Source organism: Solea senegalensis, linkage group LG12, assembly GCF_019176455.1.
Source record: "Solea senegalensis isolate Sse05_10M linkage group LG12, IFAPA_SoseM_1, whole genome shotgun sequence".
NCBI classification, from domain to species: Eukaryota; Metazoa; Chordata; class Actinopteri; order Pleuronectiformes; family Soleidae; genus Solea; species Solea senegalensis.
The window spans coordinates 1,671,705-1,741,057 of NC_058032.1; the positions used below are offsets into that span (position 1 = coordinate 1,671,705).

General features: G+C 41.6%; 7 protein-coding genes and 1 long non-coding RNA gene across 9 annotated transcripts; 6 read left to right on the forward strand and 2 right to left on the reverse strand.

The window, feature by feature from the left end:
- Positions 1-3,899: 3,899 nt before the first annotated feature.
- On the forward strand, positions 3,900-10,105 carry tmem33 (transmembrane protein 33). The gene is made up of 8 exons (XM_044040712.1): positions 3,900-3,990; positions 5,050-5,117; positions 6,095-6,189; positions 6,290-6,477; positions 7,271-7,338; positions 7,635-7,768; positions 8,135-8,218; positions 8,524-10,105. Exons 2-8 carry the CDS (start codon positions 5,073-5,075, stop codon positions 8,651-8,653), a joined length of 744 nt encoding a protein of 247 aa, XP_043896647.1. The 5' UTR covers positions 3,900-3,990; positions 5,050-5,072; the 3' UTR covers positions 8,654-10,105.
- Positions 10,106-10,511: 406 nt separating this feature from the next.
- On the forward strand, positions 10,512-16,443 carry bbs7 (Bardet-Biedl syndrome 7). The gene is made up of 19 exons (XM_044040711.1): positions 10,512-10,926; positions 11,117-11,182; positions 11,271-11,333; positions 11,440-11,615; positions 11,859-12,045; positions 12,140-12,212; positions 12,304-12,411; positions 12,504-12,634; positions 13,130-13,214; positions 13,327-13,429; positions 13,528-13,720; positions 13,807-13,881; positions 13,978-14,046; positions 14,135-14,274; positions 14,817-14,981; positions 15,156-15,265; positions 15,358-15,461; positions 15,874-15,997; positions 16,090-16,443. The coding sequence occupies exons 1-19, from the start codon at positions 10,891-10,893 to the stop codon at positions 16,221-16,223; spliced, it is 2,142 nt and encodes a 713-aa protein (XP_043896646.1). The 5' UTR covers positions 10,512-10,890; the 3' UTR covers positions 16,224-16,443.
- Positions 16,444-17,136: 693 nt separating this feature from the next.
- On the forward strand, positions 17,137-20,752 carry ccna2 (cyclin A2). The gene is made up of 8 exons (XM_044041109.1): positions 17,137-17,713; positions 18,344-18,596; positions 18,716-18,822; positions 18,941-19,164; positions 19,242-19,446; positions 19,530-19,643; positions 19,884-20,017; positions 20,105-20,752. The coding sequence occupies exons 1-8, from the start codon at positions 17,492-17,494 to the stop codon at positions 20,154-20,156; spliced, it is 1,311 nt and encodes a 436-aa protein (XP_043897044.1). The 5' UTR covers positions 17,137-17,491; the 3' UTR covers positions 20,157-20,752.
- A 15,737-nt stretch (positions 20,753-36,489) lies between these two features.
- On the forward strand, positions 36,490-38,907 carry LOC122778202. The gene is made up of 3 exons (XR_006361409.1): positions 36,490-36,683; positions 36,796-36,846; positions 38,891-38,907. It is a non-coding gene; the product is annotated as an uncharacterized LOC122778202 (long non-coding RNA).
- A 2,108-nt stretch (positions 38,908-41,015) lies between these two features.
- On the reverse strand, positions 41,016-43,097 carry nipsnap3a (nipsnap homolog 3A (C. elegans)). The gene is made up of 3 exons (XM_044039837.1): positions 43,030-43,097; positions 41,691-41,898; positions 41,016-41,403 (listed from the first exon to the last, which is right to left on the reverse strand). The coding sequence occupies exons 1-3, from the start codon at positions 43,066-43,068 to the stop codon at positions 41,177-41,179; spliced, it is 474 nt and encodes a 157-aa protein (XP_043895772.1). The 5' UTR covers positions 43,069-43,097; the 3' UTR covers positions 41,016-41,176.
- A 259-nt stretch (positions 43,098-43,356) lies between these two features.
- LOC122778193 (nitric oxide-associated protein 1-like) lies at positions 43,357-47,286 on the forward strand. Its single transcript, XM_044039831.1, has 9 exons — positions 43,357-43,750; positions 43,830-44,777; positions 44,865-45,029; positions 45,928-46,059; positions 46,129-46,211; positions 46,305-46,436; positions 46,531-46,647; positions 46,735-46,852; positions 46,931-47,286. The coding sequence occupies exons 1-9, from the start codon at positions 43,555-43,557 to the stop codon at positions 47,146-47,148; spliced, it is 2,109 nt and encodes a 702-aa protein (XP_043895766.1). The 5' UTR covers positions 43,357-43,554; the 3' UTR covers positions 47,149-47,286.
- Positions 47,287-47,546: 260 nt separating this feature from the next.
- Positions 47,547-56,925, reverse strand: rest (RE1-silencing transcription factor). 2 transcript variants are annotated; one of them, XM_044039829.1, is made up of 6 exons: positions 56,770-56,925; positions 53,848-54,114; positions 53,255-53,773; positions 53,003-53,163; positions 52,827-52,910; positions 47,547-49,639 (listed from the first exon to the last, which is right to left on the reverse strand). In XM_044039829.1, the coding sequence occupies exons 2-6, from the start codon at positions 54,084-54,086 to the stop codon at positions 48,018-48,020; spliced, it is 2,625 nt and encodes an 874-aa protein (XP_043895764.1). In that variant the 5' UTR covers positions 54,087-54,114; positions 56,770-56,925; the 3' UTR covers positions 47,547-48,017. The 2 variants fall into 2 exon arrangements, with proteins under 2 accessions (XP_043895764.1, XP_043895763.1); XM_044039828.1 differs by lacking the exon at positions 56,770-56,925 and adding an exon at positions 56,488-56,676.
- A 5,449-nt stretch (positions 56,926-62,374) lies between these two features.
- Positions 62,375-68,899, forward strand: b4galt1l (DP-Gal:betaGlcNAc beta 1,4- galactosyltransferase, polypeptide 1, like). The gene is made up of 6 exons (XM_044039833.1): positions 62,375-63,150; positions 63,902-64,137; positions 66,778-66,965; positions 67,293-67,415; positions 67,861-67,965; positions 68,469-68,899. The coding sequence occupies exons 1-6, from the start codon at positions 62,838-62,840 to the stop codon at positions 68,596-68,598; spliced, it is 1,095 nt and encodes a 364-aa protein (XP_043895768.1). The 5' UTR covers positions 62,375-62,837; the 3' UTR covers positions 68,599-68,899.
- The last annotated feature ends 454 nt before the right edge of the window (positions 68,900-69,353 follow it).

A 69,353-nucleotide genomic window follows, 5' to 3' on the forward strand; every position in this document is an offset into this window, starting at 1 on the left:
TATCATTATTATTATTATTATTATTGTTGACTGTGAGTGTGATTTCCCTAAATAAACGTATTTACAGTACTAACTAAAAACAATAAATAAACTAAAACGACATGACTACTGAATAAACCGAATATAAGTGTAAAATTCAGATGTTTTTTTATTTAGATTAATCGTTTAAAAACACCTTAAAGTTATGCTATAAAATGCAGAGAAGATATGTTTCAAATTTCCCTGTTGTAGAAATATCCTATCCTTTATTTAACCAGTGAAACCTCAATGAGATGTATTATTATTATTATTATCGTTATTATTTTCATTATTATTATTATTATCGTTATTATTGTCATTACTATTATTATTATTATCGTTATTATTGTCATTACTATTATTATTATCGTTATTATTGTTATTATTATTATTATCTTTTTACATGCACAGGCAGAGCAGCACATTTTGCACGATGAAAGACTGACACAATATTCCTGTGAGAATATAAATATTCCTGTGAGAATATAAATTCCTGTTTCTACAGATCAAAATCTGTAGAAACATTCATAATTGTAAAGCACAATTTAAGTATTTCTAAGTAATTATTTAAGTAAAATGAGCAAAAATGGAATTATGTAAGGTTCTCTCCCCTCAAACATTTCATATTATTCCTAAAATAATAGTTATTTCAATATTATGAGCGATAATGTGTCTTCTATTCCTCGTCTCTGTCTCTCCTTGGCAGCACTGCAGTCTGTTTAAAGCACCTCTCTCCTGTAAAAGCGTCTATAATATTCATATTTATCTGCTGCTGCAGCTGCAGGAACAGGAACTGTTGTTTTCTGCGTGTGAAAACGCACCGATGCGAGTTTGTTCCTCGGGAGCTCGAGCAAATTAAAAGAGGAGCAGAAAACGTTGTCTCATTTAAATTCTCACCTTGAGCTCTCTAGTGACCGTTAATGGTCCGAGAGGAGCTGACGCTTTAAAAAAACTGTATAGTCTCACTTTACACACGCGCAGATATGGAAACTGTTGCAACAGATTAAGACGAAAAGGAAGAAAGACATGAAAGAACGCTGAGGTTTTTGCAGCAGAAAGACAGAGAATCATGAATTAAACATAGAAATGCATGCAAGGCAGGAGGCTGCAGCCTTACCTACTCTGTGTGCTGTGCTGTGCTGTGCTGTGCTCAGTCCCCGCGGTTTAATTACGAGCCCTAATTTCCAAACTGCAGATAGTGTCAAAAAGCCTGCGACTATTTCTCAGAGATTCCCTTTAACAAGTGGAAACTTAGTGTCCTCCTGCACCATTTTATACATGATGAGCCGTCAGTAATGGGATTATTAAACAAAAACGTTTCAGGCGCTGGCGTTAACCTTTTTTAATGCCTAATTAGGTTTTGCAAAGAAATAATTAGATTCTACAGTGCTTACACTGCCTATATTTTCAAATGGCATCTGCGGCAAACACATCATCCTGCGACACTCGTGCCAATAATCTGTGCACATGTGCGCCGCAGTCGCAGTCAGATGTAACATTTTAAAACATGTTGGGACCAAATAAGGTGCACTTAAAGGTAAAATAATTATCAAACGCAGGCTATAGGCCAGACTGCGGCAGTGTGATCGTCTGGCCGAGTGCGCCCTCTGCTGGTGGCGCATCTAATAACATTCACATCAACGGAAGCACACTTGGATCACAGCAAGAACAGAAATAATCCACAAATTTAAATATAGCAATATTCTTCCTTATGAAATATACAGAACCGTGTAATTAAGGGGAGTTAAGTGTTTTTTTGTGGGGGGCGCTGACCAGGGCGCATGCGCTTTCGTTGAACGCGAGGCTCCAACAGAGTAACGTCACAGAGTGTGCTCGATCACAGAAGGTCCTTAGTAACGTTAGTGTATGGCTGTGTTCTTGTATTTCTTTCCTGTTGAGGACCTTAAACACTAACCTTGTCAGGACCAGTAGTCGTAGTCTCGTGGAGAACAAAACCTGGTCCTAATGAGGCAGAACCTCATATCAAAGCTGAACGGTTTAAGTTTAGGGCTTAGATTTGAATTATAATTAGGTTAGGGTTAGGGTTTTATGGTTAAGGTAGGCCTTGTCCAAATGAATGGAAGTTAATGCAGTGTCCTGCGAACAATAGCTCTGGAAACCTGTTTGTGTGCTTGTATTTATATCTTTATGAGGTCCAAAAAACATACAAACCTGTCTTTGTGAGGACATTTTGAAAACTAAATGTCTTTTTTAGTGTTAAGCCCTGGGTGAGTAGAGCAACCTTTGCTGCTTCATCTTTGCTGAATCTTATCTGGCCTGATTTAATGTTTTTAAATTAACGCTCACTAACTATATGTTAACCTGATTTATTCTACACTTGACTGATCACTGAATGCTGATAATTTTATAGTGTAAATAGTATGTGTGACTGTATATTGTTCTAGTAATGAATATGCCATGGACTCTATGTAATCTGTAGGGCAAAAACAGTATCCATTCATGGTAAAATAACATTAACATACATGTTTGTTGTTGTTGTTTTTGTATTTTTCTTTACATCTTATTTCTTATATTATGGACAATAATCCTACAGGGTGCGGTTATGGCCTGCACCCATGATTAACCCTAATTAAAGTGCAGTGATTACAATTATTTTATAAATCAAATGTATTATTATTATTAGAAAATAATAAATGTATTGTTATAATCCGATTTATGTAAATCCAACTGAAATTGTACTACATCACATTTCTGTTAAACGAGTCGAACTGACTCAGTGTGAGCAATGAGGTTTTTGTCCACTAGAGGGGGCTGCCAGCACAGATCTGTTGCCAATTTCTGTGGACTATTACTTTGAAGGATTACTATTAATATGATTTTAACAGAAGTGAAATGCCTTTTTTCTTTATAAGAAAAAAACATATATATGAACAAAGATTAATCTTTATTTTATATCAAATCACACCTGTCCTAAAATCACTGCACTGGCCCCTGTGTGTCAAAGGATTGCGTTTAAATCTTGTTACTGGTCTACAAGTCACTGAATGGTCTTGGGCCTAAATACATGTCAGAGCTGCTCGTGGGGTATAAAGTTCATCAGGGACAGGTTTACTCAGCTTCCCCAGGGTCAGAACCAAGCAGGGCGAAGCTGCATTTAACTTCGTCCTCACCTGTGGAACAAGCTCCATGATCAACGGTCAGCTTGTTAAAATCAGGGTTGAAAACATTATTGTTCACTGCAGCTTTCTGATATTGCCAATCTTAATCACTCCAACTTTCATATCTGCTTGTTTAATTATGTTTAATGATTTTAAATTGCATTCCAATGTTTTATTAATTTTAAGTTAACTGATGCTTTATCTGTTCAGTGTTTCTCTGAGTTAAAGGGGGACTAATTAGATGAAATGGGAAGAACAGGTAAAAGGGCACTTGTCGAGTCTTGGAGACTCAGGGGACCAGCTCGAGTCTTGGAGAATCGAGCTGAGTGGGAGTGTAAGCCCTGTGAATTATTTCATATATAAGGGAGGGCAAACACAGAACAGATGAAAAATTCTTTGTCTGATTGATTTTGAATTGTTTAATGTTTTAAATAGTTTTTATTTCTATAATTTATTTTTTAATTTATTTTGTTTTGATTTCCAATGTATTTACTTGACTCTGTAAAGCACTATGAATTGCCTTGTGTAAGAATGACGCTAGACAAATAAACTTGCCTTGTCTTAAACACAACCAAAAGCTATTTAGACTATGAATATTTAAAATATACATATGTAATATTTAAATGTACATTACTGTCTGTTCATCCTGTGTGTGTTTCATTATATGTTCTCTTTTTAAAAAATAAATTAATCTGAAAATTGGTGGGGGGGGAAAGCGATAACTGAAGATCTCGCGATACTACTTCTCCTCTCGCACCGGAAGGTCAGGTGACGTACAGCATCGGCATACACATCCCGCAACATCACTGTCTCAGCTCGGCACGCAAAGGAACCTATCGACAGTGTAACCCTGGTAGGCTACTCATTTCATTATACGCATATTATATACATTATTAAAATGAGTGTGAACGGCGCGTCTCTTCAAACAGCCGGTTCAGATAACCGTGAGTTAAAGCCCCGAGCTAACAAGCGGCTAGGGAGCTAACCTTAGCTCATATGCTAGTAACGATAGTAACAGAATCTTCTAGAGACCCAGCAGTCTTGTGTTAGCTACCGATATCGTTAGCATCCATTCAATACATGAAATGATTAAATACACTGACGCTCACACAAGTCACCGACCAGTGACATCACGCGTCAGTAACTAGTAAAGCGCTTATTCTGTTCACCGGCAACTAAAACTATATACTCGAGCTAGTCTCCAACTCACCCACTTTAGCTTAAGCTAGGCAAGCTAGCTAACTCGGGTACGTCAAAATCTCCAAAAGGTTAAGATTTGAGGAAAAAGATAATCTTATTGTATTCAAATAGACTACATTAAATGATAACGTCTCTAAGGATTCTATGTTACCTTCACTATCTTTATTATTTGAGTATGTATTTTAGACTGTACACGTTGAGAGATGTTAATTCATTCTTCACTTAAAATGGGATTACATCTTTATTATATATGTATTATATCTCAGTATTGATTAGTGGCCCAAGCACTCACAGTATATTGGCATATATGATACAGACAAAAGTTCAATATCATGCATATGCATTAGATATTTGATAGATGCCTTTTTCACCCCACTGGGGGAATGGTTTGCTATGACTTTCATTTGAATCGGGATCAAAGGCAGATGAAATTTTGTATATAAAAGAGATTAAAAACTTGTAGGAGAGGGAAATGAGGAAAGTGGAAAGAATTAAGAAAGAAGAATTTCAAAAGGCAGTACTTCTCACCACATAGAATCAAAGAGGCAACGAGAAGCAGAAATATTCAAGTCAGTTTAATGAAAGTCACCTCTTGAAAACTTTCAACTTCTTTATTCGTAGGAAGAGATGCATGGAAGTGAATGACACGTAGCAGATACTGGCTTGTTGTGTTATAATTATAGGTTTTAAATGAGCGTGTTCTTTTCTACAGAAAGACCCCACACTTTCCCAAAGATGGCTGACAGTAACCAGCAAAGCCCTCCTCAGTTGGGGCCAGTGGTAAGTTTGCAATGCAGCAGTATCTTGTAGCCATTCCTCATCCATTAAACCGTTTGCTTATTTGACATATTCATAGTCCAATTGCAAGGCATTCTGCTCATTTCATTAAATGTATAAGTCGGATTAACGTGTGTTAAGTGTGTCGAAAATTAACCGACACACATTTATGATACAGAAAGTCTGTATTACAAACTAGATCATTATAGTACATTCTGGGGCTATTTGCGTAACAGAAAGACAAACAGAACACACTGAATAGAAGCTGTAGGTGGTGGAGGTTTACCTGTAGGGGATTTAGGCTTGTGCTTTGTTTGTTTTTGACTAATCTTCTTCTGCCACACTGTCATTACTCTGTAATTGCTGTGCCCACGCTTTGGGATAAAGACTAGTGTCTTGCTATATTTGCTATATTTGAGTTTTTGTAGAAATTTAGGAATTTGTAGTTTTTTATTTACAAATTAAGTGTCTCAGCTATGTTATACATTTGGCTGCAGTCCTGGATTGCTGTATGCAAGTTATTTTTTTATGTAATTTTGTTTTTTATTTGTGTTACACTTTGCATTCTGTTTGTTTAAGAAATACTGAAATGTAGAGTCGGCTGTACTGTGCCATTTCCTCAGCAGGTTGTTAAATGAGTTACAGCTTGATCTGATGACCTGTTTTTTGATGTGTAAAATTAACAGTTAGATTGAATTAGGTTGTTTGTTTGTTTTTAGTTTGACTCGCTGACTGTTGGGAAAACCAGACTAGTGAACCATCAGTGAAGCAGTCTTCAGTTTACATGAGAAAACAGATGCTTATCCCGTCTTTGCAAATGTCCAAACAATACAACACAACAGCATACCAATTAAAATGGATTATCCAACTCTCAGTTAGCCTGGTTCCCATGTGCTGTCAACAACACACAATTTCTCACACATACTTGTATAAGTTTGAATCTCCTAAATGTATTTTTCTTTTCTATTTTTCTTCCTCAGCAATTTTTAATGAGCAACAAGCTAGAAACTGCAATGTGGCTGTCCCGACTCTTCACTGTCTACTGCTCTGTAATGTTTATTCTACCAGTTTTGGGGTAATTGCACTCACTGAGCACTGCTTACAGTATCAGCATTTTTTTTTCTCCTTTCGACCATAGGATATATATCTCAATATTTGTTTTTGGTACTTTTCAGACCCTATGCAGCAGCAAACTTCTATCAGAGAGCCTTGTTAGCGAACGCCCTCACCAGTGCTCTTCGCTTGCATCAAAGGCTTCCGCGCTTCCAGCTGAGCAGAGAGTTCCTTGCCCAGGCTCTGCAAGAGGACAGCTGTCATTATCTGCTGTATTCACTCATCCTGGTCAACTCATACCCCATCACAAGTATCCTTTCACCTTGGAAATCACAGGAAACAACAAATGTGATGTTTTGTTTACGATAACTGGTGAAACCTGTGAAATCACACAGAGGTGCTGAATACGTGTCTTGTTATTTGATGCTGCAGTGACATAGAATAATCTCAGAAAGTAGCATCTGTCACTGTTGGTGGTGTAGGAAAATACTGATACACTATAATGTTGCAGTATTTCATGGATACTGATTCTTAAAAGCGCTTTATTGATATGGAAATAATATTGACAGTGGATTTTTGGCAGCAGGTTTTCAGCCATTTGACTTTCACCCTGCTTCCAACTCCTCTCCCTCGACTAAGGGAGTGTTTATGTGTACACTATTGTTTGAGCTTTTTGGAGCAAAAACAGTTTCCCAATTTATCGTAATGTATCTCATCTTCACCCCTGTATCAGGATATGTGTCGTTTGGCCAAATTTCTGCCAATACGCAGCCCTAAACATATAAACTGTAAACATATTGTCAGATTACTCATGTAACCTGGTTTTTATGTTAAACCTGGTTACTTAAATGCATTAAAATATTCCGATTTGGATAAAAAAAAAGTGTGCTCTACACTTTCAATGATTCTTATTAGTATCTCATGATAGCACATGTTGTGTTGCACCAGAGCAGAGAGATGCAGCAGGTACCATGTGCTTCAGTAGTACTAAATCACATTAAGCATTTAATCATATACCATCCAATGCCTATTATCACCACTTGTTTGTCGGTTACTGAGATTTATTCCGTCTTTTGTTGTTGGTCTTTAACTCTTTTGTCCAGTGAGCATTTTCCCAGTCTTCCTCTTCTCCTTGCTTCACGCAACTACCTACACAAAGAAAGTCCTTGATGTGAGTATGAGTCAGCAGTGACCTGCTGTGACCTGTAATACTGTTTATTATCAAAATGTCTCGACTGGATGAAGTTATTTAAGGACCCAGTGGAAATATTAGCGGCAGCCAAATGGAGTTTTAATTATGTACTCAATCAGCCAGCCTTTGCTCAGGGACACAATTTCAGTCTAAAAATCTAATAATAGTCGATGATTGATAATGTTGTTCTTTAACATTTACTTTAATGTATCACTCTTTGCTTTAAACTCATTGTGTTGTCACCCTGTGACGTTGTGTTGTGTGTCCTGTTGCAGTCAATGGGCCCAAACAGCCTGATGATCATCAGAAATCTCCTGGACAAACTAACAACCAACCAGCAGAACATTCTCAAGTTCATCGCCTGCAATGAGATCTTCCTGATGCCAGCTACTGCTTTTATGCTTTTCAGGTATTTTTCAGTTCATTTACCCACCTCTATTAGAGACCGTGGGGGAAGTTCTCATTGTTGTCTGTGTTCTGCTTATGCAGCCGTCACAAAGAAGTACTTCATGCTGTCTGATGATTTTCATCTAGTAATACACAGAAATAAGGGTTCTGTAAACGACGTGAATCGGTCCTCCAGCGCTCTTATACTTGTAGTTTTCATGTTAAAATTGTCTCTAGATTTACACTGAGGTGAGATTGTCTGTATTTTTGCCTCTTTTGCAAAAATATTTTTAGAAATTAGGATTACCATTCACGTTATTGCTTATTGTTGATTTTCCCAGTCCACAGTTGTGTAATGTCAATTTTGTCACTCGTGTCTCGTTAACAGTGGTCAGGGGAGTTTGCTGCTGCCTTTCATTTACTACAGATTCCTCACTCTCCGCTACACATCCAGAAGAAACCCATACTGCCGGTAAGATGTTGATAAAAGAAAAAAAAACATGCAGCTTAAAGGAATCCTACATGAGCTCAGCTCAGACATAGTACAGTAGTATCAACCGGATACTTTTCATATATTGTGTGTAATTGGGAAGAACATCATCCAAAATGAATTGTTTATGACCTGCGATTAAACTCAGTTTCGAAACAAATCTAATTTAAAGTTTTCGTGAAAACCAAGCAAACTCTGTAACTTCATTTAAAACCTTGACGTCTTGATTGCAGACTGAAATAAATGTGTCCTGTCTCTCTCTCTCTCTGTCTCTCTCTCCACCGCAGCACGTTGTTCACAGAGCTGCGGATTCTTCTGGAGCACTTCATCATGAAGCCCGCTTGTCCCGCCTTCTTCAGGAGGATGTGCCTCAGCAGCATCGCCTTCGTCAGCCGCCTCGCCCCCACGGGCGTCTGATTACCTGATGTAAAAAAAAAATGTTGTTTTTCTTTTTCTTTTTTTTTTTAATTTGTTTTTCACCATTTAGGATGTGACTTAAACTGTGATGGGGACTGACAATGCCATCAGCAGAAGGAACTGTTCTCTGAATGTCAGCTTTACAGCCTGTGCTCCAATCTCTCGTCACATGCGAGTGGAGTTGAAGAGCAGCCAGTAATGCACTGAAGTCTCGTGGTGATGTTTCTTTTCCCATCCTCCTAATGTGACCTCGTTCAGGCAGTGGACACTCCTCATCTTGTTACGTTCACTGACGGGAGCACAGTAAACATCGGCTGTGTTCTCTATTTATCAGCTGTGATTGTTCTTTCCTCTTATGTCCTTATTTATTCATGACAATTAGTTCTTCTGTGATGAAATGTTAACATTCTGAGATTAGTAACTTAAATTAAACTGTTCTTATACATTTTTTTAAAAATTCTTTTCCTTTGAAAAATCATGCTGTGCTTGGATGGATGCAGAACATCATGTTTGCAGTTTCAATCACTCTTTTTTTTTTTTTGTACGTGCAAATCATCTGAGTATTCTAATGTCTCAATGACTAACTTTCTATCAATGCCATCAACTGATTATTTTAATTTTGTAAAAATCTGTGTAGCTCTGATGTCAAAATGGGTGTAGAAGTAAAAGAAAAAAACAAAGATATCGGCTGTATTTTATAGAATACTTTCAGGTACTAGATCTTTTTCAGTTTGTAATGAATTGCACAATGCATGTCATGCCTGTGTCTCCATCCTGACCTTGTTTCTGACTCATTTTTACTTGTTTCTATTGTAGATTTCTTAATTATTGTGCGCCACATTTCTCTTTTTTTTCTGCCATGTTAATTGTGTTCATTTGCCTACAGAGAAACCACATTTTTATGACGAGAATGAATCGATCCCTTAATTAAACTAATAAAAAATATTATAAAGTATAAAAATGTGGGTTTGTTCTCATTAGAGCCTCAGGCTTTGGGCCTGCTCTATTTAGATGTTTATTGGTTTTCATGGGTCTAAATTCAGGAAACTTCCCATATACAAAGTCGCCAGTACAGTGCTTTGTAATATAGACAGAAATGTGACTTTATAATATGATTTAATTTCAAATAACTGAATTATTCATTGACAGAGGCCACTACTCGTGGACAGTGTCCAATTGACTTGTAAAAGCTGACCTGAACTACGTAAAATTGTTTATTTCCTTCATATAACAATACAGTTTTAATCCAGTCTGAATTATTTTGCATGTTCGATTTGCCTAAAATAGATTTTTGCCATGCTTATGACTTATTATTGAAACACTTTTTTAATGTTATGGCTCATTGGTGAATATTTGTAGCCTTTAAAAAGAAGGGTAATTGTGAATGTCAATACTGTAACTCTTGTAGTTATAGTAATTAGAATAAGTCAATTAAACATATCTGCTACAACAGTAAACGTTTAATGTGGTCAGTGTATAAGAGGAAGATCTGGTTTATGTGGGGTTTTTATTGCATTGCTGGTTTGTGTGTAATATAATGTAATTCTGAGCTAGATATTTAAGTTTTGATCATGTATTTCAACGTTAACATTACTGTTTGTGATGCAAAACCTTGAATGAAATACTATTATAAGAGGTTTAGTTGATTTCCAACCATAATTGCACATTCAAATCAATCTGACTGTATTTTCCCCTTAAAACATGTTATTATGTTACCTTTATAGAAAAATATTGTGCGTTTATATCGCATCACACACAAAATACTAAGTAAAATCTGTATTTGACATAAGGAGCCAGGCAACCAATCAAACGAGAGCTCTAATTTTGAACATTCAGTTTTTGTCCAATGGCGTTGCAGCTTGTTAGCGCGAGAGCGTCACCATTGGCAACGGACAACTGCGTCTCATCTTTAGCATCACAGTACAGAGTCACGCTAATACGAGCTAATGCGTGTACATTAACATTCAACTGTGCGGTTTTATTGAATCGTGTCGATTTATTTCGCTTCAGTTATTTATTTATTTATTTTTTAAATCTCGTTTTAAGCGAATAAGAAGTCATGTTAGCCGTTTAGCTCGCTGGCTAACGCTAGCACGCCCTGCTAATCTCCTCGCTGTGGATAATCCCAGGCTGTTTTCAGCATCAGAAATTATTCACTCATACACTGTGACAGCGAACGATTGCTGCGGATTTATGAGCGGATAAAGTGGACGTTTTGCACCAGAGAGAGAAAGAACATGGAGCTTCACCTGAATCGAGTTGATTACATTCAGGTAAAAAGAAAATGATTGTGTGTTTTCATCTGGTTTATGTTTGTCCTGGACTGAGATTATTTCAGTGTTTATCTTGTGTTTGTTTGTAACCTGATATGTAATCCATGAAAAACTGCTGCACAATATTTTTGTACAAAGACAATTAAGACTTTCTGTTGTGTTAGATTACTGGTATTCTTTCCACTCACAGGTCGGTGTCACCTCCCAGAAAACCATGAGGCTGCTTCCTGCGTTGGGGAAAAAGGCAACTCAGAAGGTAATTTTACTGTCAGAGCAACAGCCGAGCATGATAGTCTGTTGTTTGACTGTAACTCTGCGTCTCTTTGTGTTTCTCTGTGTTTCAGGTGGCTATCGCTGATCACGACGGCATATTGACATGTTTTGGGATGAAGAAGGGAGAAGCAGTGGTGTGTGTGTGTGTGTGTGTGTGTGTGTGTCCTGGTTGACATTTTTGTTGGATGTTATTTTGTTTTTGACTTTTAAGAAATTTGAGTTTATGACGTGACGTTTCAGCCCGTGTTCAAAACACTCCCGGGGCAGAAAATATCCAGAATGGACCTGGGAGGAGCTGCAGGAACTCCGCAGGAGAAGATCTTCGTTTGTTCCGGTTCTCAGGTCCGAGGATTCACCAAGAAGGGAAAACAGTTCCTCACCTTTGAAGCCAACCTCACCGAGACCATCAATGCCATGTAGGAGCCACTAATGCACTTTTCCACACTTGTTCTGCTTGAAGTTTAGTTTAGTTTCATTTATGTTATTCGTACCCCTCATTAGCTTGGTAACAACTTCTCAACAGATCTGTAATACCATATATTTGGAATCACAAGTCCAACCAATAAAGAGTGGAAGAGCCATGTTGATTGTCAGGATTCCAAAAAACAATAGAATACGAAGGAAAAAATAATATGAATGTGTGTGATTTTGTCCTGCAGGCACGTCTCAGGCGCTGACCTCTTTGTTTGTGCGAGTTACATCTACAACCACTACTGTGACTGCAAGGACCAGGACTATTATCTCTCTGGAGACAAAATCAACGACATCTTGTGTGTGTCCTCGGAGGACACGAGTCGCTTCAGCCCAGTCCTGGCATGTCAAGATCGTGTCCTCAGAGTCTTACAGGTAAACCTCATTTACTAAAACAAATTCAACTTTTTCTGCTGGAACCAACAAGATGGAATTCACAGGTATTTCTTCTTTTTGTTATTTTCTGTAGGGATCTGAGCTCGCCTATGACATTGAAGTCCCCGGCGCTCCATCTGTCTTGGAACTGTACAACAAAGATGGAGGCAAGCAAACGTCTCTGTGTTGCTCTGTATGGGGACAATACTACAACATCATGTTTTACACACAACATAATGTCAGTGATTTTTCCTGCAGGAGAGGAAATCCTCTTTGGTACCACAGATGGTAAAATAGGTTTGGTCCAGATCGGCGAGCGCTCGGCTGCAACCAAATGGGAGATCGACAATGAGAAAAAGAAAGGAGGTGTGTGTGTTGTGACACATGAAACACAGCACGTCCAAGAATACTACATATACTGTACGTGCATTCACTGAGCTCCTCTTGTCTTCCATCAGGAATTCTTTGCATTGACACCTATGACATCATTGGAGACGGCGTGAGCGACGTTCTTGTGGGCAGGGACGACGGCACGGTGGAGGTTTATGGTTTCGACAGCTCCAGTGAGCCCACGTTACGCTTTGATCATGTACGTTTGATAGGTGTTGGAAGTACAGTATATTCTCGCTTCAATAGAATTCAGTAGAGTTTGTAGTTTTGATAAAGAGTTACAGAGGAAAATCTTCACCAATTAATGTCATTATTTTCATCATAATATTCATTTAAAAGATGTTTTTGTCAATATAATTGTGAGTAATTAACCAACGGTTTTGCTGAGCAACAGCGCCCCCTGTATACATGTTTTAAAAAAGATTTAGAACATCCATCGTGTGTTCTAAATCTTTTTTTCACATATTTACCTGAATCCTCCCTTTAATATTGTAAATCAAGTTGAATTGCAATTGCAATATCCTTCAGGAAAAAAACTGAATAGGATATTATCGCCAAATTGTCCAGCCCTGGTAACGTAATAAAATCATGTAATAACATCACAATGCCTTTTCTTATACGCTCAAGTCCATTGTGTTTTTCAGTTTTACATGAACTATTCTGATTTTCTGTTTTCTGGGTTTTCTGTCTTCAGATACTCTCCGAGAGCGTGACTTCCATCCAGGGTGGCTGTGTGGGGAAGGAGTCTTATGATGAGGTCTTGACTGCCACTTACACAGGTTCATTTTTAATATATATATATATACATATATATATAGTACTTGCTGTTCATAGTTTCCTCTCAGAGTTTCTACAGGTAAATATGTCAATAAATGCCATTACGTCTTCCAGGATGGGTGACTGCTCTGACCACTGAGCCCCAGAAGGCTGAGGCCGGCCCTGGAGACGAGGTCAGGATGAGTAAGGAGACCCAGTCCAAAATAGAAGCACTCAGGTATCAAACATCAAAACACTGCTCCCTGTTCTTGTACCTTTTTAGTATACACGTGTTTGTGTGATAGTTGACGTGTGATGTACGTGGTTTACTTTCAGGGCCGAGCTGGAGCAGCTGCAGGTCAAAGTCCTGCAGGGACGAGAGCAGTACCAGCAGACGTCTCAGTCGAGCACGGCCGTCTCTGCTGTGCCCGTCTTCAGCATTAATGACAAGTTCACCCTCTGCCAGGATGACGCCAGCTACAGCCTCACCCTGGAGGTGCAGACTGCCATCGACAACCTGCTGCTCCAGGTACAGCAACAACAAGCATCTGTTTCCAGACAATCTCTGGTTAACTTGAGAAATGATGTAGACGTGAACATCTATCTTCCATGCAGAGTGACGTCCCCATAGACCTGCTGGATGTGGATAAAAACTCAGCGGTGGTCAGTTTCAGTGAATGTGACTCTGAGGTGAGCAGCATGAACTTATGATGAAGAGTCATGAAGCAGCTGCTGCTCTCACAGGCCTCACTCTTTCACTCTTTCACTCTTTCACTCTGTTTGCAGCAACCGAACGGCAACTTCCTGCTGGCCACATACAGATGTCAGGCTAACACAACCAGACTGGAGCTCAAGGTAATAAACGTACTCCTGGATCAAAAATCTTGCCCGAGTTGACCTAGTTGGAACATGTGTTTTTGTCTATAAACAACTGTTCTCTTAGGTGAGGTCCATTGAGGGACAATACGGCACCCTGCAGGCCTACATTACCCCCAGACTGCAACCCAAAACCTGCCAGGTCCGCCAGTACCAGATCAAACCTCTGTCCCTCCACCAGCGCACGCACAGCATAGACCAAGACAGGTGAAGACTGCAACTGGAATATCTTACGGAGACAGTTTAGGGCTACAACTAACAATTATTTCCTTAACCGATTAATCTGTCGATTATTTTCTGCACAATTATGGTCTGAAAATGTCATAAAATGTTGAACAGTGTTTACTAAACCTGGAAATGATGATATTTTTAAATGTCGTGTTTTGATCTGAATGATTTCTTTGTGATATGGAGCAAAGATACCTGAAAATATTCACATTTAAGAAGCTGAAAAATCAGAAAAGCTTTTTTTTTTTATTAAAAAGACACTCAAACCAATCAATTGATGTTAAAAATATTTAATAATTAATTTAGTAATCGATTAATGGTTGCAGCCCTAATGGATTTTAGACAAAAACACATTTAAAAAGGGTTTTTCTATTAATTTGATGCACTTTGTACAATTTGGTTAGTGTGAAATCAGTCTGGTTGGTTAGTTATTAGTGGTTAAAATCTCTTTTCACTCATTATTTTTGACTTGAAACATATCTGTAGTGTCTTACTTGTCTCTGTCTCGGTTTGTCTTACAGGCCCATGAACCGGCTCAGCTTGGTGGGTCAGTTCAGTTTTGCAGAGATCCACTCGTGGGTGGTCTTCTGTTTGCCAGAGGTGCCTGAGAAAACACCAGCAGGAGATAGCATCACATTTCATTTCCATAACACTTTCCTCGGCACACAGCTCGAAGCCAGCTACTGGTAAACGCAAGCAAACGGCACAAAAACACAAAGATTACATATACATGTGTACCTGTGTGTGTGATCTAGAGATTTTACAGTTGTGTTAAGAGTTTGTTTGAAAAGTGCAGTGGCGATTTGTGTCGTCATTTACTCAGAAACAAACTAAAATGTCCTCTGTATTTGTCATTTTAGCAAAGGGGAGGGTCACTTCAGGTCAGACAACATCTCCACCATCTCCATACTCAGTGATGTCCTCTCTAAAGAAGCGACTAAGAGGAAAATCAATCTCAACGTTTCATATGGTAGGTTTATTTTTTTTATTTGATTTGAATGTCCAATTGAATCAAATGTTTCAAGAACTAAATCTTGTTTTGTTTTTTTATTCATCCTCCAGATATAAACGATGACTCTGTGAGTCACACCCTCAATATGATTCATCCAAAGCTGGAGTACCAGTTGTTGCTGGCTAGAAAAGTTCAGCTCATTGATGCTCTTAAAGTAAGTATTGGTTAAAATATTTAATTAAGTTATTAATATGATCTCCAATGATAAGAAAAACTACATTGTAACGCTAATGTTTGTCAAATTTTGAGTATTTGTTTGAACTCGGTATTTAACAAAATTAACTACTCATTTGAATTGTACTACTCAATTAATTGTCGTTTAAACAGTAAAACAATGTGATACAGCTTGAGGAGCTTCTCAGAAAGCATTAATATCTGTTCTTTTTAGATAACCTTATTGCTGCTTTGTTTGTTTTTAAGACTGATCTTGCTTGAACATTATCCAAAGACCAAATACCTAAATCATGACAACTATACATTATTGTGACTTAATCCTGGTCACGATGCATGAAGTTTTCACTTTTTTAAGGACATAAAATATGTTCTACTTTGTCTCTGATTGGCAGGAACTTCAGGTTCACGAGGGGAACGCTGACTTCCTTATCCCAGAGTATCGTAACATCCTGGACGAGTCTGCGAATCTCCTGGAGGAGTACAAGAAGCAGCCAGCGCACCTTGAGAGGCTTTATGGTATTTTTAATATCCTCACTGAATTTTGCTACAGCTTTTTAAGTTTGCTGTTTTTGGTAACCGATACTTTCTTTACCTTTTTTTCACCATAGGAATGATCACAGACCTCTTCATTGACAAATTCAAGTTCAAAGGCCAGAATGTGAAAACCAAGGTGTCGTCATTGTTGGAGATCCTCGACAATTATGATTTAAATTCTCTCTTAGACTTTTTCAGTGAGGCGTGATGTCCCACAGTTGAGAGGATATTTATTTAGTTGTCTGAGTGCTATTTTTCTATTGTAAATACATATAGTTTGTTTATGACAGATGCTCCACTGTGTAACAGAGTCCCACTGTCATTTAGATCATGTTTGTCCTAACTGTGGTCTGTAATATTTAAATATTTGTAATATCTTTTGATAGCAACCAAATCACAGATGGTGATTAATAAACCATTAAATGTTACCCACCTACAGTATTACCTCTTTTAATTTGTGGCTCTGGTTATTGAATATAATCCTGTCAAAAGCACATACAGTATCATGTATATTTTATCTTTATTTATAATTGTCATGAGTTATATCCCCTTCAAAATAAAAAAATTATATACATACATATACTGTACATCTGTATATACAGATCCCATCAAGATATGTATAATCCTAATTATATACACACATGTACATGTATATACACACACATACATATATATACAAATTCAAAATGTTAATTAAAAACAACAGTTCATACAATCAAAAGACTGTATGAATTGAATTCAGTATAATTATTTTATCTTCATATACATATTTTATCTTAATTGTTTTCATGCCACTATATTTGTAACGCTTTATTGATAAATCAGCGTTTGGATTTGTGTTTTAGTTGGTAACACGTTCAAATGAATCATATTGGTGTAATATGACAAATTCACAATAAATAATAAATTCACACAAATATCAACGTAGTAACAGTGGGAAACAGACGTGCTCTGTTTTGTTGTCGCCCCACTGAACATTATGCGATTTTCTCAAACCGGATTTGAATTTGCAATCAAGCGAATTGTGTACTCCGCCAGCTTCCGTCTATAGCCTACGTCACCTCCTGTGTCGCCTGTGATTGGTCCGTTTCAATCCTCGCGGGCTACTTGAATTGGGAGAGAGCGCAGTGTATCTTTGTAAATGGACCGAGGCTAACAGCTGCGCCTTTTTAGCGTCTTTTGGAAACGTGTACGAGTATGGCGACTTAAGTTCACATTTTCCGCAAATTGTACGTGTCGAACCGCCGTTTGTGCGTGTTTCAGTTTGTGTTACGGCTGCTCCCCGTGCCGTTGTTGTCGCCAACAGTTTAGTTTTTTGACTGTAAACGTTTCTGTAACTTTCGCCTGCAAGGTAGCAGCTCATGCTAGCCTCGGTTTAACCTCTAACTGTCCACTCGAGTGTCATTTTAACTTTACATTAACGAGCAAAACAGCACACGGCAGCCGCAGGAAAGGTAGTGCAAGGACGGTGTGGCTATGTCAGGGGTAAACAGAGGACAAGCAAACGCGGTTAGCGAGCAACACAACCAGGAGAATATGCTGTCAAGACTGAGGGGCTCGCTCAAGTCCCGGACTGCCGCTGTAAGCGAAGATCAGGAAAACCTTCCACCGAAACAAGCATCCAACAGAGCCGTGCTTGCCCCCTTGCAGATCAACAACCAGCGGGGGAAAACTCAGAACCAGCGCGGCGCAAAGCAGGTTGGTGGTAATAGTGATGCTAAATAGCTCGCCTAGCTGCCGCTGCTAGTGTCTGCTAATGATGGCTATTGTCACAACATGGTCCTATTGTGGGTTTTGGAGGCAACACGTATCACTCACCATGTCATGTGATATTACACTGACGAAGTAACTTTACTTGCATTATCGCCTGACTGTGTAAATATGTGTTCTTTAGCTGCAGGTGTTTTAAGTAGTTTACTATTTTGTGACGCAATTGTCCGCCATTTTACTGTCACATAAGCGGCGTTCAGTTTCATTTCACCCGCATCAGTGTTCTGCGTGGTCTCAACAGTTACTAACAAATGGGGAGCTATATAATTGGGGGCTGCACAGTGTTTCCGTTATGTTTATATACGAGTTTGTTAGACATGCGTTCATGACAAGTCACAGTGGGACAAAGTCCCAGAAAGAGCAAAGATTTACTCAAATGCATTTACTTGTCTAAAATGTATTTTCAGTATCTTTAAACAAGTCATTCATAGATTTTCTGTGTATCTTTGCTATTATCACAGCTTAAACTTGATTGACTTTGCCCTTTTGTCTTGTGTCCATGCTGCAAAGAGATTCCTCACAGAACTAGGCTCTAATGAGACACTGCTCTGATTTCAGGAGTCGTCACAGTCCTTGTCTTGCAAAAATGAAGATTCCAGCAAAAGCTGCCATGAAAAGCCCTCTACCAAGCAGTCTTTCCAGATCCATGTGGACGAGCCTGATGGTGCCTGCATCAAGAAGCCACTGCAAGTGGTTGAGGCTGTTAAGGCAGAGACTGAGGAATCTCCACTGCCCATCGACGATGCCGTGGCACGGCTCAGGCAACCCCTCTCCACCATTGATATTCCTTCGGCAATGGACGTCAGCTTTGGTGTGTTTATGGATTTTCAGCTTTATGCCAAATAACAGTTGTCTAAATAGATGTATGGATTTCATACATTGCATTACATTGGATTTCACTGTGCATTAACTCTAAATCTCTCTGGTTAGACTCACCCATGGACATGTCGGTAATTGAGGGGGAGGAGAAACCTTTCAACGTAAATGCAGTCCCAGAATATGCTGCTGAAATCCACACGTACCTGAGGGAAATGGAGGTGGGAAAGTTTCCGTCAGAGAGCCTGTAATTTGGCTCACCAGAAACTTCATTCCTGTCTCTTTTCTGGAATTTCATTAAACTTGTGTGTGTGTGTTTCTTCACAAATATCTATATAGGTAAAAACCAGGCCTAAAGCAGGCTACATGAGAAAACAGCCAGACATCACAAACAGCATGAGGGCCATCCTGGTGGACTGGCTGGTCGAGGTTGGAGAAGAGTACAAGCTACAGAATGAGACACTTTATCTTGCTGTAAACTACATTGACCGCTTCCTCTCGTCAATGTCTGTCCTGAGGGGGAAGCTTCAGCTCGTCGGGACTGCTGCTATGCTGCTGGCTTCGTACGTCTCATAAACTGATGCAGTGTGAGTTGTGCTTGACCAGTATGAGGTTCTTAACTTTTGTTTTCTTAATGCAGGAAATTTGAGGAGATCTACCCTCCAGAGGTGGCAGAGTTTGTTTACATCACAGATGACACCTACACCAAGAAGCAAGTGTTAAGAATGGAGCATCTGGTGCTTAAAGTGCTCTCCTTTGATCTGGCAGCACCAACAATCAACCAGTTTCTCACTCAGTACTTTGTCAACCAGTCTGTTGGCAAACAGGTGGAAAGTTTGGCCATGGTGAGTGTTTTAGTTTATTTGACAAGTGGCATTTTATAGAAACATGGTTGAACTATATTCTGACTGCTTAATTATTCTCTCAGTATCTTGGGGAGCTCAGTCTGGTTGACTCGGATCTTTTCCTGAAGTACCTACCATCACAGACAGCTGCTGCCGCCTGGGTCCTGGCCAACCACACCGTGACTGGTGGTTCATGGGTAAGTTCCTGGAGGTAGTGACATACAAAGTGGAAACTAATATTCCCATAACTTAAGCTGGTTTAAATCAGCACAAGAGAAAATGTGTTCAAACATTTTCTAATTATTTCATCAAGTTTAAAGACTTTGAGTCCAAACACTTGTTAAACCACTTCTCACCATGGATAAACACTGGGCTTCTGGGACCTATTTAAACATGTAGAACATGCCTCCAGATTGACTCCAGTTGTCTCTTCTCAGTCCAAGTCCTTGATGGAGATGAGTGGCTACTCCCTGGATGATCTGATGCCATGTGTTGAGGATCTGCACCAAACTTACCTCAATGCTTCTCAGCATGCACAGCAATCTGTCCAGGAAAAGTACAAAGGCCCAAAGTGAGTGAAAGAAGATGTGATTGATCATTTTTGACTGTATGACTTGATTTGTATAAATTGCCTGAACCCTGCTTTTCTGTTTCCTAGATACCACAGTGTTTCTACCATCAAAGTGCCAACTAAATTACAGCTGAACTAACTCCTCCCCCTTGTCCATATAGAGTTGCACCTCCTGCCAGTCTTTATTTTTTCTATTTTTGTTTTTTAATCATGTCTACCTGTTTGAAATAACACAGCCTGCTCTTCTTGGAGTAGCGCTAGTCATTTAGAGTTTTTAATGGTATTTTTATACTCGATCCCCAAACGTTGAAGCCAGATTTCTAGTTGTGTTGGCCAATCAAGCAGTTTTAATGTTGACATTTTAAATTGAAGGCAATGTACAAGTCTGGGATCACACTGTGTAAACCCCAGTGCTTTGCTCTGCAGTGTCACTGCCACGACATGGTCTCAATCTACTCCAACCCAGAAATGTGTCATTTATGCTTCACATTTTCTGGGTTGTGTTATGAGCAGCTGTTGCTGGTTACACTATATCCACGAGGAGATGCGACACCGCTTATGTACTGTTAAGTGGTGTAACCTTCAAAGTGTTTGGCCTCATGAGATGCAGATTAAAGTGCATTTTTGTCTTTCACAGAGTCAACTGTCTCATTACATCTGTCTTGCAATTTGCTTTTCAAGGCTTCTTCTGCACTGTAAAATATGGATCTTGTAAATAAAATTCATTTAAAGTAAGACTTCATGTCTACATGTTATGATCACATTGAACTCATGGGGGCAGCAGAGGACAAGTTTTGTTAAACCTTAAGTTTTATAGAACAAAATGGTAATCGAGTATGACAAGTTAAGCCTTTATGGCTTTCTATGCCATTACATGCAAATTAGAATGTGTAGTACTTTTTGTGCATTACATGGAACAAAACTGGCTGAACCTTAAAGTAAATGGAATCACTTAAAATCTTAAACTTTAACTGACCATTTTCATTGAACAATTTGCTTCATATATTTTCCTATACATGAGAAGTTCAGTCTTTTCTCAGAAGTTTAATTTAAATTGTGAGTGCTGTTAACATAATGGCACCACATCAGTATGATTGAAGTCTCTAAAAAGAGGTTTTCTATTTGTTTACCATGCAACAATTCATGCAGAATAAATAAATGAGGCTGAATACAAAGGCAATGAGTTCCAGGTGGAGGTTCTTAATGGTGTTTAGGTAAAACTACTGATGAACAATGAGATTGGTGTGTGTTAAAGCCAGTAATAATACTGTAATGTGGAAGTAATGGTTAACAAAGGCTGCCCCCTTTGTCTACATTTTTTAATTAGTAAATGACAGAACAGGATTGATGTTTTTCACCCCCTTGTTAGATTGAACTGAAGGCAGCCAATGGTGTGAAAGGCATTTCTCAGTCTCCCCACTCACTCTCTCTCTCCTGTGATAAATTGGGAGGCTGGCTTTGTGCGAGGAGTCTGACAGGAGAGGGGAGGCAGAGCCCAGCTGCGCACAGATTTCCACCATTTCATCTCAGGAGAATGGGAAGCTTAAAGACCATGCACACGCACTCAACAGGTCTGCTGTATCACTGACAGCACACACTTGTGGCTACCGGGAGGATTAAACCATGGGAGCAGACGGGAATTCTATAACATAGCCCAGACCAGCTGGATACAGCTGGATACCAACAGCCACAGGACTGTGTGTTTCTAACATCTGAGAAGATCAAGTGGAAGGAAGATTGCTTTTTTTTTTAGAAGAGGTGGTGGAGGTGGGTTGCTGCCTAACCTCATGCCTGCCCCCAGAAAATTTCTGGTGGCTTCCACCTCGCTGCCCCTGGCTCTTGGCTGGGGCTGGAACCTGAGCTTATATGTGGGGATGCTTTTGGGGCTCCTGCTCCTCCTGATGCTTCTCCTCTGGGTGCTCCTCAAGCAGCTCAGGAACTCGGTGGCGAAATCCGTGCTGCAGCCTGTGCGCTCCTTTAGGAAGCCTTGCTTTGACCAGAGCTTTCAGCAAGTGATGTGACTAAAACCTGGGACAGTTCTGCCTCAACACTGCCAGGACTGAGGCTTGTTGGAGTGCTTGAATGTGCCTTTTGCGGTAAATTGTGTAAGAAAAATACTTTTTTTTTTCTTTTCTTTTTAAACAAGAAGATGAAATGATATTAACAGCAGTTTGTCCTTATTTTCTCTCACAAAATAAAAATTCATGGTGTTATTTATAGAGACCACTGTCTATTCTTTAAACATGTTGCTCAGACAAGCATGAGCAGGGGAGTCCTCTCCATGTTCCTCAGAGTAATTAAACGTGTTGTTATTCTTGTGCAACGGCTATTTGTTATCAGCAGCTGAGCTAAACCATCCGAATTACCTGAGCGAGGGCACAAGCCAAGATTAAATCTGCATCTCGATTCATGCTGATTAAAGCAATGCATTCAGGAGGGCAATTTGCACTCCTCTCATGTCAATAGAGAATTGGCAGGAGGAATATTGAGGATACGCCGCTGATGAAAAATGTAAAAGGACTTGGTTTCAAAACTCCTGTGTGTCCATGTCAGGGAGCAATATAAATGAGACTCTCAACTGCAAGTGCCCCTAGGCTTAACACTGTTTGATATTTACATATGAGATAGATATATATATATATATACATATATATGTGTGTGTATATATATATATATATATATATGTATATATATATATATATATGTGTGTGTGTGTGTGTGTGGAGAACCTGGATAAATGCACTGTGTTCAGTGTAAGTTGGTAAATCATGTCTATTGTGTTTTAGGTTCATTCCTCTTCAACCATCGGTCACAGGTGGCCTGGCAGGTGTTTGATTGAACAGTCTGAGAGGAATCAATAACTCCTAAACCCCGGAGGCAAGCATGTTAATTAGACCTTGACAGTCAATGTCCATGATTCTTCTGTGTTTAAATCCTTTTATTAAAAAGTGTCTCCGGGGGAAGAAACCATTTGCTTTAATTAAAATGCTATCAGCAACATGTCAGAAGTACCGGCCACCATTTCACATGCAACACTGAAATGATTCTTTTAAATTTGCAGCCTTGTGCAGCTTAGTGTTGCCTGGAAATTAAAAAAGAAACAGGGAAACAGCTATAAGCATTTGGCCTTTTTCCAATAACAAGCAGCATCACTAAAGCACAGAGAGCAGCACATTATACGTCCTTTGTTTTATCTGTGTAAAAACAGATGGGTTCAAAATTAGGTCCAATGAATTAAGCTATTTGGACAGCCATTTAGTATACAGCCATTAACAGTCCTCTCAGCTGCTTGGCATGGTTCCCTGATGAAAAATATGAATGAATCATTTGAAATGATCATATTCTACCCATGTGAAAATGCAACATTTTCTCTCAGACATGTACAATGGTCTGTCTAAAAATAGCAGCAGTCTTTGAGGGATTCTTGTTTTGCCCACAGATAAATCCTCTGTGGTCTCACTATCATTCCTTAATAATCAAAAACACCAAGAAACCAAGTTGTTTTTTGTTTTTTTTTAAATGCACATTGGGAAAAATAACTAAACCCCAGACATGATGTGGTAAGAGAATTCTCTTAAATGTGAGGAAAACTGAAATCTAAATTAAATCAACAGTGTTGACTTTGCAAAGAGGCAGATGCTGTTACTTTGCATTTTTTATAAAATTGTATAAGCTAATTGTTTTCATAGAGCACAATATATCCGAATCAGTAAAAATGCCTAGCCTAATGTAATACATCAAGATGGAAAATCCCATTTACTGCAATTTTGATCAAAAATAACAGGGAAAACATAATATAATCCGGCCTCTTTCCTGCCATTTTGGTAGAAAAACTAGCATTGACCAGCATAGACCACAATGAATGCTGGTCTATGCTGGTCCACCACCATCATTATCCTGGTCCATGCTGGTCCAGCAGCTCTTAAATGTAGAGCCTGTGGGCCGCAGCAAACATATTGTGATATCACGAGGTGTAATAATCAATCTAATGGAGGCCGTGGTCAGTTTAGCTGCTACAGCTCGCTCAAATGTCAGGTCTTATAGACTCGTTTGTGTCCCGCCTTAAACGTGTCCGTCATGTGTTTGCATTTTGGCTCCACACTGGAAGCTAATCAGGCAGTTAAGGGATCAACCAACCGGCCGATAATGTGACCTATTTTCTGCCGTCACTTGTGTTTGGCGGTAACGCTGTCCGACAATGTGATGCATTCATGTCTGAATGTTTGCATTAGAGCTGTTCACAGTCAAACTGCAGGAGACTGAACAAAGTGTTGTGATGTGATGATTCATACTCTATAAGGTCCATGATGCAGGTTATTTTTGCAGAAATGGATCCATCAACACTGTGGAAGACAGCAAACAGAGTGGAGCAGCTGTGGCTGGGGAGGTCCCGTAATTGATGAGTTTATTTTTTTGTCAGTCAACACATGACAAATTTAGCTGTCCACAACTCTCTATACCTGCTTTTCCCTGTGTGCTCTGCTCATGAATGATATGATTCAGTTTTGGAACTGTGGGTTTGTAGTAGGAACTGAAAGCAACACACACACACACACACACACACACAGCATTTTATGCCTGCAGTACATACACACTCTTCTGTACCGGTAAATAATTGTTTTAATTATTTATCAAGACATATGGTTACAAACGACAGTATTTTGTGATGATCTCCTGCTTTTTATTTAAAAACAATCTACCCTTGGATTACAGGAATTTGCAATTAGAATTGTTCACTATTTTGTGACTTTATAATGAATTAGATGTAATTACATTCAGTTTGGTGCAACATTCAATGATACAAAACATGCAATTGTTATCAGCTTTTTGCTCGTTGTTAAAGTGGAAATAACAAACGCATTTCAATCAGGAAAAGTAGTTAATTACAAATAAAACCTCCATATCCAAAGCATTACACTGATTCTTTCGACATGCTCGGACCTGATGCTGGCAGATTATAACAATGTTCACTTACTGCATGTGGGAAAATATCTCCTTTTAATCTGGTATTAGCAGCTATGGTGCGCTTGTTTGTCGAAGGAAATTGTCTCCACATCAGTGTGGGAGATGCCTCTGTAACTGGATCTCCTCTGAGATGGTGTTCACACTCTCCTTCCGCAACAAGTGCTCACTTTAATTAAGGTTTGCAGGGACGAGGACTGAGCTGGTGATATGTGAGCTGCACCTCAGAGCTTCACTGAGACATCAAGCACCTTCTGTTGGCCATAACACACACACACACACACACACACACACACTGTGTGTTAAAGAAGACCTCGGAGAGCATATAACGTGAGTGACATCGAGAGCAGATGAGGAACGGGACACCTAATTAAAAAAAAAATTACATCATGACAAATGAACTCTAATATGTGAACAATCATTTATTAAGTTTAATTAAGAAAAATGACAAGTAAACAAAGACTGATGTCATTAATGATGTCAGATAATTGGCTTATATATGACATTTAGGCTCAGTAATGAAAATTGACGAACACATTTATTTCTGCATGGAGAAGTTTAGACTTTATATAGAAGATTAAACGTACCATCAACATATGCAATACACTTTAATAGGCAACAAATACGCTATATATATACAACAGTTTTCATCTGGTGTGTAAGTGCTGTCATATGTACATCTGTGAAAGTGTGAATGCTGAAAAGGTTTTTGTTCAGAAAATAGAAAAATAATAAAAGCCTTTATTGTCAAAGTACAAGAAAAAAACACTGACACTGAGAAAAACGTGTGGTTTGGATGTGTGAGTTTAAAACATGTATGTTATTTATTGTCATTATGTATATATTCCAGAATTATCGTTTGTTAAAGGATTAAAACTCATCTAAAACTTTAAGGGTTTAACATTTCAAATCAACTGTAAGATAATGTACAAAATACACTGCGGTAAAAACCTTATATTGAATATACAATAAATTCAAACCACTACAATTTGGTGTAATCCAGGTACACACAAATATGGAGAGCCATTTAAGCCACACTGAGGTAACTGGATACACGAGGTCATGATCTCCTGTATGACTGAGTGAAAGATAATCCTGCAGGTGGACGAGGAAGTGTGTCCTCTCAGGTTTTCCCCCTGTGACACTACAGCCTGGAGGAGGTTGTAGTTTAAGGGATAGAAAACAGAAAGCCTCCACCTGGACTGAGCATAACCTGAGGAGAAGAACACACACAACAGGTGGTGAGAACAACGACAACTACACAAACTGAATATAAAACAACCTCAGACTAACTTAAGAAACACATGCTCTGCTCTTTTTCAGTCTACAACCCTGGTCTTTGAGCAGCAAGAGGATGGTGAGTCTTCTCTGAAACTCAAACTATGCTAAATATTTGAAATGGATTTTAGTTGTTGTTTTAGCCACAGCACCAGAACTAACCTGCGTTTGTGTAATGAAGCGTCTTTTGACTCATGAAAAGGTCACTGCCTCGTTCAAGCTGATGTGCATGATGTGTCTAAAACAACACACATGCATGTGACCCTATTAACTATGATTTCCCCCATAACTGCAATTGAACTGTGATCACACCCAGTTCCTCTTTTGCACTCGCGGTCACGACTGGATACTGTGACTCCTCCACCATCCTGAGAAAGGACTTTGAGCCACGATCGTCTCATCATTAAAACATACACGTACTAAGCGGTTCGGTTGAGACTGGGAGAAAGCTGCATTTGATATACTTGATTTGAAAGAACTCCAAGTGTCTGTTGAGGATAAGTTGATTTATGAACTAATTTTCAGTCGAGCATGGTCGTCTCTAATTTGGACCATATTGTATTAGCTCGTGGATGGAAACTACAGGCGTGAGTGCCTATTGTGTCCCTGCTGGGTTACAGTTTCATCACAAGGAGAACTTGGAGACAATGATGTGGCTGAATGTTGTGCTGGGTGGAAAAACAAAAGAATTGATTTAATGATGAACATTGACTGTGTTCTGCAGGAGGTTCACTTCTCTGACAGTGAACAAATCATTAGAACACCAGGAAAAATCCATGTTGGAAAGCTTTAGAGTACAATTACTTTTTAAGAACCAGAACCCAACTAAAAAGTATAGGATGAAATTTTAAATTTAACAATTGTACGTTTGACGTCTGGTTTAGAGTAACATTCCTCAACATGTCATAGATGATCCCCTGAAAAGCAACACCAACTGCCACTATCATCCATGGATCCACAAAATTACCATGGTGAGAACCACTTTGACATTTTGGCATTCACTGGCTCTGCAGACAAAGAACTCCGATCAAAAAGAGCGGATTAAACGAACAAAATGTTCATGATTCACATCCTAGTAATGAATGGGAGTTTAAAAATATCTGATGATTGGCTTCACTGCAGAAAAAAAACACCATTGTGTGCGGTGTCAAATTTAATCCCATTTCCACGACACATGTAGGCAGGGATGGAGACTCCGACACTTGACGGTAAACATCGTCATGTTGCAGGAACAGGCTGTAATTCTGTCGACTATCTGAGTCTGACTGCGTGGAAACGTAATGAAGAGAAAGCTTGACTGAGAGGCAGTGGAGGGGGAGACAATCTTCTTTTACCTCTCCCACCTGCGGAGAATGTGGAACAAGTTTATTGAGTCTCATGCAAATTCTCCCTGGAGGACAATCTGAGTCAGACACAGCACATCTCTTTAAATTATCTGCGTGACAGAACGTTTGAATAGACAACAATTTTGTTTGCGCACATTTTTTTTATTATTTATTTAAAGTAACATATCTCCACTGGAGTTCATTTATTCTTTCTAGGAAGGGGAACCAGCTTGACATTGACAGATAAAGTTGTTACTGCACACAATAGTACTAAATGAACGTATCTGTCCTCCACCCTAATTAAGTTGTGTACTTTTACTCCAACTATCTTTGTTACTCGTTACGACCAAATAAAATTAGAAGAAGAATTTTCTGCTTTACGCTACACTAAAGTTTTCACCCATTCACACACGCTTCAACATGGGGTTAAGTGTCTTTGCTCAAGGACACATGTAGACTAGCAGAGCCAGGAATTGAACCCACAGCCAGCACCATGGCTCAATCATGTGAGTGAGTGACTAGACATGTGACATCCAGAGACTGGATGGGTGTTTGTCTCTATGTTGCCCTGTGATGGGCCACATGGGCCACGGTGTCAGCTGGGATTGGCACCAGCGCCCTCGGCGACACAAAAGGTGGAGATAGAGATGTTGAAGTGAAATTAAAACACCTGCATGATCATTATTTACGTGTGTTTTGCTGTGTTTCCACAGGCGTACAGAGGCAGCGTGAGACCGTTCACCAAATTCAACGCCAAACAAGACGCCGAGCTCCTCCATAAAGCCATGAAAGGAATGGGTCAGTTTTCAAATGCATGTCTGACTCTAAATCTAAGATCTTTGTGTTTTCTGTGTTTGTGTTGAGGGCAGCGGCTTGTGAGGTCCCAGAAACCTTTAAACGTTTTATTATTTAAATTGAATGCAAGTGATATTTGTATTTATAGTCACTCTCCAACACATTTAACTATATCTATAGTTTACCTTCACAAATATGTGATCAATAGCAACACGATCATTGAAAAACCAAGGAGACACATTACACATCAATCTCATATTCTTTCTTTATATACAGTTGAAACCTTAAATCTAGAAGTTTAACATTTGTTTGTAAGCAGTGCAAATGCAGATGTTTAAAATTGAATTTCCTTCTCTGGATTTCAGTCGCTGAACTGAAAACAAACTCTGCTTTTCGCCGTGAACGTCATTAATAATGTCTGTAACTCCACTGATAAACGTGAAAATCTATTCACGCTTACCCTAAGTGACAAATGTGGCTTATTGAAGAGTCGTTAAAGTTTAAAAATGTCCTTTTTTCCAAAGCAGTTTTAATGGTTTCCTTCATCCATAAAACCCAATAACGACACAGCTGTCAGAAAAAACTGCCTTTTTTGTTTGTTTTGTTTTTCTAAACAAGTGAAGTTGTCTCGAGTTTAGGAAATAATTGTGTTTTTTTTCCTCTGTGTTTGGTCTAATTAGAGGAGAACTGAAGTTTCCTAAAGTCTCAGAGTCAAAACTTCCAAACATGCGTCGGAGTTATTTCCACAAACAAACACATTAATGAGCACTTACTGAGTCACCACCGCAAATCATTTACACAAGTGAGTGAGTGAGTGAGTGAGTGAGTGAGTCATTAATCTGAAAGGTTAAAATGAACTTGCAATGAAAAATGTTAATACACATAAATATAAACAGGTGATTCACTTCAAGCTGATTCACATGGAACATGGCAACTTTTATTCATTCTATTGTGCATAATAAATATAAATTTAGATCATGATGATGTTGTCATTACTGAGAAGACTTTAAAGTGGATTTGTTTTTCATTTTCTCACTGGTACCTGGTGCAAATGCAAGTTTTATTATTGTTTTTCTGCCTGAGCAGAGCTGAGGAGGAACGCATCATCATCATCATCATCATCACTTAATCTCTATTTTTCTTTTATTGTGCTCAAAAAACAATTGTGTCCTGATATGATTTTGTGTTCTGACCTTTGATCCAGTTGTTGTAGTTTTAATGTGGTCTAATTCTGCATTACAGTGATACGAACCTGTCCTTGTGCATGAGAATTACACTCCAATCATCTGTCTGTCATAGTTTTAACAAAGCTAATCTATATAATGAATATATATATATATATACATATATGTATATATATATGTAAGCTGTCAGTTATTATTTATATATGTATGTTATTTACCCCACACTATAGGCCTTTGTTTGTGCCCATTTTTAAATGAAATGTCCTATGTGTTCCATGCGTTAAAGCTTATTTTATGTGTGGTTCAGGTACGGATGAAGACGCCATCTTAATGCTGCTGGCGGCGCGAAGCAACGATCAACGCCAGCAAATTAAGGCAGAGTACAAAAAGGCCTACGGAAAGGTAATGAAACATTAAGCTCATGACTCACACTCCCTGACGGATGTTTTAGAGTAGGTCATATCGGCGTCTGCGTCTGTCTCGCTCCCAAACATGGACCTGAACGACGCTCACTTATGAGAGCACTTATATACGTGACTCACTCAGAGGCCTGTTCTTCAAGTTTATTGCCTTCGCCAAGGACGTTGTGTTTTTGGTTGCATTTGTTTGTTCGTATGGAAGCAGCAGGGTCAGGGGTTTTGATTAAATTCGTTGGTTATGGTCTGAGAAAGAAGTGATTCGATTTTGGCACAGATTAAACCGTGTTTTAAGCCTGAGAGGCAGGTGAATTTTCATTCATAACTTGGATTTCAATGACACAAAATTGATGGGGAAACTCAGAGACCTCAGTGGACGCTTGTGCTCTCAGAGTGCTTTCTCTTTCTCTCTTGATTGCTTATTTTAAAAGAAACTGAATGAAAAGATGGATGTCACGATATCGCCCAAAAGTGCCCCCTGGTGGTGGCTGGCTGTCTTAAACCCGGCCTTCTCTACTGTCAGTATGTAATATTTTGTAGAATGATGCAGGTTGAAGGATTCAGTTTTCAGATAAGTTGCATTTCTTTTTGTTATTTTTCTCAGACTGACTCACGACTGCACACAGTCTGGCTCCAAATGACGTCACCAGACCACATTTTTTTAGCTTCTATTTTTTGTTCAGGAACAATTACACATCATCCGTCTTTATGTACGCAGTCATTTTAAATGAAGGTTTGTCGAAACTGATTAACTAAGAATATTTGAGTCACTGTAATAATTATTTTTAGTAGGGATAGACTCATTCTCCTTCTTTGTGTCCGATACCGAAATCACAAACCTGAGTATCCACCGATACCGATATTAGCCCGATACAATCATTTTAGAACATTTATGAACGTATGAAGCTGTTAACGACACATTAGAGTAATTTCAAAGACACAATTCTCCAAATGTGTCAAAAATATTTTTTCTCCCCCGAAAACAAGAATTTTTATTTACATTTTACAGCCTGTGCACAGTAAAGCATGCGATATATAGGATTTTTGGATTGTATGGGATTATCTTATACCGATTCCCATGCATATAATTTTAAATGAGAAATTATTTAAAAAATATAATTTTATTCCACTTTTATGGGACTTAAATTTGCACAGAGCTTTTTTTTCCATTACTATGTTAAAACATAAATACAGAGGCTATAAGAATGCGCAGTATTAAGTGTCAGCTCCACCTATAGGTAATATGATGACATGATTTGATTATCACCAACTATATAAGCAAAAAGGACTCAAATTTCTTTTTAATTGGATTGAATTTGTGAAATTTGGACATATATCATATTTCAAAGTTTGCTTATGAACAGATATAAAATAAAAACGGTCTATTCTGTGATTTCTGCACAACCACTGCTCATGAATCACAGAAGATAAAATAAAAAAAACCACATTCTGTAAAGCCTGAAGACGTGACCTGTAAACACCCAGGATGTCCATGCTCCTGAGGAGCTGTGTATTATTCCAAAGGCAATTTATACCAAGGGTGCACCTGTGGCACAGATTTGTGCCGTGTGAGCACTGAGGGTTGAATCCTCAGCTCCTGTGCTCATATTTTACTTCAGTTAAAGTCCAGTTTAGCTTCTGAAACTACCCCCCGCCCTCAGTGAGCGGCACAGCGAATCATGCTTGCATCAATATTTAAAATCTAATAATGTCGTATTATATGAATACATTACTCACAGGTGTCATTTGTCTGCAGATGCAGGAAGAGCCGTCCCCCAGAGAGCAGCATTAGCAGTTAGCTCTTAACTTCGAGGCATTTTTCCAGTCGTCAGGCCCGAATGTTCCATCACGTTGCCGAGGTGATTTCATGACCACCTGTGGATTGAAAGCACCAAGTTAATTTGCTCTCTGTGAGGTTTTGCAGGGGGAAGAAGAAAAAAAAAACCTCTGGCAAATGAAATAGCCGCCCGCAGTATGAACAGACGACGCAGTTCGGGAGATCAAATGAGAAATCAGAAAATCTAGAAGTATTCAATGGGATATCTGTGAATATCACTGTGTTTTTTATCAAAGAAACGAGGCACGGTACGAGCCCCATTTGCTTTTATCGCCCATTTCAATGAGCTCTTGTTGCCGGCCGTAAAATATAATGAGACGCGTTCTAAAACTACTCATTTGCAGTAAGACGTGAAACCAGAGCAGGTGTGAGAGAGTGAAAAAAGTGACATCTGTCAGTGTAATGGTGGCGTCTCTTTAGAGTCTGTATTCCCCCGTGTTCACAGTGCTTTTCATTTTTATGACTGACTGTCTGCTTCCACATGTCGACGACACGACTCTCACAGGGATTTGATTTGATTGTCTTTTAACAGATGAAGGGGGGAGCGAGAGAAGAGATGGATCGTGTGTTGTGATGGTTTTCTGTTAAGGTTAAACGGCTTGTTGGACTCGTCTGTGTATTAACCCTTTAACATGTGCTTATTTTAACCAGAAAATGATCCTGTGTGTGCCTTTTTCAGGATAACTTTCAATATCTGGCAGTTATTTACAATTTACTGCATGTTAACCCTTAGTGCACCCATGGCAAATTGCACAACTCCTTATATGGACATCCTGGGGGGTTTATTGGTAACATATTCAGGCTTTAAAGAATGTGTTTTTTTCTGTCTTCTCATGTGTGTCATGAGTACGTTTTGCTCAGGTGTGTTTATATAGTTGGTGAAAATAACATTTTTTCCGAGGTTATGCTGAGAAAAAGGATATAAGAGATAAGAGATGAGATACTGTTAGTGGTTGAATGTCTTCTCAGAGAAGCCCAGTGAGCCAATAGCATTTTTAAGAACCTACGAATAAGCCTTTTATACATACAGTCCTTGAGGTAATGGTCTTGCATTACAGAGACCGCTGTCATCTGTCATGTTTATGTGGACAATTGCATTTTAACACATTCAAACGACAACCTTTCTGTTATAAAAAGGGCCAGTTTAGTTCCCTGAGGAGGAGGAGGAGGAGGAGGAGGAGGAGGAGGAGGAGGAGACCATTAGATGTCATTAACTCTTATTCACTGGACCTTTAAGGAAACGCATCTCACTCTCGATGACGAATTCCTTGAAAATGACAAGGATGCTGCGAAACGTTATATAACTCAGATGCTGGTTTGATTTGCATTCATTCTACTTGGATAAGTAGCTCATGAAATTAAAGGCGTCATGAATTCACTCCACAATTCAGATGTCACAGCATGTAAAACATAACTCGTTCACAAGTCGTATGAAAATAGAGAAAGAAATCTTAGCATTTTATGTTCGCTCATGACAAAATCTACAACTAATGGGTTTTTATGAAATGTATAATCACTCATGATAATAAATGATGCAAAAACAAACTCCATACAAACTCAATTACTCTTGTTTTTCCTCATCCTCTTGTCATGAATCTTCATTCGGCCTCAGGACTTGGTGAGCGCGCTGAAATCGGAGATCGGCGGCCTGTTCGAGTGTCTGATCGTGGCCCTGATGACCCCGCCCATCTTATACGACGCCACTCAACTGCACAAGGCTATCAAGGTAACGGATGAATGTTTGTTCTTGTGTCACGTCACACAGACTCACAGGATCCTCGTATGCAGATGTTCCAACAGCAGACATTTCACCTCTGGGGCTGAAAAAGCCTTTTCTTCTGTTTCCAGAAACCTGTGACTTTAAATGTCTGCCAGGAGAACAACCTGTTTCATGACGATAAGCCGCTTGACACGTGTCCACATGCTTTATCTGAGGAGACAGACTCCACACAAGCTTTTAGCTTTTGTCTCTGTAAAAACAAAAAAATAAATGAGCGTCTACTTTTATACGACAAGGTGGTTAAACTCCATCATAAACTTTTTAAATGACAATAAATCAAACGGGGGAAATGATCTCTGCTGATCCATCATCGTCTCACATAAAAAAGACTTAGATTTGATTTTCTTAGGATTTTACCTCAAATCGTCACGTCAGCTTCTGGTCAAGTAAAAAAAAATATCTCAAACTTATATGACAAAATTCCTTCATGCTATAGCAATAATAATAACATTTTGTTTCAATGTTTTCACATCATTTCAAAATAAAAGCATATGCAGGATGCAAAACAAATCAAAAACTATTTCAGACACAGAGGAAGAAGTTATAGAGTGCAAGTAAAAACATGACCTGCTATGTTTACATGGGCACAATAATCATAAACTGTCATGATCAAGACTCCCTGGTTTGGTGCTGTCACGTTTCTGATCCACGTAAACAACGCAGCGTTAACCATTCTAAAAATAAAGATTAAGAATGAACAACAGACACAATCAAAGGCTTCGTTATGGACATTTCATCCATTTCAGTTGAAGTGGATCCTGTCTCCAAATGAAAGCTCGTGCTGACATTATCATTGCTCAGGTCGTATTTGTCGAAACTCTTTTGTTCCAAAGTGCTCATGAAATAAAAATCAGACAGCATTGTTTATCATTTTCTTTTTAAAAAAAGATCAAAATCATTCTTGTTGGACCCTGAAAATGACAAAGACAATGTTTCGAGTCAATTTACTCTGTATCTGTGTCAGAGGTCAGAGGTTAATGATATTTTTCATGCGAGCCAGTCTGGAGACGTAAACGCTGGAACCGTGTTCAATTTCTGTTTTCTGTTTTTCAGAATCGCCTCGGAAATTATCTCTATCGTAATTTATTTTGTCCTCCATTTCAATTCAAGTGTGAAATGATGTAGTCAGCGTGCGTCACTGTGTCCACATGTGTGACAATGATAAGATGAGATAAGATTTACATTTACAGACACTAAATTAATTCATGTGTAATTCATTCTTTTGATATTAAAATTACCAGTGAAAGACTTAAGATTTCACATAATTTCTGTTCATTATTCATTATTTCTAAAGTTTAAATTGAGTCTTTTAGTGTTTTAGCATCTTAATGTTTTTATACTTTTGTCTATTTTGAAATTGTTTCGCTCAGTAATTCAATATATTCAGGAAAGAGGAAAGAGGAAAATGCGTGTCAAAGGTCAAACTGAAACTTTTTCTTGTCCTTTTGCTTTTTTAAAAAACAAAAACACACACATTTTAATTTCCACTGCAGATTAAATTTTCAAATGAGACACCTTGACAGTCCCACCCCACTCGTTTTATTCATTTATTTGTTTATTTAAATTTCAGCTCACTGATGGATTTCTTTTTTTCCTCTTTTCTCACACCATTTCTTTAAAAAATCTCACTTTACAGACCATTGTTTGGGATAAAACGATGCGAGATAAGGTTGCTGTGAGACCACGCTGCCACACGTTGCTTGTTTCATTTCACATATTATTGTGTTTTTGGTTCCCAGGGCGCCGGGACTAACGACGAGGTGCTGATTGAGATCCTGGCCTCGAGGACCGGCGAGCAGATTAAAGAAATCGCTAAAGTGTACAAGAAAGGTGAATTTTATACTCAGCTGTGAAACAGAGAGAGAGAGAGAGACAAAAGCCGCTTCTCTGTGTGATAACAGTGTTTTTAAAGTATATTTCAGCTCTGATGCAGTAATTGGCACCTTAATCTCTGCCCTAAAGAACATAAAAATAAACCAAAAATAATTTGACTAAACTTGTCATTATTATGATACAAAGTGACTGCACAGAATAACGACGGTGTTTTCTCGTCTTCATTTACGTTGATCCTCTCTTTATAAAACCCTGCTTTCACTCTGTTATTTGCTTGAACACCGGGGATCAATTCTCTGTGAAATTTACAAGCTGAAGCACATCTAGTCTGGTCAGGAGGGCAAAGGTCAACTGTTCAGTAGGCGTGGGCGATATGAGCTTAAAATGATATTTATGACATATTCCCTTTTTTTATATGATTAATTGTTTTGCCTTATTCTGTCTTTTATCTTTTATTTTGTGCAGCGCTTTGTTCCACTGTGGTGGTTTTAAAGTGCTTCACATGTAGCACATTTGGATTGGATTGGAGAATTTCAAGTTTGGGACTTCTGCCATTGATCCATAAAAAGTATTAAAAGACACTGAGTTCATAAATCATGAAAATAATTGATCTTCAATCAATTTTGTGTAAGTCTTAAATGTTAGAAATACACGGGCAGTAGGATTTAATGATTGTTTTTCTGCCGTTAGAATTCAAAAAACAAACTGAAATGGTAACAATAATTGACTTATACAGAATAACACAGCCAGAGTTCAGTCTTTAAATCATTGAGTCCACTTTTCTCTCATTAACTCTACAAAAACATCCACAAACCACAATGAAACAGAATGTGACCACGTTGAACCCTCCGCCAACTGTCAGAGATCCTCCTGCAGACAGACCCTCAGCTGGGGTTGATTGCATCCATTAGTGAGTGTTGCGACCAAGAAGTGTGAAGCAATCTTCCGCCTCCTTCTTCTCTTCTTTCCCCCCAGAGTTTGGCAGCAAGCTGGAGAAAGATGTCTGCGACGACACCTCAGGGAACTATCAGAGACTCCTGGTGATCCTGCTGCAGGTAGAGACACTGATAATGAGAACCTCTGGTGACGCCATTACAAAGTCATGAGGTTTAAGTGTGAGCCCGGGGACGGGAGGACGGAGGAACGGGGGGACAGGAGGACGGGGGGACGTCATGGCAACACACTCCAGTTGGTTTCTATAATGTGTTTTTTGCTACACAGACAGAAATGTAATCTCTGTGGTTCTGGGACACTTGGTGGGTAATTTAATCTTCAGGGGGATGAGAGAGGCTCAGACTCACTCGTCCACACTAACCTACTTTTGCTTTTCTGTTTGTCCACCTGTCTGTCTGTCTGTCTGTCTGTCAGGGGAGCAGAGAGGAGAAGGTTGACGAGGGTAAGATCGAGAAAGACGCTAAGGTAAGAAGAGTCACCTAAAAGTGTGGAAGAATGACGGCGCTTTTCCACTACGCTGGGCTCAACTCCATTTTTTTGCTTTTCCATTCGGGATAGTACCAGCTCTGACGAGGTTCCCCAGCGAGCTGAGCCGACACTAAAATGTGACGTGCACAGATTTGCCGGCAACTGATTGGTCAGAGAGAGTGTTGTTACTGGAAGAGTCACGAGCGCGACGTCCGACACAAGAATCAAACCGAACTGCAGATCAGTTAAAAAGCTGAGGAGGTACTTTATCGGAATGGAAAACGATACCAGAGCGAGTAGAATCGAGCCGTGCCGAGTCGTGCCGAGTCGTGCCGAGTCGTGCTGGAACTGTGTAGTGGAAAAGCGCCGTTAGTGACATCTGATGTGAGATCACAGCTTGTGACAAACACAGTTATGGTGGTTTTCTCATATCAAAAACCTCTGCAGTGCTTGAAGTACGAGCCAGCACTCTGTGAAATTTTAGAGTCTAGTGTTTGTTTCAAGCGTTTTTATTTTTATTGTTAAACAAAAACAAAATCGATCAGGCAGATGATCTGCCGTGGCCACAAGCCAGAGAAAGAAGAAGAAGAAGAAAACCAATATCTATGATTAAGAGTGTTTTTTAAGCATCATAACAGGACACCACATTTAAAAAGTTTAAAAGCTATGGATACTCTTAATATACAAGTTGGCAAAATGTGAAACACAAGTCCAGTTTTTAGTTATTTTAATACGGACTAAATGTTTCAATAGATGCTGTAAACATCACTAACATAATCTTTTATTTACTTAAGATTTTCTAAAATGTAATGACTTAATAATGTACTGGCACTTATTTTTTCCCCACTTCATGCACTGAAATTGATGATTTTTTATTTTACACTTATACAAACATACTTGTAGTTTTATTCAAATTCAGGGAAAAAAAAATCCCCAAATGTTACACACTGTATGTTTAAAAGAGCAATTATTAAATCTGTGACACAAAGACAATGTTCGTCATTCATGAAGAGCAAAAGAAATATGGGCCGTCAAAGAAAAGCATAAATGTGGAGAAATCAGAAAGCAGATCACTGCTGCTCTCTGTAATAGATTTATCTTTATTGCACCGTCTTCTTTTAAATGTCATTTGGTCGAGGATTTGATCGGCTGCTCGTCAAAGTGCTGTGAAACCAAAAACTTTGACCGAGTCTGTCGATGGGATAAATTCATTAACCTTCAGGAGGAACAGGCTCATAAAGCATTTCTCCTCTCTGATATTGAGCACCAACACTAAGGATTAATCAATAGTGTAAATTCTGTTATTTATATTTAATAATGAAGGGAAATGTTTGGTCCTGGAATGCAGAAATTCTCTTTAACAGCAGAGAAAAGGGGGAAAAAAAGAATAATATTCTCGTTGTTTTCACACACAAACAAAGTTTCACATCAGCTCTGTCATTTCACCACTGTCAAATCCTTCCATGTGTGTTTGTATTCATGTCTTTGTGAGGTCCAAATTTACAAAACAATCTTTGTGGGGCCATTTTGTCTGTGCCACACAACTTTATGGACTTTTAGGGTTAAGACCTGGCTTAGAATTGGGTTTAGGTTAAGGTAAGGGTTAAGGTTAGGTATTTAGTTGTGATGTTTAAGGTTAGGGTAAGGGGTTAGGAAATGTCCAATTGTCAAGCAAACCTTTCTTTGTGGGGACATTTCAGTTGGTCCACTACAACTTTAACAGGCTTTTTGAGGGTTAAGACCTGGTTTTAGGGTTAGAATTAGGTTAAGGGATAAGTTAAGGGATAGGTTTAGTCACATAGTTGTGTTATTTGTATTTATATCTCTGTGGGTTCCACAAAACTTAGAAACCTTTCTTTGTGGGGACATTTTTTCTGGACCCCAAAACCTTTAAAGGGCTTTTTCAGGGTTAAGACCTGGTTGTAGGGTTAGAATTAAGTTTAAGCACTAAGGTTAAGGGTTAGGGTAAGGGGCTAGGGAATGCATTATGTCTATGATGTGTCCTCACTTTGTGTGTGTGTGTGTGTGTGTTCGTGTTTAGGACCTGTATGCTGCTGGTGAAGGCAAGTTTGGCACAGACGAGGAAAAATTCATCACAATCTTTGGCAACAGGAGCGCCGCGCATCTTAGGAAAGGTGAGGTTGTTTTTATTCAGTTTTAATTAAACGTACCAATTGTTGTGAGTCACCTGCTCTGTAGATAAATAAACTACAATTCCGACTGTGTTGAGAGAAATGTTGAACGAATGAACCAAATGAGAGACATAAAGGTGCAGCGTGTGAAACATTAGCAGCATCTATTGGTACGTTAATGAGGATGAGACTGCAGTTTATAGCAACAAGGTGAACTACGGTGGCCTTCATGTACCAAAAAGTATGTTGTTCTCCTTTGTTGGTGATAGTTTATCTAGAAAAGAAACATTTGCTTTTATTTTAAACTAATTCTACACTCTTTGTACCCATACCCATACATTCATATGTATGGGTAGTATATTCAATTTATGTCAATAAATCATCATCATTTTTTACACACTGAACATTTAAACAACTCAGTGGAACTTGCAAAGTAAAGGGGATTTAATTATATTAAGGAAAATTATTATAATAATAATAATAATAATAATAATAATAATGATAATAATAATAATAATGATAATCAACTAAAATATGAAATGAAAATGCATAAATAGGTTTAGGTGTACAGCATGCAGAGACCAAAGCTTGTCCACTGTAAACAACACACAATTCACAGAGAACATGACACAGAAGCAGGAGTTTATTAAAGTGTAATGAAGTACAGCCTTGGCAGAAGTCCTGAGGCTCAAACCTTCTCGCTGTGAGGCGACGTCGGGAGAGGGGAAAAGTGCTCGACAGTGCTTGACTCACTGAAAAATTAAAGTGGAGGGACCTGAATGTCCAAAAACACCTCAGGGTTCAGATGGAAATATAGTCAGAACATCATCGGACCTCCAGACCAGAAATGTAATAATAAAACATTTTATAAATAAAGACCCATTCCAAAGCAAATTGACATTACTTACTTTAAGATAATGAGGTAAATACTGTAGGTAGTAAAATTACACAGGAAACAGAAATAAAACTAGGACTGCTCATGGTACTTGATGTTCTCTGACTTCATTGTCTCGCTCACTCAATAGTCTTACCATTTATTCATTAACCCCCTCAAAAATGAACGCAAAGTCACTTTTTATGTCAAGATTTGGACGACATACTAAAGTATGACTTTTTTTGAGCGATTTTAGACAACATACTATAGTATGACTTTTTTGAGAGATTTTGGAAGAGATACTATAAAATGACTTTTTTGAGCGATTTTGGACGACATACTATACTATGACTTTTTTGAGCGATTTTGGAAGACATGCTATACTATGACTTTTTTGAGAGATTTTTGACAACATACTATACTATGACTTTTTTGTCTAATTTTAGACGACATACTATACTATTACTTTTTTGTCACATTTTGAATGACATACCTTACTATGACTTTTTTGAGCGATTTTTGACGACATGCTATACTATGACTTTTTTGAGCGATTTTGGACGACTTACTATACCAAGACTTTTTTGTCACATTTAGGACGACATACTATACAATGACTTTTTTGAGCGATTTTGGACGACATGCTATACAATGACCTTTTTGTCTCATTTTAGACGACATGCTATACAATGACCTTTTTGTCTCATTTTAGACGACATACTATACTATGACTTTTTTGTCACATTTTGGATGACCTTAGTATGACTTTTTGGCGATTTTAGGCGACATACTATGCTATATATAACTGTATTGGCGATTTTTGGCTGACATACTATACTATGACTTTTGAGCGATTTTTACGACATGCTATACTCTGACTTTTGAGCGATTTTGGGCGTATGCTATACTATTACTTTTTGAGCGATTTTTGGGCTGACATGCTATACTATGACTTTTTGGCGATTTTTGGACGACATGCTATACTATGACTTTTTTGAGCGATTTTTGACGACATACTATACAATGACTTTTTTGTCTCATTTTAGACGACATACTATACTATGACTTTTTTGTCACATTTTGGATGACATACCTTACTATGACTTTTTTGAGCAATTTTTGACGGCATGCTATACTATGACTTTTGGCTTACCGTCCTCCTGTGTTAGCGACATGAGGAGGTGGGGCTTACCGTCCTCCTGTGTTACTGACATGAGGAGGCGGGGCTTACAGTCCTCCTGTGTTACCGACATGAGGAGGCGGGGCTTACCGTCCTCCTGTGTTAGCGACATGAGGAGGCGGGGCTTACCGTCCTCCTGAGTTACTGACATGAGGAGGCGGGGCTTACCGTCCTCTGTGTTACTGACATGAGGAGGCGGGGGTTACCATTCTCCTGTGGCGCCCTCTGCAGGTTGCTCCAGGGAACCAGGTAGGTGACCTCATTGTCCTGACTTGTCATCATGGGCGTGGCCTTGGAGATGTATTCTGAGATCCATGTGTCGTCCTGAGCAAGCGCCGCCCGCACCGCCGCCCGCTGGGCATAGCTCTCTGAGGTCAGAGGTCACATGACAAAGAAGGAGGAGGAGCTTCAACATTTGAATGGTGAAGAGACACGATGATGAACTATCAAAGAATTGTGCGACAGCGTCCGTGGCTCGGAGATGAAAGGTTTTACAGACCCGCCCACTTTATGAAAGACACACAAGTGAACATCTTTGTGATGGAAGCAGAGACACAATGGAAACTCTGGATTGTCTCTGGATTGTTACAATGATGTTCTTCATCCCTGATCAAGCTGACTCATCATTTTGACATGAACATGAATTAAACCTCACCGTACTCCCATATATGGAAAACCTGGTTCAAGCCTCCATACTCAACACTCCAGTACCCAATCAGCTGTGAGTGGGAGGTGCGCAGGTGGATCTTCTCATTGGTCAGTTTCAGGAAGGAGGCGTTCTGGTCTGGGCGGAGACAGTAGGTGCGGAACTCGTAGAAGGTTTTGTGTTCCCGCTGTGGACCAGTGGACAGACGCACACATGGCTGCAGAGAGGAGACAACAGGACAGACGTCTCACTCTGACAAGAAAACTGACTTACTATTCAAACTAAACATTATTTCACTGGGTTTGGTAAATAAATAAACAATAAACTAACAACAACAAACTAACAACAATAAAATAAAAACAACAAACTAACACAAACACACTAACAACAACAAACTAACAACAACAACAACAACAACAACACAAACAACATAACACAATAACACAAACATAAAAATAAACTAACAAACACTAACTAACAACACTAACAACAACAATAAACAAACAACACAAACACAATAACAACAAACACAACACAAACACACTAACAACAATAAACTAACACAAACAAACTAACAACAATAAACTAACACAAACAATAACAACAACTAACATAACAACAATAAACTAAAACAAACTAAACAACAGCACACTAACAACAACAAACTAACACAAACTAACAACAATAAACTAAAACTAACAATAACACACTAACAACACAAACAACACAACAACAAACAACAAAACACATAACAACAACAATAACACAAACACAACAATAATAACACACAACAACTAACAAACTAACAACAAACCAACACACACACTAACAACAACAACTAACCAACACAAACACACTAACACACTAACACAACAAACACAACAACAACACTAACAACACACTAACAACAACAAAACTAACACCAACAACTAACAACAAACAACACTAACAACAACTAACACAACACAACAAACAACAACACTAACAACTAACAATAAAAAAATAACACAAATACTTACAAACACAACAAATAAATAACAACAACACAACAACAACAAACTAACACAAACACACTAACAACAACAAACTAACAACACACAACAAATAACACTAACAACAATAACAACAACAACAAAAACAAACAAGAACAACACACTAACAACAACACACTAACAACAATAAACTAACACAAACAAACTAACAACATCACACTAAAAACAATAAACTAACAACAACAACACACTAACAACAATAGACAACAACAAACCAACAATAAAATCGTTGTGCTGACATTATCAAGTAAGCTCAAGTGAGTCCGTGCGTGTGTGTGTGTGTGTGTGTCAGTGACCTCAGGTTCACTAAGGTCGGTCCAAGACAACGAGGACATTTGTCTGCTCTTCGCGTTCTCACGTTTCCATTGTTTAAGATGTGTGTGTGTGTGTGTGTGTGCACGCGCGCGTGTCTCACCTGTGCAGCACGCGCAGCTCCTCCTCTCTTCAGAAAACAGCTCGTGAGTCTTAACATGACAAAACTGAACTGACTTGAGAATTCGAGATTTCAGACGAAGCCGGAAATGATGTACCGGAAACGCTTCTCTGTGAACACCGCCTCCTCATGGCGTTTGTTCGTCTGAAACTTTATTAATCAGTGTTTTAGTCGAAAAATCGATCAACAAAACAACATTATTAATCTCTGACGTCATCATCTTATCGATCACGACAAAATAAAAGATTCTGTGTTCCTTTTTTCAACAGACGACGACTTTGACGTCACTTCCGTCCAGGAAGTCGCTCTCCTTCTCACACACACACACACAGAGGCAGAGCTGCGGGCGCGTGTTTAAGCTTTACGGTGAACTGTTTGGACCCGAACCATGGCTCACGTGTCTCAGCTGTTCCGAGTGTCTCGTGTGTGGCTCCACCCACTCTGTCGGTTCTCCGCTGCGGTACCGGCCGCGGGTCCGGGTCCGGGTCTGAGCCGGCGGCTGAGCAGCAGACACGGAGGAAGATTTCGGAGCTGCACCGTAGACCCGAACCTGGAGGAAGAGTTTGTGTTCGTGGACGTGACAGGTGAGACTGTTCACTTCCTGTTTACACATGTGACCTCAGTGACACAGCACTGAAGATGTCTGTGACCTCTGACCTTCAGCTCCAGAGGTCGACCCAGGTCAGAAAGAGAAAGACCTGCTGCACCAGCTGAGCCTGGCTTCCTCTGCTCCACCCCTTGCCTCCGCCCCCCACAAACAGCTGAGGTCTCTGAAGCAACAGCTGCAGGTGTTGAGGGGCAGGAACCTGAAGGAGGCGGAGCCCGAGGCTCTGATCCAGTTCCAGGACGTGGACTTTCCGCTTGACGAAAACCTCGTGGCTTCAAAAACCAAGAAGATGAAGAAGAAGAGGGCGGAGCCTAAAGGCGTGCACAAAATCTTCGGGACACCCGACGCGGACGAGCCCATGAGCGACACCTGCTGCTCGGGCTGCGGTGCCGTTCTGCACTGCACGGCGCTCCACGCCCCCGGGTACGTGCCCAGCGAGAAATACAAGGCGCTGCTGCGGGAGGGGCGACTGGGCGGAGCCACCTGCCAGCGCTGCCACCTGCTCACCCACCACCAGAAGGCGCTCCACCTGCAGGTGTCCAGAGACGAATACCGCACTGTAGTGCAGAAGCTCCGCCCCCACCGAGCGCTGGTTCTTCTCGTCGTTGACCTCCTCGACCTCCCGGACTCCATCGTCCCCGACCTGCCACAGCTGATCGGCGCCAATAAACACGTGGTCGTCCTCGGCAACAAGATCGACCTTCTGCCCGGAGACTCGCCCGGGTTCCTGCGGCGGATCAAGCGTCAGCTGGCGGTTTACTGTCAGGAGGCGGGCTTCGGGAGCCAGGTCACCGACATCCACCTCATCAGCGCCAAGACGGGCTACGGCGTGGAGGCGCTGGTTTCCGCCCTGCAGCGCTCCTGGAAGTACAAAGGCGATGTTTACCTGGTGGGCGTGGCCAACGCGGGCAAGTCCACACTCTTCAACACGCTGCTCATGTCCGATCTGTGCAGGTCCAACGCCGAGGACGCCGTCCACAAGGCCACCATCTCGCCATGGCCCGGTGAGACCAGCCCACTGTCACCATGTCATTGACGAGGTGTGATGATGTCACTGATGAGGTGTGATGATGTCATCGTGTGTTTTTCAGGAACCACTCTGAACTTGCTCAAGTTTCCCATTGCTAACCCGACGGCGTACAGAATGTTCCGCCGCCAGCAACGGCTGAGGGAGGAGGCCACGCCCACAGATGACCAGCTGTCACAGGACAAGAGGCGGAGACTGCAAGAGTTCAGGAGGCAGGGCTATTTTGTGGGTAAGTGGGGGGGAGGGGGGCGTTGCTATGGTTATCCAATCCAACTTTATTTGTAAAGCATTTTTAAAAAATCACAGAGAACACAGAGAGTGTGTGTTTGTGTAACTGTGTGTGTGTGTGTGTGTGTAACTGTGTGTGTGTGTGTGTGTGTGTGTGTGTTTGTTTAACTGTGTCTGTGTTTGTTTAACTGTGTGTGTGTTTGTTTAACTGTGTCTGTTTGTTTTACTGTGTGTGTGTGTTTGTTTAACTGTGTGTGAGTGTAACTGTGTGTTGTGTGTGTGTGTGTGTGTGTGTTTGTTTAACTGTGTCTGTGTGTGTTTGTTTAACTGTGTGTGTGTGTGTGTGTAACTGTGTGTGTGTGTGTGTGTTTGTTTAACTGTGTCTGTGTGTGTTTGTTTAACTGTGTGTGTGTGTTTGTTTAACTGTGTCTGTTTGTTTTACTGTGTGTGTGTGTTTGTTTAACTGTGTGTGAGTGTAACTGTGTGTTTGTGTAACTGTGTGTGTGTGTGTGTGTGTGTGTTTGTTTAACTGTGTGTGTGTGTTTGTTTAACTGTGTGTGTGTTTGCTTGTTTTACTGTGTGTGTGTGTTTTAACTGTGTGTGTTTGTGTCTTTGTTTAACTGTGTGTGTGTGTGTAACTGTGCGTGTGTGTGTGTGTGTAACAGTGTGTGTGTGTGTGTAACTGTGTGTGTGTGTGTGTTTAACTGTGTCTGTGTGTGTTTGTTTAACTGTGTGTTTGTTTAACTGTGTGTTTGTTTAACTGTGTGTTTGTTTAACTGTGTGTGTGTGTTTGTTTAACTGTGTCTGTGTGTGTTTGTTTTACTGTGTGTGTGTGTTTGTTTAACTGTGTGTGTGTGTGTCTTTGTTTAACTGTGTGTGTGTTTGTGTGTTTTCTGGAGGTCGTGTGGGTCAAACGTTCCGTGCAGACGTCAGATCCACCGCTGGTGAGATCCAGTTTGATCCGGATCGTCTGGCGTTTGGCGAGGATGAAGATGATGATGATGATGATGATGATGATAAGGTGTCGACAGGTGAGGTCACAGGTGCGGTGTCTCTCTCTCTGAATGGCTGACCTCTGACTGTGACCTTTGACCTCTCAGGTGTCAGCCAGGCCTCGACCTTGAACGATGTGAAGGACGCTCACTGGTTGTACGACACGCCGGGCATCATGAAGGAGGACGATGTGAGACTTGTTGACTCCGCCCCCTTACGTGTGAGAGTCGGAGTAGGAGGAGCCAGAATAATCTCTCCCTTTCTCTCTGTGTCTCTCGCCCAGATCCTGGACCTGCTGACAGAACAGGAAGTGAGGTCAGTGGTTCCTGCTCGCGCCATCGTCCCGCGCACCTTCGTCCTGAAGCCCGGGAGCTCGCTGTTCGTGGGGGGCGTGGCCAGGATCGACTTCATACAGGTGACACTAACGGACTGATCGATGATGAATAGATTGAAGATTGATTGATGCTGTTTGATTAATGATTGATACTTGATTGATGATTGATTGTCAGGGCCTGAAGTCGTGCTGGTTCTCTGTCATGGCGTCCAGTCTCGTCCCCGTTCACGTCACCAGTCTGGACAAAGCCGACAGTCTTTATGAGAAACACGCGGGACACGACCTGTTGCAGGTGAGTCACATGGTCTCACATGTGTGGTTGTATGAGATCAGTTCCAGGATCTAAACTTGTCTTTAATGTCTGTGTGTGTGTGTGTAGGTTCCTATGGGAGGGTCAGAGCGCATGAAGCAGTTTCCAGCGTTGGTTCCTCAGGATGTGAGGTTGAAGGGGCGTGGCTACCTGGAGGCAGCTGCTGACATCACACTGTCGTCTGCAGGTCACTGATGATTAGACTGTGATGGTGATTAAACGGAAGGTTCTGGAAAATGATTTGTCTCTGTCCTCGTGTCTCCAGGCTGGGTGTCTGTGACGGCGGTGGACGGAGACGAGGTCTTGCTGCAGGTCCGTGGTCCGGCGGCGGCAGGTTTCGGCGTGCGGACGCCGCCGCTGCTTCCTCACGTCGTGACTCTGAAAGGAAAACGTGTGAGGAAGTCGAGCGCCTACAAACCCATGAAGACGCCGCCGCTGGTGGACATGGGTCTGTCCACCCAGAGACTGAACAACAGGAAGTGATGTCATCAGACATAATAATACACTGTTACTATGGTAACATGTTGCTCCTGTACAACAGCGTGTGTCAACAGGGGTCAGAGTTCACTCATGTAAAAGTTTTTGTTTTGATGTAAAAAAAAAATAAAAACGTTTATATAATGTTTTATTATTATTGTAAATATGTTTAGTGTCAGAGGAAAGACACGCCCACTGCAGCCAAACATGGTCATGTTTGAATGATGCACTTTTTAAACTGTCGATTCATTTGTTCATTTTCAGTTCATCAATCACTGTGGAAACTCCTCGTTTCCATGGAAACCAGTATAAATAAATGAACAGCAGCAGCAAATCAAACATCTTTATTTAAAAAAACAAACAGGAAGTTAGTTGAAGCTCATTACAAAATAAAAGCTTTGACGTCTTGTCTGTTTGACCTTTATTTTGAAGAGCTGCTCACAAATGTCCAGCTTTGACTTTGGTCAAAATAAAACGACAGGACGGTCACATGACCATTGAAGACTCCACCCACTGCCAATCAATAATGGAGAGACATGAAGAATACGGGGTCATGTCTCTCCTTCCTGTCTCCTCGTGTCTCCTTCCTAGACACGCGTGTCACGTGATGACCGAACGTCAAGTGACGACCGTTTATTGCACAAACAGAAACATGACTCGTCTGTTTTGACTCTGAGGGGGCGGGGCTAAAGTAACACAGACGTTAATGATTGTCAAAGGCACTGACGGTTTTCAAAATAAAATACACAAGATAGTTCTACTCGTCTACGATTCCATAATAACAAAAACAGGAAGTGAGGACAGAAAAAATGTGATGTGAACTTTTGACCTGACAGCGCCCCCTGGTGGAACCTTCTGGTTTCAGACAGTTTGAATCAGAAACCTGTTTCCGTGGAAACGGGCGTTGCCTCCTGACCTTCAGAGGTGTGGTCCATGTAGTAGACATTGACCAGGTGGCGGTTCAGGTGGCGGCGGTAATCCACCTCCACGGGAAACGTGCGGTCACAGAAGATGCACAGGTGACTCTTGAGCTCCGTGGGCGTGGGGATCTCGTCCGTGGGCGTCTCGGGGTCGTTGGACGACTTCCCCGACCGGACGCCGTTGAGCCCGGAGTCGTCGCTGCCCTCGGAGGCGCTGTCGCTGATGTCACTTCCTCCCTCGTGGCTGCTGTGAATCCCCTCGTCGTCCTCGGGCTCCGAGGGTTTGACTCTCTGGCTCGGGAGCAGCAGAGAGGGCGGGGACGAGGGTTTGAGGAAGGCGGGGGCAGCAGAGCTGCAGGTGGGCGGAGCATCAGTCTTCTCAGAGGGTGTGTCTGTCTGCAGGTGCTCAGGAGTGGTCGTGTCTGTGTCCGTCTTGTTGGACGTCCTGGTGGACTTGTTTTTCGTGGTTGTCCCGGTGGACTTGTGCTGTGTTGGACTGAGACCTACAGCTGAAGCAGGTTTTGGCTGCACCTTCTCTGTGGTGCTGGCAGTTTTCAGTCTTCTGGTCTTGGCCGGTGTCTCATGTGAAGTCTTGGTGGACAGATCCAGAGCCTCCACTGTTTTCCTCTTCACCGCCTTTGATTTGACCTTCTTGTCCTTCTGAATCTTCTCATGTGGTTTGGTTTGAGACTCTTGGACAGGTTCTAGAGTTTTCTCGCACTTCTTTGATCCACTCTTCCTGGTCTTGTTCAGACTTTTGTTGTCGTTCTTCTGTTCTTCTTTTTGCTTCTCTGGCTTGGATTTGTCTTCCTCCTTCTTCTGCCTCGGGGTTCTTTCGTCCTTGGGTCTTTGTTGGTCCGGTTTCTCAGACTCCGTGTGGACTTCCTCAGCTTGGTCGTGGACACTCGGCACCTTCTTCACTCTCCTCTTGACAACAGCAGTGGTTTCTGTGTGGATTTCTTTGGCAGGGGCGGAGCTTGCAGTGGGCGTGATCTCTGTCTTCTTCAGTCTGGTTGAGATCTTCTTCTCTGGCTCCACTTTGTCCTTTGTCTTCAAGACTTTCTCGGAAGATTTCCCCGCAGCCTTGTCCGGCGTCTCGCTGGACCTGCTGCTCTTTCTGACGGACAGATTGATGGGACTCGAGTCCACGGACGCCTCCTCGTCCTCTTCGTTGCCGTCGTCCATGTCAAAGTCCTCGTCGACGCTGGATGAATTGTCTAACTTGCTTCCTCTGGTGACGGCGTTTTCCTCAGTGCCATCAGAACAAGGTTTCTTGACACGCAGTTTGACTTTGGAGACGTCCAGAGAGACGCTGCAGCCGGAGTGTCTGGACTTGATGTGGTACTGCAGGTTGCACTTCTTGGAGGCGGCGTACTTGCAGAGCGGACAGAGGAACTGGCGTGGTTTCAGGTGGAGTTCCACGTGCTTCTTGAAGTTGCTGCGGTCTGCGGTCTTGTAGTCACAGTAGGGACAGGACAGAGGTTTGGGACCGTTGTGGACCTGCCGGACGTGGCGGGTCACCTCGTGCTGATTGGCTGCCAGGTAGTTACAGCTCTCACACTTGAACGGACGCTCGCCTGCAGAAGAGGAGGAGATGTTATGATGAGGTGGCGGCAGCAGTGGCAGCAGCAGCAGCAGCAGCAGCAGCAGCATAAACACAGGTAAGACATTCATGCAGCAGCTAATGTTGATTCTGTATCAATCAGCACAGGCAGAACAGGTCTTTGACGTTAGTGTGCACACATATGTATATATATATATTTACATATATATATATATATATATATATATACACATGTATACACACACACACGTGTATATATATATTTATATATACATATGTATACACATATATATGTGTACACAGGGAAACTGGGGTTGGGAAAAGGTCTTCCTCTGTTATAGGAAAACTAAAGTTTACATTCACTGTTGGAGCCTGAGAGACTGAACATGCACGAGACACAACAACAGCAACACAACAACACAACAACACAAACAGCCGCAGTGACAGTGTGGTTTTACCATGTTAATCCTCTGCTTCAGTGAGAGCAGCAGCAACAACAACAACAACAACACCTGTGTTAATAAACATCAATAATATTCAATCACATTCTTCTGCTGTGAACATTGATCAGTGTCAGACAGTGATGTCGCCACGACGACGCAAAACTGAAACTCTGCTCTTCACTCTTTCAACATTTAAACTCGGGATCGACCGAACATCGACGCTGATTTTCACCATTTGCCTTTTTTTTAGAGATCAATTTAAAAGTGGGTTATTTTGGCTCTGATGCAGCCGCACGTCTGTCTGCAGAATAGCTCCACCCACAGCAGCGTCTGATTGGTTCCATGCAGACGGAGCCACAGCAGGAGTGACCGACAGCCAACCACGAGAGAGGAGGAGCTCCGGAGAGCAGATCTGTGTTTAATAAACATCCCAGTTCTCTACAGCAGCTCTGCTCATCACCTGTGATACTGCGCGCGCGTGTGTGTGTGTGTGTGTGTTTTGTTGAGGTGAAGGCTGATTAGCTTTTAGCGTAGCATTAGCCCACCGCTGCACCGTCTCCTCCTCTGGCTCTGGACGCTCAGCACATGAGCGGTCATGTGTTGAACATGTGGAACACAGCTGTGAGCTCATTGGTGACTGACCGTGTTCTAACGTCACTGTGACCAAACATACAACAACATGTGACTACATGTGATAACATGTGTGTTTATGATGAATATCATGAATGTCGTTATCGGCTCCTTCACGTCTCATCATCTGTGTCAGTCCTACAATAATCTGTGATTTTTAGTGATGCACTGAAACATGTCGGCCCTCACTGTGAGGACGTGTGCAGCAGGTGAGGAGCATGCGCCCTCGTTGTCTGATATGTTTGATGAGATCCTGCCAAATATTTTCATAGATTCTTAATTGATTTATTCTTTGAAACATGAATATCAATCTATAACGTAATCTATAAACTATAAAATAATCTATGACCTATAATCTATAATATTATCTATGATCTATAAACTATAAAATACCCTATGACCTATAATCTATAATATTATCTATAATATATTCTATGATCCATAATATGATCTATAATATAATCTATGATCTATAATATAATCTATGATCTATAATATGATCTATAACATAATCTATAATATAATCTATAGTACAATCTATGATCTATAATATAATCTATGATCTATAATCTATAATATTATCTATGATCTATAAACTATAAAATAATCTATGACCTATAATCTATAATATTATCTATGATCTATAAACTATAAAATAATCTATGACCTATAATCTATAATATTATCTATAATATATTCTATGATCCATAATATGATCTATAATATAATCTATGATCTATAATATATCTATGATCTATAATATAATCTATGATCTATAATATAATCTATGATCTATAATATGATCTATAACATAATCTATAATATAATCTATAGTACAATCTATGATCTATAATATAATCTATGATCTATAATCTATAATATTATCTATGATCTATAAACTATAAAATAATCTATGACCTATAATCTATAATATTATCTATGATCTATAAACTATAAAATAATCTATGACCTATAATCTATAATATTATCTATAATATATTCTATGATCCATAATATGATCTATAATATAATCTATGATCTATAATATATCTATGATCTATAATATAATCTATGATCTATAATATAATCTATGATCTATAATATGATCTATAACATAATCTATAATATAATCTATAGTACAATCTATGATCTATAATATAATCTATGATCTATAATCTATAATATTATCTATGATCTATAATCTATAATATTATCTATGATCTATAAACTATAAAATAATCTATGACCTATAATCTATAATATTATCTATGATCTATAAACTATAAAATAATCTATGACCTATAATCTATAATATTATCTATAATATATTCTATGATCCATAATATAATCTATGATCTATAATATGATCTATAATATAATCTATGATCTATAATATGATCTATAACATAATCTATAATATAATCTATGATCTATAATATAATCTATGATCTATAATATTATCTATAATATTATCTATGATCTATGATATAATCTATAATATAATCTATATTATCTATGATCTATAGTCTATAATATAATCTATAATATAATCTATGATCTATAATATAATCTATGATCTATAATATAATCTATAATATTATCTATGATCTATGATATAATCTATAATATAATCTATATTATCTATGATCTATAGTCTATAATATAATCTATAATATAATCTATGATCTATAATATAATCTATGATCTATAATATTATCTATAATATTATCTATGATCTATGATATAATCTATAATATAATCTATATTATCTATGATCTATAGTCTATAATATAATCTATAATATAATCTATGATCTATAATATAATCTATGATCTATAATATAATCTATAATATTATCTATGATCTATGATATAATCTATAATATTATCTATGATCTATAGTCTATGATATAATCTATAATCTAATCTATAATATTATCTATAAAAAATAATCTATATTAAAGCCATAACAACAACAACAACAACAACAACATAACATTAAAAAACCAATGAGACAGAATGAACAATCATTTCAGTGCATCTCTAATTATTATGAAATCATACAATCAGAGATTATTATTGATGAATAAATGTGACCCAGCAGGTGGCAGCACTGCGACAGCCTCACCTGAGTGCGTCCTCATGTGTCGGGTCAGGTGCGTCTTCTGTGCGCTGGAATAGTTGCAGTAAGGACACTGGAAGGGACGCACACCTGGACAATAGAGCACAGGTGACCGGTTAGGTTAGTGCTGACCGGACCATGTGGGCGGGGCTGTGGACGTACCTGTGTGCGTGTGGACGTACCTGTGTGCGTGTGGATGTGCTGGATGTAGTTGCTCTTCCTGTCGGAGAAGTAAGAGCACTGGCTGCAGGTGTGCAGTTTACTGGGGAAGTGGTTCCTCAGGTGTTTCCTCCAGTGATACTGACTCACCGTGGTGTACGGACACAACGTGCACTTAAACACTCTGCAGACAGGGGGCGACAGAGACACACGGGTTATTGTCCTGACCGGGGTGTGACGTCATCACACGTCGTCATGACGACGGTGGGCGTTACCTGTGGTCCTCGCCCTCTTTGCTGTGGTGCTTCAGGTGAGCGATGTAATGGTCGTATCTGTTGGTGTTGTACCCGCACCGCTCACACCGGATCACGCCTTTGATGTCCACCGCCGTCGCCGGCCCCGCCTCACCTCCTGAAGGGGGCTGGGCCTCAGGTGTCTCCGCCTCCTTGCTCCTGGTCTTGCTCCGCCCCTCCACCCGGTTCACCACCATCATCTTGCTGACACTGTGGCTGCCGAGGTGTTCCACAAAGTCGCGCTCGCACTGCGCCTGGAAGTGACACGGTTTACAGTGGAACGGCTTCTTCTTCTTCACGTCGTCTTTACGCTTGACGACCTGCTGCTCAGGTGTGGAGGGGCGGGGCTGACAGGGGGGCAGGTCTTCAGCTCTGTCACCTTTGTTCTTCTCGACATCTCCCAAATCATTTGGACCGACGACCTCAGCGCCGACGGGACGCGGAGACTCGGGATAATCGACGATACAAACCTCCACGTTGTTCTGGTCGTCATAGCTGTACCTGCACAGGTGACACACGGGTCAGGTGACGTCCGTCCTCAGAGACAGACAGAGGAAGCAGGTGGACACACTCACCTGATGACGCTCTCGTCCTCACTGTCTGAATAACTGCATCCCACCGTCTTCAGCTCCATCATCTCCTTCTCGTCGGCCGTGCTGCCGTCGCCGCCGCCGCCCTCGCCCACCGCCGTCACCGCCGCCACGTTAGCCAGCATCAGCAGCTGAGGGGCGGGGGGCGTGTTCTTGGACATGTCACTGAGACTGTGACTGTCCTCCATCAGCGACATCTCATCTGAAAACGTCTGAGCGGCCATGTTCAGCTCGTCACTGGCACACGGACACCTGCGAACGACGAGGTCAAAGGTCAGAGACAGCACCTCAACATACAGCCACATCTGGGGAGCCCGCATCTGTCCAGACGTTCAAGGACCTGTGATTTATGATAGTCTCATTTTTAAGTGTATGACAAACTGACACATGTGCTGCCAGCGCCCCCTGCTGCTGCAACCGCCACAACACACATTAAAGAAGAAGTGTCACATGATCACGTCTTTAAACACACACACACACACACACACACACACACACACACACACACACACACACACACACACACACACACACACACACACACACACACACACACACACACACGAGCTGCTGGTCCTCCGCTGCCTCCTGTGGTCACTTTGTGTCACTGAGGTCAATCTGAACGCTGGCTTTCAAACAGTGAAGTGACAAAATCAGACATTTGAATTTAGTGATGGAGGCAGCAGTGAGGCAGCAGTGAGTCAGTGTGTGTGTGTGTGTGTGTGTGTGTGTGTGTGTGTGTGTGTGTGTGTGTGTGTGTGTGTGTGTGTGTGTGTGTGTGTGTGTGTTCAGTCTCACAGCTTGTCCTTCAAATATGTCTTTCACGCGTCATTTCTCTAAGACAGTAAGTGAAGCTCCGCCTCCTGTAAAATGTTCTGTGTTGATTTTACATTTCATTACTAAACATGGTTCAGAATCAGCTGTTTATCACATGACTCTCGTAGCACTCCGCATTAAAACCAGCTCAGCTTTAACTGTTCCACGTCACAATCCGACTCCACAATCAGTGACAGAACCTGGTTCCTGCTGTGTTTCTTCTTCATCAGTGATAAGAACCTACTGGTTTCCTGCTGTGTTCTTCTTCTTCATCAGTGACAGAGAACCTGGTTCCTGCTGTTTTCTTCTTCTTCATCAGTGACAGAACACAGGTTCCTGCTGTGTTTCTTCTTCTTCATCAGTGAGGCAAGAACCTGGTTCCTGCTGTGTTTCTTCTTCTTCTCAGTGACAGAAACCTACCTGGTTCCTGCTGTTTATCTTCTTCTTCATCAGTGACAAGAGCTGGTTTCCTGCTGTGTTTCTTCTTCTAGCTTTCATCAGTGACAGAACCTGGTTCCTGCTGTTTTTCTTCTTCTTCATCAGTGATAGAACCTGGTTCCTGCTGTTTTCTTCTTCTTCTTCATCAGTAGAACCTGGTTCCTGCTGTTTCTTCTTCTTCTTCATCAGTGACAGAACCTGGTTCCTGCTGTGTTTCTTCTTCTTCATCAGTGACAGAACCTGGTTCCTGCTGTGTTCTTCTTCTTCATCAGTGACAGAACCGGTTCCTGCTGTTTCTCTTCTTCTTCATCAGTGACCAACCTGGTTCCTGCTGTTTTCTTCTTCTTCTTCTTCATCAGTGATAGAACCTGGTTCCTGCTGTGTTTCTTCTTCTTCATCTGCCTGTTCCTGCTTATCTTCTTCTTCATCAGTGATAGAACCTGGTTCCTGCTGTTTTCTTCTTCTTCTCAGTGATAAGAACCTGGTTCCTGCTGTTTATCTTCTTCTTCATCAGTGATAGAACCTGGTTCCTGCTGTTTTATCTTCTTCTTCATCAGTGACAGAACCTGGTTCCTGCTGTTTATCTTCTTCTTCATCAGTGACAGAACCTGGTTCCTGCTGTTTTTCTTCTTCATCAGTGACAGAACCTGGTTTCAGCACTTCAGAGAGGGGGGGCGTGTCTCCTGTTGGTTTCGAGGACTTTCAGACGAAAGCGGCCTGGACGCTGATGTAACACCTGTGAACAAACTCCTCCTACGTCAAGGATAAGGATTAAAGTGAGCATTTAATGTGATATTATATTTACATGTTGTCATTAAAGCATCATTGTTAACGTGTCAAGCAAAGTTTGTGTACACATATTCAGTGGGATGTAATCATGGCTGAGAGGATTATTGGATTCACTGAATAATAATCGATGACTAAATGAAACATCGACTGTTTGGATCAGAGTCAAATTTCACTCAGTCACTCAAAATGAGTGCGTCCGCCATTTTGAAACAGCACCACAGCTCCGTCGACAGCGACACAACTTTCGACTTTGTTTAGAAGACGTGAACATGAACGACGCTGCTGCCGGTGAACACGTTATTATTCACGTCACCGTAACTCACGGACTGTAATCCACAGCATTAACGTGCACATGTCGTAAAAACTTGACTGGAGTTTGACTTGAGGAAGCGGGAAGTGATTTCACCTGGAGACGAAGCTCACATTAAAACGCCAGTGAAACCGTAGTTTGAAAGCACTTTGTGAACAGCGTGAACCACTTTCAAACACTTTAAAACACTTTAAAACACTTTTAAACACTTGTAAACACTTTGCGGTGACTGAGCAGTTGTTTCCATGTTTAAATAAACTTTGTTCGCTCACTTTCCCGCTGCTCCGTCAGCTCCACCGTTAAAAACCATGTTTTCTCACGGAGGTTTGGTGCACTTCGAGGCCGTGGTGGAGGAGACGGAGGCGGCTGCAGTGTGTGAGTGTTAGCCATGGTCCTGATCAGCCCCGGACAGCGCCTCCCTCCCTCCTTCTTCTCCACCTCACCGCCTCCATTTTACTTTTACTGCCCTAAACTTCAGCCCCAGCCCCGCGTCCCTGCCCCGCCGCTGTGCCCCGCTCTGCCCCGCTCTGCCCCGCTCTGCCCCGCTCACTCACCGACTCCTCCGTCACTCACTCTCCCGGGGTTCCGTCAACGTTTGTCCGCCGCAGACTTTGTTTTTCCTCGACGATCGTGAAACGCGGAGAAAAGTCGAGACGACAAGTTTCCTCACATTCCTCCACAGCAGCGGCGGGGGCGTGGCGTACTGCTGTGACGTCAGTGTGTCGCTCAGTCAGGGATCAGGAAGTGTAGTTTTTGTCCTCAGAGATGTTTGTTATGATGTTTAATGACAACAAGTGATTATTTTATGACAACAATGGCATTAATGTGGACCAGACTCGCACATGTGCAGCATCTGCCTCCACCGGTTGGGGTGAAAGGAAAAATGATGGACACAGGAGAGGAGGGGGGACAGAAAAGACAAGAGGGACAGGAGGTAGAGACAGAAGAGCGAGAGAGAGAGAGAGAGAGAGAGAGAGAGACCAGGAGCAGATACACAACAACTGTATCAACAGTGATGACATGTTCATACAACTATGATGTCACCGTTGATAACAACTTTAATTACAGCGTCAGCATAATAACGATGTGATAGTGATGATATGTACGATAACAACAGCCTCGAAAACTGGATCTGGATCCTGCATCCTGATGACATAGTCACACACAGAGTGAGTGTGACACAGTGAGTATGACAGAGTGAGACAGAGTGAGGTGACAGAGTGAGTATGACAGTGAGTATGACAGAGTGTGACAGAGTGAGTATGACAGAGAGAGTGACAGTGAGTATGACAGAGTGTGACAGAGTGAGTATGACAGGAGTGTGACAGAGTGAGTGACAGAGTGTGACAGAGTGAGTATGACAGTGAGTGTGACAGAGTGAGTATGACAGAGTGTGGACAGTGAGTATGACAGAGTGTGACAGAGTGATGACACAGAGTGAGTGTGACAGTGAGTATGGCAGAGTGTGACAGAGTGACAGAGTGAGTATGACAGAGTGTGACAGAGTGAGTATGACAGAGTGGAGGTGACAGTGAGTATGACAGAGTGTGACAGAGTGAGTATGACAGTGACAGTGAGTGTGACAGAGTGAGTGTGACAGTGAGTGTGACAGTGAGTATGTGAGTGTGACAGAGTGAGTGTGACAGTGAGTATGGCAGAGTGTGACAGAGTGAGTGTGACAGTGAGTGATAGAGTGAGTGTGACAGTGAGTATGACAGAGTGTGACAGAGGAGTGTGACAGTGAGTGTGACAGTGAGTGTGACAGGAGTGTGTGTGTGACAGAGTGAGTATGACAGAGTGTGACAGAGTGAGTATGATAGAGTGAGTGTGACAGTGAGTATGACATGACAGAGTGTGACAGAGTGAGTGTGACAGGAGTGTGTGTGTGACAGAGTGAGTGTGACAGTGAGGTATGACAGAGTGTGACAGAGTGAGTGTGACAGTGAGTATGGCAGAGTGTGACAGAGTGAGTGTGACAGAGTAAGTATGATAGAGTGAGTATGACAGTGAGTATGACAGAGTGTGACAGAGTGAGTGTGACAGAGTGAGTGTGACAGTGAGTTTGACAGAGTGTGTGTGTGACAGAGTGAGTATGAGAGTGTGACAGAGTGAGTGTGAGTGTGACAGAGTGAGTATGATAGAGTGAGTGTGTGAGTATGACAGAGTGTGACAGGAGTGTGACAGTGAGTATGATAGAGTGAGTGACAGTGACAGAGTGTGACAGAGTGTGACAGAGTGAGTATGACAGTGAGTATGACAGAGTGTGACAGAGTGAGTGTGACAGTGAGTGTGACAGAGTGTGTGTGACAGAGTGAGTATGACAGTATGACAGAGTGTGACAGAGTGAGTGTGACAGAGTGAGTGTGACAGTGAGTGTGACAGAGTGTGTGTGACAGAGTGAGTGTGACAGAGTGAGTGTGACAGTGAGTATGACAGGAGTGAGTATGACAGAGTGAGTGTGACAGAGTGTGACAGAGTGTGACAGAGTGAGTGTGACAGAGTGAGTATGGCAGAGTGAGTATGACAGAGTGAGTGTGACAGAGTGCAGTCCAGGTATACAGCAGCATAACTAAGAGATGGTCCAGGTTTCCCTGAACCAGCTCTAACTATAAGCTTTATCAAAAAGGAAAGTTTTAAGCCTCCTGAACTGTCATTGGGAGCTGGTTCCACAGGAGAGGAGGGGCCTGGTAACTGAAGGCTCCGCCTCCCATTCTGCTCTTACAGACTCTGGGAACCACAAGTAAACCTGTATTTTGTGACCTAAGTGGTCTGTTAGGGTCATAAGGTAAGACCAGGTCTTTCAGGTATGAAGGGTTCTGATCATGAAGTTTTTTGATTTTAAATGTAATTCTAAACTGTAGGTGGAGCCAGAATAGAGAAGCTAACACTGGAGTTATATGGTCTCTCTCTTTCTACTTCCTGTCAGAACTCGTGCTGCAGCATTTTGAATGAACTGAAGGTTCTAATAATTCTGAGAATAAGGAGTTACAGGAATCTAATCTACATGTAACAAAAGCATGAACCCGTTTTTCAGCGTCCTTTAAGGACATAATGTTCTGGAGAGGCAGAACCCACAGTTAATGCAAGCTTCTATAGACCGTTACCATGGATACATCCAAGTATACACAGATGCATCAAAAAAACGTCTTCATACCAGAGTTTCAAATTAAAAAACAGAAAGGAAAGAGTGATAAAGTATCAGTGTACACAGGAGAACTCACTGCTCACACTGGAGTTCATCACTCACACACTTACAGTCCAGCCATTCTGAAAGCAGACCAGACCTCATCGTAGAAACACAACAAACATGATGTTTATGGACACCAGCACACATTACAGGGGTTAAAGGGAACCAAACAGCAGCAACAGCACATAATAATATAGATTTAAAAATCCCGTTAAAATCAAGCCAAACACAAATGCACAGCATCATTCAACAAAAACAATGGGAGGAGGAGAGGAAAGAAAAGTGGGAGTGGCTCGAAGCACGGAAACAAACAGGAAAGAGGAAAATATTCTATGGAGGATCAGATTTGAACAACACATTATTCCTCGTCAATAAACACAATACAGACACATGTGATCACTGTGGGCGTCATGTTAGAACACAATGTCAGAAACACCAACAGGAGAGACAAGTAATGATTGGGCCATTTGGGCCAGTACCCTCAGCTAAAGAACCAGAGGTCAGACCTAAATCCTGCACCGACCAGGAACCAAGCTCCGGACCTGCAGCCGAGCCGTCGCAGCAGAACAACGATGCAGGTGAATTGTGATGAGGTCGCTCGCAAGAAACCAACAGTCGTCACGCTCGCCGCAAAGAGACGTTCCCTCGTTCCTTGGCGATCCTTCCTAAGGGCTTTCAACCACACTATCAACTCTGGAACTGACGATGATGTGGACAGATGGTACTTCCTGGAGCAATATACCAGGGGCAAGCCACGAGAACCAGTCAGGAGCTGCCAGTGCAAGTCAGCAAGTCATAGACACGAGTATGCAACTCAACTCCTGATGAAGGACCGCGAACAACAGGGAAAAGGGTTCTAAAGAGGGCGGAGCATAAACCAGTTTCAAGATGAGGTGTCAAGCTTGAAAAGGGGCGACTCCACCCTAAAGAGAAGCAGACGTCAGGACCAGAGGAGGGGAACAGAACCAGACTGACTTCAGCCAGACGTCAGGACCAGAGGAGGGGAACAGAACCAGACAAACCACCATTCACACATGTTGGTACAGTCTACTTTGGACCTTTTTTGGTAAAAAGAGAATACAGAGTACTTTTCACATGCTTGACAACGAGAGCTGTGCACATTGAAATGTGCTGGACACTGATTCATGTCTGAACACCATCAGGAGGTTTATGTGCAGGAGAGGTCAGGGGTCAACGGGACCAATGTCGTGGCTGCAGACCGAGAGCTTCGTGACGCCGTTCAGCAGTGGAATCAAGACAAAATACAAGGCACACTGTGTCAAAGGGAAGTGGATCTTTAATCCTCCAGCAGGGTCACACTTTGGTGGTGAAAGGCAGATTCAGTTCTCTAAGCTCTAATAAGAGATGATGACTCTGTGCTCACTCATGAACGACCTTGAAGCTTTGACCCTGAATCACCTTTTGCTTTTAAGAAGGAGCCACTGCTGCCGCCAGGATTGTTTGAGAAAGACAACTTGAATCCACGCAGAAGATGGAAGCAGGTGCAGAACCTGTGAATACATGAATATCTGGCCTCGTCCAGGAGGGGAGGTAGAGCCTCAGCTGTCAATCTATTATAAAAAAGAATACATTTAATATTTGTCACCTGGTATGTTTTACAAATCCCTTTTCCATACGAATCCAGTAATCCAAAAATATTTCGTGTCTGCATGTCCCGTTCAAATCTTCAAATCCAGGAGGAGACGCGTCGTGAGGCAGCAATAACAGAAAGGTGTGGTAATACCTCGCATCTGGATTACGTCTGAGATATATTCTCTAACGTCGCAGATTAGTTCTGAAATAATAGAAAAAATAAACAGTACGCCTGACTCACAGCAGAGGGCGCTGTGAGTCTTTTGGATTCATAATAATCTGCTAAATCACAACAGACGATTACATTTCCAAGATTAAAAAGATTAAAAGACAGGGCGAGGCAGGAAGTACCGTGCCGCACTGACAGGGGGCAGTGCTGAGCCCCATAGACACAATGGGTAACAGGTCTTCTACAGAGATATTCTTGGAGAAGGATTAGGCGCATGGATTTACAATCTAAAGGTAAGACCGAATCTCACGTTATATTAATACATTTTCTTTTGTTGTTCTTGCTGTCGTGTTGTTGAACGGTATGGAATTGATTCAAACTTAATTAAAAGCTTTTAAAACAAATCAATGTTTCAATCAATAAGCTTCTATTTTAGGTTCATATATGTGTACATCTGATGAGTGCTGCTCAAAACCTGAGCTGTGGAGATAAAGTGATGATCGCTGATGACCCTTGGGTCAAGATGCAAAGGGACTTGGAAACCAAGCACCCTGGAAAGAGCCGTCGAGAAGCTCTGTCTCGTCTGTGAAATAACACTACTGAAGTGTAGTGGGGGGGAGGGGTTATGTATGTTAGGCTCCTCCTTGTTTGTTTGTTTGTTTTTGGAGTGATTGGCAGCCTTTTAGCCTCCCAATGAGGGGTCGGGAAAAGTAGGAGCCAGGCTTAAGTTAGTTCAGTTACTAAGTCTTTGACTAAATGAACTCTTCTCACAAGGAAAGGGGCGTGGCTTTGTGTCCCTTCTGTTATTTTGTTCTTTAGATGAAAGCTACCATGGACACTTTGATATCTTTGACAGCTAGGACAGATAAAGGGAGTGGAAGATGTGGACGGGAAGTATCTAACAGTTGGATGGACGAGTCCGTTTTAAGAAGCTCTGCTCAGTTTTGGCGTAAGACGTTTTTTTGAGGTTGTCAATCACAGTATTCAATACAAGCTCGGACACTTGTGGACACAAATGTAAGTTGGACACAACTCAAGCCACTGTCACCACGACAGAGACATTACACAGTGTGTGTGTGTGTGTGTGTATTGTTGTAGTTGTGTATATCTGCATATATAGAATGATTGTTTTTATTTTGTAGTAACGGTTCAGTCGCTCCACACCAGATGGTGGCGGTAATGCACCACATGGTTGTTTGCCAACTGTCAATAAACCTCAGATAAGAAGAAGAACAAGTGTCAGTAAAAAGTGGACAAACTTGTTCGTCGTCGCTGTGATTTCGCGGTTGTTCGGTTTCTGTCGATTCGTTTTCGTCCGAGTTTTCGTTTAAACGCGTCTTTGTTCGTTAGAATTCGACTAACCTCGAGCCTTTTGTTGTGTTTTTTTTTTTTGTTTTAAATTCAACGGAACCGAGGAGCGGCCGCGTCTGACGAACCCGTTAGCGTTAGCTTCAGCTAACGGACCAGGAATTGCTTCACCGGAAACTTGTTCCGACTCTTTTCGGAACCTTTTCGTGTTTGACCGGACACCGTGTCGTTGAATGTGACGTCAGAGGAGATGGAAGCTGACCACAGCAGTTAACGTCCACGTTGTTCTGGTTGTTGCTGCTCGGCTCCTCTCTCCTCTCTGTAGCCGAGCACCGGCGCCGGTGTTCGGCTCACACTCTGCTCTGATGCCGCTGTCCAGGCCCGGAGACCCGGCTAACTTCCACCTCCTGCACCGCGTGTGTAAGGTGGTGGTGCTGCTCTGCTTCCTCCACATCTCCGTCACCGTCGTCTTCTACGTCCGCTCCCTGGACACCCGCTTCGCTTTCGTCCAGAACCAGCAGTACCACGGTAATGCGACCCAGCGGAACCAGGTCACAGTCACCGACCTGAACCGGACACATGAACCCGCTGAGATCCAGCAGCAGGAGGCCCGGGAGAAGGAGACCGAGTCCGGGGAGAGGAAGCTGGAGAAGTGTCCTGAAACTTCACCTCTACTGGGTCAGTGTGATCACTAATCAATAACTCACCAATAACTATGTGTTTAACTACTGTTCACAGATTACACTGCAACTAGTAATCCTGCACTAATCATTTAAACTACTCCTAAACTAAGTTAACTCAACACTGGCTCTCAATCAATCAATCAATCAATCAATCAATTCTACATGATGACACGTGTAATTCACCTCCACTGAGTCAGTGTGATCAATAATCAGTCAGTCATCAGGACTTCCTGCCAGTGGTGTGAGGGACACAGTCCTGAGGGACACTGTCCTGTGGTGTGAGGGACACAGTCCTGAGGGACACTGTCCTGTGGTGTGAGGGACACAGTCCTGAGGGACACTGTCCTGTGGTGTGAGGGACACTGTCCTTCTTTGTAGAACATGATGTGAAGACTCTTGACAGAAATGTAACAAGCTCTAAACAAACAGCTGACGTCAGCGGGTGTCAAACATGTGGAGCGTGTCCTCAGACTGGACAGACGAGATGCTGCGGGACAGAGACACAGAGAGAGACGATAACTGATATTCATGTGCAGTACAAGTGTTAAACATGTTTATTAGAACGTCATCCTCCTCACTCATGCTGTGTCAGCGTGGAACCAATCAGACGCTGCTGTGGGCGGGGCTATGCTGCAGACAGAGGCGTGGCTGTGTCTGATTGTGTTGTTCTTGTTCATTACTTGTTTTGTTTGCATGTCTGTCCTCACCTCTGTCTCTGACACAAGTGTCCTCTCGTCTGTCCTCAGTGGGTCCCCTGCGGGTGGAGTTTAACGTCCCCGTCAGTCTGGACCAGATCAAGCGGGACAACGGGGACGTGCGTCTCGGCGGACGCTTCAAACCCAGAGACTGCGAGGCGCAGCAGAAAGTGGCCGTCATCATCCCGTTCCGTAAACGTGACGAGCATCTGAAATACTGGCTGCACTATCTGCACCCTGTCCTCCAGAGACAACAGCTGGACTACGGCATCTATGTCATCAACCAGGTACGTCCTCTGTCCTCTGTCCTCATGTGTCTAGCTGTTCATTGTCAATGTAGGGATTATCTAGACCGCAGTGTTGACTCACACACACAGTGAACCGTTTGGAATGATCAAGTGATGCCAATAAGACGTGTTTGTTTTTATTGGGCAGGGAAAGTTAAACCAACAACCTCGTGTCACTGACTCCGGACTCATTAGTCTTTAGGTTCACAGACGTTTGCCACGCTGCACTGTCAGTGTTCAATAAAAGCATCAAAACACGTCATTGTTTGTCAGGTATTAGTTTAAGAAGACTGTTGTTGTTGTTGTTGTTGTTGTTGTTGTTGTGACTCGGATGAAGATCAGAAATCTAGATCATTCCAAAGGGTTCACATACTTGCAACTGTATACGTGTGTGTGTGTGTGTGTGTGTACTCAGTAATCTGCTGGATGAACGTGTGACTGATGTGTTTACTTACCTCTTCTCTCTTTGATCTCGACTCTTCTTCTTCCTCCTCTTCCTCATTTCTTTCTCATGCCACTCTTATCTCTGCATGTCAAGCATTTCTGACCAATGGCTGTGGTTGGAGACACTGAGACCCGCCCCCTTCCTGTGTCTCAGCCAATAGCAGCAGGTGTGGCTCTGGTAAATGCACTTCTTCTACTTTTTCTCCTTGTCTTGTTTCCTGTTTGTACTTCACATTAACACAGACTTATTCATTCATTCATCTCCCACCGTTTCATCCTCACGCGAGGGTCGTGAGGGCGTCAGCTGACATAGGGCGATAGGCGGAGTCACAACCTGGACAGATCACCTGACCATCACAGGACAGACTGAACTGTAGATGAATGGATGAATGGCTGATGATTTCAAACTAAATGTGAACATATTTACAGTGTTTGACAGAAGAACACGTTGTTCTTCATCCTTATATTCTTTAAACTGATTTATGCTTTGACTTTAATTCATCTGTTAATCTGTAATCTGTTCAATTATAAATGATTTCTTTCAAACTCAGTCACAGTTCATTTGTGTTTGTTTCTATATCCTGCATTTATTATTTATTCATCTGTGTGTGTGTGTGTGTGTGTGCTGCAGGTGGTCAGGTCCGGGTCAGGTCTTGGCCAAGTCCGGATAAGATCGAGGCCAGGTCTAGGTCAGGTCTAGGTCAGGTCTAGGCCAGGTCTAGGCCAGGTCCAGGTCCAGGTTCGGCCAGGTCAGGTGGTTCAGGTCAGGTCTAGGTCAGGTCTAGGTCAGGTCTAGGTCAGGTCGAGGCCAGGTCCAGGAGTCATTGAGTGGTTCAGGGAGAATGAGACATGATTTTCACCACAGAGTCCAGACCTGAACCTCACTGAGAATCTTTGCTATCATCAACCCGGGATTATACTGCATGTGTTTACTCACTGTTTACTCACTGTTTACTCACTGTTTACTCACTGTTTACTCACTGTTTACTCACTGTCCTCGCTCCCAAATGGTGGAACGAGCTCCCCATCAACATCCGGACAGCAGAAAGCCTCCACATCTTCCGCCGCAGACTAAAAACACACTTCCTCCGACTCTACCTCGACTAAGACGACGGCGACAAAAAACAAACAAAAAAAGTTGCTTGTAAGTCGCACTTACGACTAGCACTTCATAGTTTGGTTTACTTGAAGCTCTTACTTACTTCTAGCTCTTATTTGTACCCAAATGTTTAAATGCACTTATTGTAAGTGGTTTTGGATAAAAGCGTCTGCTAAATGACATGTGATGTAATGTTTACATGGAGGCATCAGATCCACTTCAGTCGCGCCATCTTCCACCGATTTTGTTATTCAATTCAGCACGAGCGGAACAGGAAGTCAAACACAATACAACATTAAGCGTCCTTTTTTTTCACAATAAGAGCCCCAGTGTAGAAACATGTTGTGTATCATCAGCTGGTGCGTGTTCTGGACTAAGGTGGGTGTTGTTCTGGACTGTGGTGCGTGTTGTTCTGGACTCAGGTGGGTGTTGTTCTGGACTCTTGTTGTTCTGGACCCAGTGGGTGTTGTTCTGGACTCAGATGGGTGTTGTTCTGGACTCAGGTGGTGTTGTTCTGGACTCTGCGTGTTGTTCTGACTCAGATGGTGTTGTACTGGACTGTGGCGGTTGTTCTGACTCTGGTGTTGTTCTGGACTCTTGGACTCTGGGTGTTGTTCTGACTGGTGTTGTTCTGACTGTTCTGGAGGTGGTGTTGTTCTGACTCAGGTGGGTGTTGTTCTGACTACTCGGGTGTTGTTCTGGACTATGTGTGTGTTCTGGACTCTGAGTGTTCTGACTAACTTGTTCTGGACTCTGGGTTGTTGTTCTGACTCCTGGTGGGTGTTGCTTGTCTGTTGTTCTGGACTCAGGTGGGTGTTGTTCTGACTCTGTGGTGTTGTTCTGGACTCAGGTGGTGTTGTTCTGACTCTGCGGTTGTTGTACTGGACTGGGTGGTTGTTCTGGACTCTGGTGGGTGTTGTTCTGGACTCTGTGCGTGTTGTTCTGGACTGGCAGCGTTGTTGTTCTGGACTCTGGTGGTGTTGTTCTGACTCTGGTGCTGTTGTTCTGGGACTCTGTGCGTGTTGTTCTGGACTCTGGTGCATGTTCTGGACTCTGGTGCGTGTTGGTCTGGACTCAGGTGTGTTCTCTCTGGTCAGGACGGGGATGAGATCTTTAACCGGGCCAAGCTGCTGAACGTGGGTTACACGGAGGCGTTGAAGGAGTACGAGTACGAGTGCTTCGTCTTCAGTGACGTGGACTTGATCCCCATGGACGACCGGAACACTTACAGGTGCTTCAGTCAGCCCAGACACCTGTCAGTCTCCATGGACAAGTTTGGCTTCAGGTCAGTGCTCAGCAGGTCACATGATGGGGTCAGAGGTTACCTGTCCCTGACCCCGCCCCCCTTGGGTGAACACACACACACACACACTATATCCTGAGAATTTTATGTGATGTGTGTAAATGGGTTGTGGCTCCTCTAGAGGTCAGAGTTAACTTCCTGTCATGTGCTCAGGAAGTACTGACAGAGGAAGTTCCTCTGACACCATCTGCTCCGCCGCTCACTTCCTGTTTCCTGTTCACACATATGCACACACACGCACGAGCTGCAGCTCAGTACTAAACAATCATTTTCAAAATAAAAGTCTGACTTCCTGTCTCTGTCCTGCAGACTTCCTTATTACCAGTACTTTGGGGGCGTGTCCTCAATGAGTAAAGAACAGTACATGAAGATCAACGGTTTCCCTAACAACTACTGGGGCTGGGGCGGAGAGGACGACGACATCTACAACAGGTATGAATGATGTCACAATGATGTCACAATGATGTCACAATGATGTCACAATGATGTCAGAGAACAGTCTTGTGCTTCTTAATGACATCAGTAGGACTTTGAATAGAGAAGAAAGGTTTCACGTCTTTGTTGTTTTTTCACTTTGGTCTGGAAACTGGGTTTGATTTCAACTTGGTGCTAGCATTAGCTTAGCATCAACCACACACTGTTTAATGTAAAAGCAACTTTAGCCATGTACCGTGGTTACCATGGTTACCATGGTTACCATGAGCTCCATTGAAATGATTCATGTTTGAAAGCAGTGGAGTCGCCCCCTTGTGGCTATTCAATATATATTTACTTCCACGTTGACGTCTACGGGTTTAATGACCAGTGACCTCAGGACACAGTGGTGCATGCTGGGAAATGCTCCTGTCCCTCACTGTGTCTCCTGTCCCATCTGTAGGTTGGTGTCCAGAGGAATGTCCATCTCCAGGCCGAGCGGCGAGGTCGGGAAGTGTCGCATGATCCGACACAAACGTGACGACAAGAACGAACCCAACCCTCAGAGGTGACGTCACTGTGTGTGTGTGTGTGTTTATTTTAAATAGATTCTTTCACGCGTATCAAAGACACGATATAGAGCTTTCAAGCACAACAGTGACATCTTATGGTCAATACGTGAACACATGGGGTGGTGAGGTCACCTGAACCCTCAAAGCCACCGTCTGTGTCTGTCCACACGCTAACAACGTCATGCGGAGAGCGGCTCGTTCACCCGCTGATGGTGATGATGCAGAGCTAGTGCGAGCTAGCGCGGATGTTAGCATGTGGTCGGAGCAGTCGGATGTGTCGCAAACACCGGCAACAGGAACACGAGGGTAAGAAGTTAGCATTGAGTTAGCAGCTAGCAAAAGTAAACAGTAAATACTGTAAATATATTACACTGATGAACATGAACTGTCCTGAATGTCGTTATTGTTAAAACATGAAAATGTGACGCTTATGTTTGATCTTCATACAATTCATGTTCATTGTGTGTGTGTGTGTGTGTGTGTGTGCGTGTGTCCTCAGGTTTGACAGGATCGCTCACACCAGAGAGACGATGCTCAAAGACGGCATTAACTCTCTGTCGTACAGAGTCGTGAACACAGAGAAGTTTGAGCTGTTCACTAAAATCACAGTGGACGTCGGGAAACCGTGACGCCGCCGCCGCCGCTCGTGGTCATGTGACTCTTGAATGTTTGGCTTGTGGACGTTTGTTTGATTGTGTTTTCAGTTTTTTTTTCTTTCTTTCTGGAGAACACGTCTGTGATTGGACGCTGAGTGTGACCAATCACAAGCCTCCGCTGCTGCACAACCACAAGCCTTTATTTTGAAAATCAGTCAGACAATCAGATGGTGGGGGCGGGGTTAGTCCTGGTTCACTCTGGACCTGTCTGTCATGTTTTAATGTCCATGTTGACCAATGAGAGATGAGCATCGTGTGTGTGTGTGTGTGTGTGGTGTGTGTGTGTGTGTGTGTGTGTGTGTGTGTGTGTGTGTGTGTGTGTGTGTGTGTGTGTGTGTGTGTGTGTCAGAAACAAAGTCATCGATGACACATCCACTGTGAACCAGGACTTGTGGGTAATGAGGGGGCGGGGTTTAGAGCTGGTTCAGGTGATTGTTGATCAGCTCAGTCATTGATTATTGATTGTATCTCAAGTGTCCTTATCAGAGCTGAACCAAAGATCTGTCTGCGTGTCTGTCTGTCTGTCTGTGTGTCTGTGTGTGTGTGTGTTACTCTGTTCAGACCAAATATTTTGTCTTTAATCAATAAAAAGTTCATCTTCCTCGTGTTGTGCCTTGAAGTCAGTCTCTGATCACGTGTGTGAGTGAGGCACGCCCATTTCTCAGCAGGAAACAGAAATGATGAGTTCAGGACTCAGCTGTGCGTCCGTCCTCAGGTCACGTGACCGC

Excerpts from the sequence above, each read along its gene's own strand:
- LOC122778193 (XM_044039831.1), top strand. The coding sequence starts at position 43,555 with ATGGCTCACGTGTCTCAGCTGTTCCGAGTGTCTCGTGTGTGGCTCCAC. Across the intron at positions 46,212-46,304 it reads GCATCATGAAGGAGGACGAT|ATCCTGGACCTGCTGACAGA; the intron begins GTGAGACTTGTT and ends TCTCTCGCCCAG. Across the intron at positions 46,648-46,734 it reads CGGGACACGACCTGTTGCAG|GTTCCTATGGGAGGGTCAGA; the intron begins GTGAGTCACATG and ends GTGTGTGTGTAG.
- ccna2 (XM_044041109.1), top strand. The coding sequence starts at position 17,492 with ATGTCAGGGGTAAACAGAGGACAAGCAAACGCGGTTAGCGAGCAACAC. Across the intron at positions 18,823-18,940 it reads CGTACCTGAGGGAAATGGAG|GTAAAAACCAGGCCTAAAGC; the intron begins GTGGGAAAGTTT and ends ATATCTATATAG. Across the intron at positions 19,447-19,529 it reads AGGTGGAAAGTTTGGCCATG|TATCTTGGGGAGCTCAGTCT; the intron begins GTGAGTGTTTTA and ends TTATTCTCTCAG.
- bbs7 (XM_044040711.1), top strand. The coding sequence starts at position 10,891 with ATGGAGCTTCACCTGAATCGAGTTGATTACATTCAG. Across the intron at positions 11,183-11,270 it reads GGAAAAAGGCAACTCAGAAG|GTGGCTATCGCTGATCACGA; the intron begins GTAATTTTACTG and ends TCTGTGTTTCAG. Across the intron at positions 11,616-11,858 it reads ACCGAGACCATCAATGCCAT|GCACGTCTCAGGCGCTGACC; the intron begins GTAGGAGCCACT and ends TTTGTCCTGCAG.
- nipsnap3a (XM_044039837.1), bottom strand. The coding sequence starts at position 43,068 with ATGTCCTCGTTGTCTTGGACCGACCTTAGTGAACCTGAG. Across the intron at positions 41,899-43,029 it reads CCGACCTTAGTGAACCTGAG|CCATGTGTGCGTCTGTCCAC; the intron begins GTCACTGACACA and ends TCCTCTCTGCAG. Across the intron at positions 41,404-41,690 it reads TTTCCATATATGGGAGTACG|AGAGCTATGCCCAGCGGGCG; the intron begins GTGAGGTTTAAT and ends CTCTGACCTCAG.
- tmem33 (XM_044040712.1), top strand. The coding sequence starts at position 5,073 with ATGGCTGACAGTAACCAGCAAAGCCCTCCTCAGTTGGGGCCAGTG. Across the intron at positions 7,339-7,634 it reads ACACAAAGAAAGTCCTTGAT|TCAATGGGCCCAAACAGCCT; the intron begins GTGAGTATGAGT and ends GTCCTGTTGCAG. Across the intron at positions 8,219-8,523 it reads AGAAGAAACCCATACTGCCG|CACGTTGTTCACAGAGCTGC; the intron begins GTAAGATGTTGA and ends TCTCCACCGCAG.
- rest (XM_044039828.1), bottom strand. The coding sequence starts at position 56,525 with ATGGTTTTTAACGGTGGAGCTGACGGAGCAGCGGGAAA. Across the intron at positions 53,164-53,254 it reads AAAGAGGGCGAGGACCACAG|AGTGTTTAAGTGCACGTTGT; the intron begins GTAACGCCCACC and ends CCCTGTCTGCAG. Across the intron at positions 52,911-53,002 it reads GCACATCCACACGCACACAG|GTGTGCGTCCCTTCCAGTGT; the intron begins GTACGTCCACAC and ends TCTATTGTCCAG.
- b4galt1l (XM_044039833.1), top strand. The coding sequence starts at position 62,838 with ATGCCGCTGTCCAGGCCCGGAGACCCGGCTAACTTCCACCTCCTGCAC. Across the intron at positions 63,151-63,901 it reads TGAAACTTCACCTCTACTGG|TGGGTCCCCTGCGGGTGGAG; the intron begins GTCAGTGTGATC and ends GTCTGTCCTCAG. Across the intron at positions 67,966-68,468 it reads AACGAACCCAACCCTCAGAG|GTTTGACAGGATCGCTCACA; the intron begins GTGACGTCACTG and ends GTGTGTCCTCAG.